The 72,089-nt window shown below is 43.0% G+C and overlaps 5 protein-coding genes across 7 annotated transcripts in view; 3 read left to right on the top strand and 2 right to left on the bottom strand.

The window, feature by feature from the left end:
* Positions 1-641, bottom strand: part of LOC142467377 (cis-aconitate decarboxylase-like) — a 5,133-nt gene extending 4,492 nt beyond the window's left edge. Inside the window, exon 1 of the mRNA XM_075572996.1 lies at positions 498-641. Within this exon, the coding sequence (XP_075429111.1) occupies positions 498-518 (21 nt within the window). The 5' untranslated portion in view covers positions 519-641. The remainder of the gene's footprint in view (positions 1-497) is intronic.
* An 18,427-nt stretch (positions 642-19,068) lies between these two features.
* LOC142467376 (glutamine amidotransferase-like class 1 domain-containing protein 3, mitochondrial) lies at positions 19,069-25,179 on the bottom strand. 2 transcript variants are annotated; one of them, XM_075572994.1, is made up of 4 exons: positions 24,948-25,179; positions 21,963-22,134; positions 21,636-21,837; positions 19,069-19,507 (listed from the first exon to the last, which is right to left on the bottom strand). In XM_075572994.1, exons 1-4 carry the CDS (start codon positions 25,053-25,055, stop codon positions 19,315-19,317), a joined length of 675 nt encoding a protein of 224 aa, XP_075429109.1. In that variant the 5' UTR covers positions 25,056-25,179; the 3' UTR covers positions 19,069-19,314. The 2 variants fall into 2 exon arrangements, with proteins under 2 accessions (XP_075429109.1, XP_075429110.1); XM_075572995.1 differs by lacking the exon at positions 24,948-25,179 and adding an exon at positions 23,997-24,081.
* Positions 25,180-29,076: 3,897 nt separating this feature from the next.
* LOC142467375 (glutamine amidotransferase-like class 1 domain-containing protein 3, mitochondrial) lies at positions 29,077-34,599 on the top strand. 2 transcript variants are annotated; one of them, XM_075572993.1, is made up of 4 exons: positions 29,077-29,296; positions 32,122-32,293; positions 32,419-32,620; positions 34,019-34,595. In XM_075572993.1, exons 1-4 carry the CDS (start codon positions 29,189-29,191, stop codon positions 34,209-34,211), a joined length of 675 nt encoding a protein of 224 aa, XP_075429108.1. In that variant the 5' UTR covers positions 29,077-29,188; the 3' UTR covers positions 34,212-34,595. The 2 variants fall into 2 exon arrangements, with proteins under 2 accessions (XP_075429108.1, XP_075429107.1); XM_075572992.1 differs by lacking the exon at positions 29,077-29,296 and adding an exon at positions 30,171-30,276 and having other exon boundaries at positions 34,019-34,599.
* A 16,046-nt stretch (positions 34,600-50,645) lies between these two features.
* LOC142467374 (cis-aconitate decarboxylase-like) lies at positions 50,646-58,569 on the top strand. The gene is made up of 7 exons (XM_075572991.1): positions 50,646-50,846; positions 53,313-53,413; positions 54,213-54,267; positions 55,027-55,214; positions 55,980-56,084; positions 56,195-56,400; positions 57,219-58,569. The coding sequence occupies exons 2-7, from the start codon at positions 53,393-53,395 to the stop codon at positions 58,138-58,140; spliced, it is 1,497 nt and encodes a 498-aa protein (XP_075429106.1). The 5' UTR covers positions 50,646-50,846; positions 53,313-53,392; the 3' UTR covers positions 58,141-58,569.
* A 12,089-nt stretch (positions 58,570-70,658) lies between these two features.
* LOC142467684 (cis-aconitate decarboxylase-like) overlaps positions 70,659-72,089 on the top strand; it is a 4,813-nt gene continuing 3,382 nt past the window's right edge. Inside the window, exons 1-3 of the mRNA XM_075573613.1 lie at positions 70,659-70,740; positions 71,538-71,592; positions 72,051-72,089. The exon at positions 72,051-72,089 is cut by the window's right edge and continues 149 nt beyond it. Of these exons, the coding sequence (XP_075429728.1) occupies positions 70,720-70,740; positions 71,538-71,592; positions 72,051-72,089 (115 nt within the window). The 5' untranslated portion in view covers positions 70,659-70,719. The remainder of the gene's footprint in view (positions 70,741-71,537; positions 71,593-72,050) is intronic.

Below are 72,089 nucleotides of genomic sequence, written 5' to 3'. Positions count from 1 at the left end.
AATTTTCAAATGACACTTTACCTGACAAATAACACAATTGTTTAACCTTCTGATAGTGTGAGATCTTGCAAGATACGCTTAGGATGGAAGTTTTCCGGGATGGGGCATATTTTATCATACTGTATGTGTGTCTGATTGATGCACTTTTTGTATAATTAAACCCTGTACTGTATTTTGTGAAGTGCTGTGTGTACTGGTGGCCCTACAGTACACAAATAACATATACATCAAGTAATGCAATCATTAATGCAAACTTATACAGCCTTTTGTAGTATACTAAAAGCTCACAGTGTGAATATCAATTGTATATTGTGTATACCCCCTCAATGAAGGAGATATTAAGCACCAGTATTTGTACTAGAATATATGGTTTTATTTATATTATATATTTATGTATATACCTACAGCCCGTACAGGTGCCTGTAATGTCTGTAGTATGTGAATAACATGCATTACAAAAGAAGTCCAGAACATTAATAGTGAAACATATTACTTACATGAAAGGCTGAAGGAAACATCTCGCAGATAGTTGTAGGGAGATGGAGTAATTCTGTGTCTTCAAGCTGCTGATGCTGATTCTGTCTGTACTGAAGCAGACCTGTAAGGACAGATTTATATAGTAGCCCAAATGTGTGCAGAACTGCATCATTGATCCTGGGAAATGTAAAAGGAAGTGGGCATGGCCATTACACATTACTTTACACCCAGGAAGTACACACAGGTGTAAATATGTTGTGGGGAATTTTTGAAGGAAGTAAAAGCAGCAGTAACATATGGGAAACTCTGTATAGTTGAACTAAAAGCGAGGCTGCCAAACACCGACTTTGAGAATGTGTAACCCCCCATAATCCATATGTATGTTTCTGGGGCTGGCTGAGGCTGCTTCCAGATTCTATAATACAGATGTAGTAATACTTACCGACCCCAATGCTGCGGGCAGTGCTGCCGACAGGGGAGGGGGAGGGGGAGCCGGGGGGGGGGGGGGGGGGGGGGGGGGGGGGGGCAATATATATATATATATAACAAAAAAAGATTATTACAAAAAATATTTTAAGTCCCATTCAGTATTATTAGTATTATACTGAATGGGACTTAAACTATTTTTTGTAATAATCCTTTTGTTGTCCTTTATATTGTTGAAAGATTTTTTTTCTTTATGAACACTGATTATCACTGATTATTCATACTTATATTTTCAGTTTCTATACTTCAATATATATATGTACAGTATATAATGAGTAGTCAATTTATAAATATTGTCTTGTTGGTGCAAGATCATACATTTTGTGCTTTTTTTCTCTTTATCTGAGTAATGGTTATTATGTTTAACCTAATTGGGAAATGTATCTGCCAGTCAATTCATTGATTTAACAGACACACTGAGTATTTTTGCCACTTTGCAGGATTTATTGTTTAGATCAGTGAGACACTCCTATTGGTTCCACTTTTTTCTTTTAAATTGTATTAAGTGCCAACAGATGTTTTTTCATTATTTGGAGGAGGCTTAAATAGCATTCTCCTCCCCCAATAGTACACTCCTTGAAAAAGCGCCATAGGGGGAGTGAAACGCGTGGGAGGAGAGTTTCCAGTTTTTCTTCGCGTTTTTGTATATTTGATGTAGTTTAATACACATTTTTTTATTTTTCTACTTGCTGGTGAGTTTCAACTTTTAGGGGTCTGTTGCCTCATCGATTCACCCACTACTTTCCCAAACAGTCACTATAACTTACGCGTACACTTTTTTTTCTTGCGTCTCCCCCTCCCATCTTACCTCTATCTATAATGTCTCTTGGGCTCGCTTTGTTATTAGGTTTTGATATAAGAGCTCTGTACATCTTAAAGTATTCAAGGTCTCCACAAACTGCTGAAATAGGTGTAATAAAAAGGGCTCTATTTGGTCGGATCTTCAAATTATATCTGCGTGATCTGTTGTCAAGATTAAAGATGGGGGAATTATTTGGGCAGATTTGCATCCGCCACACATCGGCCGGTACCTTTGGTCTGTGGATTTCCGCGAATCAGTCTCAAAAAGGGCGACTTGTCGCTTTCATAATTTTTTTTATCACAATATACGTATTCCTCAATCCGCTGGTGTATTGTAAGAATCCAATCTGTGGATTTAGCAGATTGCATTCTTAAATCCACCATCGGATTGCGAAATCTGCATAATGGATTGGTAAAATCCACCAGTGGATTGTATCCAATGGCGTTTTTTTTCATTAATCAGCACGGATTGAAACTGGAACAATCCTCCGACAGATTTTACATGGCCAAACAGATTTTGAAAGGAAAGCTCGACAAATTCTGCGATACCGAATTTGACCGTTTTGACCATCTCCAGTCGAGATCCTCGCATTTGTCCCTCAGATCAACAATCTGTATTTTAGTTTCTTGTGTTTCAGTATCTGCAGCATTGTGGTCATCAACGAACGCTTTCATTTTAGTTTCACCTGCTTCAGTTATTTTGCCTAGTGATGAAATTGAGATTCACTTTGCTAAGAGCGTTGTGCAGTTCTGGTTGACCCAGTAGAAAGAGAGACAGAGAAGCGCAGACAAGGGTCAGAGTTAATATCAGACCAGTAGTTGAAAACACATACAATAGTAAACCAATGGTTAAGAGCACAGGGGTGATAAGAGTATAACGTAATATGTACTCACACGGGCCTGTGTGGTACTGGGTAGTACTATAGGTATCTTTATTTTCTTTCCTCCTTCTTGCTAGTCAGTCATGCTCCTTCTCCCTCTGTACATCATGGATGGGCCACTCAGGGCGCATGTAGTTGAAGACAGCGCCACACAGATGAATAAAAATACGTTTATTTGGCAAAGAATGTGAGATAACAATTCACTCACATGTAAAAAACTGCTCAGGGACGCAGGCGTCAACCTCCCGCTCTCCGGTGCAGTGTGCTCCTGTTCACCGCATCCGGTCTACAGGACTGTTCACAGTCAGTGCAGGCGCCAGCTACGGTGTCCTCAAGCAAACACAAAACTTCTGGTCCAGGTCTCTGCACACACAACGCGTTTCGGATAATTGAATGCTTCATCACGCATTTGAAGTGTGGTATAAGTATATTTATTTTTGACCTTATTCTTCTGTTCGGTTTCAAGCACTGTGTAGAGGGAGCGCCCCAGTTCACTTCCACTGGTTGAACCAGTACTTGTATATTGGAGAATAGTTTGTCAATCTCTTTCTTTCCTAGGGAGACTTTACTCAGATATGTTTGATCAAAGGCATCTTGGTTATCTGCCATCTTTTCCAGGTATCTGCACCATCTCCCATCTTCTGAAAACGTCACCTCTTGCGAGGCATTTCGTTTTTTATGCTTTGGGGGCACAAGTTGTGCTGCAGATAGTTGGCTACACGGGGGAATGTTTTTTGTTGAGTTATACTGAGGTACATTTATTTTTTGGTTCCGTTACCTCACCCCACATGGAGTGGATGTATCGGGCATCTGCTCTCATTGGCACTATGCATGCGCCTCTATGTCTCCAGTTTTCTTGAACTTATTTTATGTGGTGTTCTTCAAAGCATAATTATCTTTTGCAACTGTTTTTATGATATTATTTAGAGAAAGTCATCTGGATCACAGAAGAGAAGATACATTAGTAACTCCAGTTATCCAGCAGGTATAATACAAGGAAAGCAAGTGGTCAGTGAGTAAAGACACTGACTGGCACTGAGAGTTTGAAGCAGGGGAGCCTGGTTCAATTCCCGGTGTAAGCTCCTTGTGACCTTGGGCAAATCACTTTATCTCCCTGTGCCTCAGTCACCAAAAACATCGATTGTAAACTCCACGGGGCATGGACCTGTGCCTGCAGAATGTCTCTGTAAAGCGCTGCGTAAAACTAACAAGAACATGCTTTTATTATTATTATTACTATTATTATTATTATTATAAGACATTGTGGAAGTATTAAATATGTGTGGACTTCCTTGTTCAATCCCCTTAGTAAACATTGTATCCAACAAAGTCATCATTAGTTTTATTACTAGTTGTATTATTGTTTCTTCCTTGTGTGCATTTGTAAGACAACTGAAAATTCTAATGATAGATTTCCCATATTTCCTTGTAACTCTTCAGAAATGTCCCCAAGGCCATATAATGTAAGCTACTTTTACAAACAAATATATTGACATCTTTAAGGCGCAGTGTTTTGAGAACTCATTTGTAGTAGTTTACTTAAGTATGAGTAATCATAGCCACTGCTTTCAATTTCCTCCTGCCTACGTACTCCGAGAGACAAGTGTGTATTGTGTGTTGTACAATGTGCTGTTTTATTTAGGCCTCACAGACACAGCTAGTAAAGTATTTGGACAGCCCTTCAATCTAATAAATTAAAGCAGGAGACGAAGGTAAATCAAGTTCATATTCTTGAAGGCATTTTGCTTTATCAATACAAAGTATTGACAAATACTTTATCAATAAAATGGGTCACAAATTCCAATTCAATAATCATAACGAGCACGGTCTTGGATCATATTCCACATGTTGCGGCAATGTGGTAGACCTCGCAAGGGTTCCCAAATAGTAGTGATCTTGACAACTGATACTTGTATTTACAATCTTTTTCTCCTGAACCCAGTCACCACTGAAAATTCAACATCCAGTTACAGTGTGCACCTTCAGGATAATTCATGATGGAACTCACTATATTATATATTATTTCTTATGTGTATATATTTATATGTATATATACACATATCTATATATTTATGTTGAAAAAATCATAATGGCAGACTTCCTTATTGTATTAAAATCAAAGTGAGGTACCCGTGTCTCCCTCTGTCTCTCTCTCTCTGTGTGTCTCTCTCTGCAGTTTGCTCTCTGTGTGTATCTCTCTCTGCCCCTATGCCAAATATCCCTCTCCTGTGATTTCTGCCCATCTGTGACACGGCGTCGAACAGAGTGGGGCGCTGAGCTGAGGAGGTGAGAGCCATAGCAGCAGGGAACCGCCATGACGGGAATCCGATCCCAGCGCTGTGGGAGGCTGACAGCCAAGGGCCTGTGGAGCTGCAGCGGAGGGCCCACAAGTAAGGAGAGGTGGATATTGTGTCTCGGCGCTACACTTCACGCCGCGCCCCCCACCTACCTCCCCCCTGCTTATCAGCTGTTCGGCCCAGCGGAGGAAACACAGGACCTCACAGGATCATCACAATCTCTTTGATGGCTCCACATGCTACTGAGCGGGGTGCACAACAGAAAGGGAAAAAAGAGCTAAAACAGTGATAAAAAAAAACAGTTTTTACCTGGCGGTACAAACAAAACCTTATATTTTTCCTGTAGAACACCTTCAAAACTGTAGGGGTCGTATTATGTGTGAGGTCGCGCTATATTTGGGCCAATACGGTAATTAAAATAGAGAGAAGCCACGGGGAGAATTCCTGGGATCCCAAACAACGTAACTTGGCCATTAAATAATTTCCCAAAATGTTCAAACTTCTGGAAAGTTAAACATTTTATCTGAGGGGAAGATCCCTCCGTACACTTTACTAACGAGTGCTCGTAAAGAGAATACGATGCTTTCCTATTATATTGCGCTAAGAATGTTAACAACACTGCGCATAGAATGTTGCAGACACAGTAACTGGCCCAAAGAGAGGATATTTTTAGAATCTAATTTTGCTGCCTGAACCATGGGGTGATACAATGACTGGATCAGGGTTACATGGGGAGATTACACGGGTGTCACACACACAGGGTCACACACTTCAAAGACAACCTGAAAAAACTATATTACCTGAAAAATTAGCACATCCACAAATGTGGTGTTTCAATCTCTACTTTATTATAAATGAAGCATTATGTTTGTTATCTGTGCCTTTTAAGATGCTTTTGAAAAAATTTTATTATCCTAAATATTATTATCCTTAATAAAATATGTATTGCTTGCTCATCATGAATAAATCATTGCCCAATTGAAACAAGTGAGAAGGGAAAAAAAACACGAGGGATGCCTGCAACATAAAATTAAGATTACAACAAATATGACATCATCTTTTTTTCAAGTTTCATTCAATTAGAAAAATGACATCATAAACTGAAAAGCTGTGTGTGACTGAATACTGTACATTATATGCATGACTAATTTCAACTGGGGTTTCAATCATGACGTGTGAGAAAGAAAGGGAGGATGTTAGTTCTCAGGAAGACAGATAGCCCAAAGAAATAATCCTATCATTTGTGTCAATTGTGTGAGACTACAGTATTTCTTCATGATACACTCCTACAAAATACATCTGGGAAAACATCAAGAAATCAAAGCACTTAAAAATAGAACTTTAATTTAACTTGTATAGGTTTTATATAGAAATAATAGCACAGACAAGAATCTTATGAGCACATTTATCTTCCACAAGTCTCAAAAAAACTATTTTACCCCATCATCGCACACTATGCAATAATAAAGGGCAGATACTATATTCTGGGAATATTATGCAAATGATCTCACAGAAAGGGTCATTTTTTAGCTTGTTATCCATTTTTAACATGGAACTAGTACTTTCTCTGTTACACAATTTGGACAAGAAAGCATGGATTAATTAAGTACAGAATCGGAAAAACAAATTAAAGGCAGACATGTCATCCTTTTGGACTAATTTCCACTTGTTCCCTTGCCCCCCTCCCCCCCTCCTTATTGTGAAGCTGGTAGAGGCTGCAAACCAAACACTAGAAAAGGGGTGAATCAGCCCAAATCCGTTTCCTGGATTTTCAGCATTTTCCCCCGAAAATCTGTTTCGCGGTGTAAATTCCACGGACGGATCTGGTCGGTTTTAATCCGTGCGGATTCATCAAAATCCACCATTGGATACAATTTGTTAATGGATTAGTGGAATCTGACCTGCGGATTCAGAGATCCATTGGCGGATTCTAAAAAATCCGCGAAACGCAAATCGCCCTTTTTGAGATTGAACTGTGGAAATCCGCAAACCAGAGGAACCGGCCGATCCGCTGCGGATTCAAGCTCGCCCCAAAAATTCTACCAAACCCATAAATTATAGCAGGGCAAGCTCCTCTAACACATAGGGTACAGCCAGGGGCGTAGCTACAGCCCGGGCCACCCGGGCAAAGCCTGTGGGCCTGCACGGTTGGGGAGGCTTGCCCTCCCGCTCCCCGCCCCCCAGAGCCAGCTCTCCGCTCCCCCCTCCCACATCCTGCCCTAGAGACAGGCGGAAGGAGATGGTATGCTGCGGTCATGGCGGTGGGTTCCAGGAGGCAATAAATAATTAACCGGTAGTAGCATAATCACTTGAATCAGAGGATGACGGCAGGGGAGGATGATGATGAGGGGGACTGGGGGAGATATGATGATGAGGGGGACTGGAGGTGATATTATGATTGATGATGAGGGTAACTGGGGGAGATCTGATGATGATGAGGAGGACTGGGAGAGATCTGATGGTGATGGTGATGAGGAGGGATGATGAGGAGGGATGATGAGAGAGAGGATAAGGGATAGGATTGGGGAAGAGAGAAAAAAATTGCAGTCCATATTAATATTAGTGGGGTCCTGAAAAAATGTTTGCCCGGGGGCCCGTGCATATCAAGCTGTGCCACTGGGTACAGCAAAGACAAGAAACCCACAAAAAATGTAAGAAAACATATGTTCCCACTGCACCCAACATTGTAGGATTAATACAATGTTCCACTCTCCGTACTATATCTATTTACAATAAGGTTCCAATAAATGTATTCCACCATTCAATGTAAGATCTTACTAGAGATATTACAAAACATTGAAAATGTCCTTCAAGATGCTGCGGCACTTTTAGATGCATCATTACATGTTCCAAAATGCAAAATGTTACATTTGCAATGACATTTGCTATAATTTCATCAATTCAATTTTTAACATTTGTAAACCCTATCAGCAAGTGAAAGATTTATTGTAAAATATCCCCTCTATAACCAATACAGCCTCCCACGATTGGAACATAACCAACACAGACCCCTTCATACTGTCTGATTCCAAAGCCTCCTCCTATGACTACTATAGACCCAACTAAAATATACACACTGAATTCCAGCCCAGACTGTATGTCAGATAGAGCCTTTTGTTTGGGAAAAGAACATGTTCTTATTACCATTTAGAGCCTATTCAAGTAAATAAGCTGTAAGGCGTCTTATGACATTAAGAGAAGTCTTTCTCCTGTCATTGTCCCTACGCTCATCCAAATCTTCCAATCCTCCCATCCTCTCTACTTGGGAACTTCCTTGAAAGTGAAATTAAATTATTAGCATATGATTACATTGTGAGTCATCATTAGTTTTATTAGTGTGTTTTCCCATTGTTTCTTCCTTGTGTGCATACTGTATGTGCAGTAAACACACTGAAAGCTGAAAATCCCAACGATTTAGTTCAAACATTTCCTTATACCTCTTCAGAAATGTCCCTAAGACCATAAACTGAAGCTACAGGACACAAGTGCCAGCGCTAACCAACATTTATTTGCACTTTATATAGATTGTGATAATACACACAGTGAAATTCTTTATATTGACAAATAATACACATTTGAGAACCGTCCTGCAGCCTAGAGCACTCCTGGATTGTCCAAATCCTTCCAAACTGATGTAGAAAACAACAGTCCTCCTTGGCGCTGGTCTCAGATGAAGGGGCACAAAAACAAAAATTACAATTTTGTACAATACCTAACAGCGTTAATGGATACAAAATCCGCAAAGTGACTTCCCTCACCAATATAAATATATCATGGTTCTTGATGAAATTGAAATATATATATATATATATACAGTGCTTGACAAATCACCCAAAAATCTACTCGCCGAACCAAAAAATCTACTCGCCACCTAGTCCCGCCCCTAGTCCCGTCCCCAACCCCGCCTCTAGTCCCGCCCCCAGCCACGCATTTTTAAAAAAGCCATAAATTAAATAAATTGAATAAATTCCTAGTAAGAACATTCGTTTTTGATATTAGTTTATTTATTGTATTACATTATACTACAATTAGTCCTTGGTGTGTGTGTGTGTGTGTGTATAAATGTCAAATCTAGAAAAAAAAAGCCAGATGTGGATGACTAGTTTCCTGCACCCCTTAACTAGTGTCTGGATGCCCCCGCTTCACAATATTTAAAGCAGCAATCCCGTCTGGGATCTTACCTGATCCGCAGACCCTCAAAGTCCAGGTACCCTCATTCCCGCAATGTTATACATTGGAGGGGAGGTGTTCGTTACCTGTCTTCTGGGTTAGGGGGGGTTCCGATGTCTTCCGTGTGAAGCTTGAGTCAGATCTGGAAGTAAGCAGTATAGGTTATTTCAGTGTAGTATAGGGCAGTTAAGATATCCAGATCCATAGTGTGAGAGTGTGTGGGGGAGAGAGCGAGAGTGTGTGGGGGAGAGAGAGAGTGTGGGAGAGAGTGAGAGTGAGTGAGAGAGAGAGTGAGAGAGAGTGGGAGAGAGAGAGAGTGGGAGAGAGAGAGTGGGAGAGAGAGAGAGTGGGAGAGAGAGAGAGTGGGAGAGAGAGAGAGTGGGAGAGAGAGAGTGGGAGAGAGAGAGAGTGGGAGAGAGAGCGAGTGGGAGAGAGAGTGAGTGGGAGGGAGAGAGAGTGGGAGGGAGAGAGAGTGGGAGGGAGAGAGAGTGGGAGGGAGAGAGAGTGGGAGGGAGAGAGAGTGGGAGAGAGAGAGAGTGGGAGAGAGAGAGAGTGGGAGAGAGAGAGAGTGGGAGAGAGAGAGAGTGGGGGAGAGAGAGAGAGAGAGAGAGAGAGAGAGTGGGAGAGACAGAGAGAGAGTGGGAGAGACAGAGAGTGGGAGAGACAGAGAGAGAGAGTGGGAGAGACAGAGAGAGAGAGTGGGAGAGACAGAGAGAGAGAGTGGGAGAGAGAGAGACAGAGAGAGAGACAGAGACAGAGAGAGACAGATAGAGACAGATAAAGAGACGTCAAGGCGCCGTGACGTTGACGCTGCTCCGCGCTGATTGGATGTTTTCAGCCGACAGTGCTCTGAAAAACAGCTTGGCTGTCGGCTGAAAACTCCAGCGCCTCAGCACGCCTGCGGACGCTCGCGTGAGCCCCCTCATTGAGTATGCAGGGGCTCAGCGCGGAGCGTCCGCACGGCTCAGCGCGGCCTGTCCTTCTATGGACTCCGCCGGAGAGACAGATAGAGAGAGACAGACAGAGAGAGACAGACAGAGAGAGACAGACAGAGAGAGACAGACAGAGAGAGACACACAGAAAGAGACAGATAGAGAGAGACACACAGAAAAAGAGAGACACACAGAAAAAGAGAGACACACAGAAAAAGAGAGACACACAAAAATGAGAGACACACAAAAATGAGAGACACACAAAAATGAGAGACAAAAAAAGAGAGACACAGAACACACACAGAGAGAATGAGAGACAAAGACAGAGAGAGGGCGAGGGCGACAGGGAGAAGGCGAGGGCGACACAGGGAGAGGGTGACACTCACAGACACACACTCACTCTCACTCACTCAGACACTCACAGACACGCAGACACTCACGCAGAGACACACTCACGCAGAAGACTCACAGACACACACTCAGAGACACTCACTCACACACACACACACACACAGACACACACACACACACACAGACAGGCACACACACAGACACACAGACAGACACACACACAGACACACAGACAGGCACACACACAGACACACAGACAGGCACACACACAGACACACAGACAGGCACACACACAGACACACAGACAGGCACACACACAGGCACACTCACAGACACACAGGCACACTCACAGACACACAGCCACACTCACAGACACACAGCCACACTCACAGACACACAGGCACACTGACAGACACACAGGCACAGACACACAGGCACACTCACAGACACACAGGCACACAGGCACACTCACAGACACACAGGCACACTCACAGACACACAGGCACACTCACAGACACACAGGCACACTGACAGACACACAGGCACACTGACAGACACACAGGCACACTGACAGACACACAGGCACACTCACAGACACACAGGCACACTCACAGACACACAGGCACACTCACAGACACACAGGCACACTCACAGACACACAGGCACACTGACAGGCACACTCACAGACACACAGGCACACTCACAGACACACAGGCACACTGACAGACACACAGGCACACTGACAGACACACAGACACACAGACACACAGGCACACTGACAGACACACAGGCACACTCACAGACACACAGGCACACTGACAGACACACACACACACAGGCACACTGACAGGCACACTCACAGACACACAGGCACACTGACAGACACACAGGCACACTCATAGACACATAGGCACACTCACAGACACACAGGCACACTGACAGACACACAGGCACACTCACAGACACACAGACACACAGGCACACTCACAGACACACAGGCACACTCACAGACACACAGGCACACTGACAGACACACAGGCACACTCAAAGACACACAGGCACACTCACAGACACACAGACACACAGGCACACTCACAGACACACAGGCATACTCACAGACACACAGGCACACTGACAGACACACAGGCACACTCATAGACACACAGGCACACTCACAGACACACAGGCACACTGACAGACACACAGGCACACTCACAGACACACAGGCACACTCACAGACACACAGGCACACTCACAGACACACAGGCACACTCACAGACACACAGGCACACTCACAGACACTCAGTCTGTCACTCACACACTCACCGGGTCACACGTGGCAGCAGTGGGGTCTCCGCACGGCAGTGGGCCCTCTCCAAGACATGGGACACACAGCGCAGCGTGGGCCTCAGCAGCAGCAGCAGCAGCAGCAGGTCCCCCCAGGTCCGGTCCCCCCAGGTCCCCCCCCCCCCCCAGAAGCGGCCGACGCCGCAGCACGCTCCCCGGACACCCCCGGGCAGCATGCGAGGATCGGGGGAGATCATGGGCAGGAGGCGGACTGGCGCAGGAGGCGCGCACGGGGGAAGCTGGGTTGGCACTTCCCCCTCCGTCCCACGTGGGGAGCGGAGGGTGCAGGGGGGCTGGATCGCGCGCTTGTTTTGGGCTTCCCCCTCCGTCCCACGTGGGGAGCGGAGGGGGGAAGGTGTGGGGGCTGGATCGCGCGCGGCGCTTGTTTTGGGCTTCCCCCTCCGTCCCACGTGGGGAGCGGAGGGGGGGGCTGGGTTGCGCGCGGGGCTTGGTTTGGGCTTCCCCCTCCGTCCCACGTGGGGATTGGGGGGGGGAGGGATGCGGGGGATTCTGGGTTGCTGGGGGGAACAGGCAGCGCAAATGGCAGGACACTCTGCTTGCCCTGTGCACGCGCGCCGGGACCACAGAATTTGCCGCCATTTTTTTTTAACTTTTTTTTTAACCCAATCAGGGAGGGGGATTATTTATTTATTTATTTAAAAAAAAAAAATTGGCACGAGCAGGGGAATTCATTGAGCTGCAGCACGGGTCGCCAGCTGCCTAAATCCACTCGCAACGGGCGACTGGTTATCATTATTTGTCGAACACTGTATATATATATATATATATATAAACAAAAAAGGACAGCGCGGCCACCATAGCGTAAATCAGTACAATATTTAAATAAAATTAGGCACAAAAGTGGATAGAACAAGCGCATATGATCTGTATAAAGTACAAGGTTCATCTGGGTAGTCGCTGGTATTCACTAGATGGAGAGCTGGAACATCGTGTGAGCGGTGTGTGCTGTGTATTTACTTCCGGATCCGGGTACACTTCAGAGGTGTGCATCCACACAGTAGCCCCCCTGGCACAATCGCGATACCTCTCCTGGTTCCACCGCGCCAGTCCGTATAGTGCTATTTGCTTCTCCCAGACTGCTTAGTGAACAGTCCTCTTGTGTAACCCTACGCGTTTCGTCGCAACAGTATTGGCGACTTCATCAGGGTCAGAAGAGGGAGGGACTAACAGCCCTTATATAGTCCAAACTTGATGGATTAATTAACTATCTTAATTTAACCCATTTGGGTGTATATGAGTGTCTGCTGATAACATGGCGTATAAAACAGGACATAGATAACGAGACAAAAAACGATGGCCATATGTCTTTTTTCAACCTCCTCTACTATGTAATTATGTAACTATGTAACAAACTGGTAATTTCCAGGTATATGTGCAGCAGTTTCACACATCCCTCGACTCTTCTCCAACACACCAAACCGTGATTGGTTGATTTCTTTTTGAAGTGAGATGTGCTGGGATTGGTTAACTTTCAGCATAAGAGATATATAGTATGTTTAAATTTAAGTAAATAGGAACAGAAAACTATTGTTTTACACAGATTTGTAACTAGTAATGTAAATTATATTGTAATTATCTGGGTCTCCCTATTTAAAGTGTTTAGCAGTCATACCCTTACTTAATGAGAAAAAAAAGGTGGTGTGTGCCAAGCACACTCGCTATAAGTGAAACTTCTGTATGTTTTTACAGTGTCAAAAGTGTTTCATGCCATAAATATCATAAACATGAAAGTACAATTTGATTGATAAAATACAATGAAGTGTGACTGTGAACGCGCGTGCTACACACATACCCATTATTTAAAAAAAAATCTGTACAGTTGTGATAGTTTAGTTTTGTATATTTGTGTAATGTGTTATGTGGAAAAACCTTACATTTTGTGAATTTCTGGAGTTTTTATTGTACATATGAGGTATGTGTATATGTATGTATGTGTGTACATGTATACGTATGTATGTGTGTATATGTATACGTATGTGTGTGTGTATATGTATGTATGTGTGTATATGTATGTGTGTGTATATGTATGTGTGTGTGTATATGTATGTGTGTATATGTATATGTATGTGTGTGTGTATATGTATGTGTGTATATGTATATGTATGTGTGTGTATATGTATGTGTGTGTGTATGTGTGTGTGTATAGATTTATGTGTGTGTGTATATTGTGACATAGGGCCTCATGCAGTAAGCCCCGATAAGGCTTTTTCGGCATTTTATAGCCGTTTTTTGCCCTCCTGATTCAGTAAGCCCCGATAAGTGGGAATTATCGGCAACGTTTCTTCCGGAAAAAAAATTTTCGCCACCCGGCTGCCGATAAGCCACTTATCGGGACTTTTTTTTCCCGCCTGAATTCAGTAAGCCCCGATCAGCTTTTTGGTGCTGATCGGCAGGCCAGATTGGAGATTTTATGGCCAATCCAGCCCGCCAACTAAAGTTGGCAACTTGCTGAAGGAGAAGCATCGGCAAGGGCGACACTTAGGAAAAATCAGCCCTTTTTCCTGCCTGTGATTGATGCCGGGGGTCTCCGGAGCTGATACCCGCACCGGAGCCCCCCGGCATGCATCCGGAGCAGGAAAAAGGCATTTAAAAGCCACTTCATTACCTTAGCGGCTAACCGCTAAGGCAATGAAGGGGTTAACCCACCGTGCCAGCGTTATTGTGGGTAGCGGGGATGGGTGAGGGGGGTATTTGGCCCTGGGTGTGAGTTTAGGACTTGCGGGGGGGATGCGGGGGCACTTAACCCCTTCACGACCGTAGCGGTTAATACCGCTACGGTCCTGAAGGGGTTAAGGCCTCCCGCTACCCACCCGCAAGCCCTAAACAACCACCGTTGGGGCTAATGCCCCCTTCACACACCCCCACTACCCACAATAATAAAAAAAACACACCCCAGCCCCACAATAACGAATTAAATAAATAATTAAATAATTATATATATATATATATATATATATATGTGTGTGTGTGTGTGTGTGTGTTTGTGTATATATATATTGTGACATAGTCCCAGGATAGTAGGCAGCTTTCTGTCTGATTCATAGCAGAAAGTGCTGACATTGTGTGGACGTGATCAGCCCCACAGATTCACAGTCTGCATAGGAAATCCATTCCAGACTTTACAATGGTTCTGGTTTCGCTCAACTGCTCGCCTAATTCCTAGAACAGGTATTAAGAGCAGAGAGAGTTGCTTTTTCACTCTCTCTCTTAGAGCCTGGGGGCTGGGAGGATGCTGCTCCCCTGGATACAGTTTGGGGAGGACGCCCCCTTACGTGTTGCCGCATCTGAGAATCTATTGGGAAACTGTCCCCATCTCACAGTTAAGAACTCAATGTTATATCTGTGTGTTATTTAAAGTTGGTAACTGGCCAACATTGCAGATAGGGATATGCTGTGAGTTAGACTCCTGACAGGAGTAGATGTTATTTTTAATTTATCAGTCACTTTTGTTATTTTTTAATGACAATTTCCCCCAATGAGATTTTTTTGGATGGCACTGCCACGAAAGAAGTTTCACTTCAAAAACACAAGGAAAAATAGATAGTATGATACTATATTTCTTTTTATCAAGAAACAATTTACCATGGAAGACTGCACTGGGAGAGAGAAGGAAGGAGCCCCAAAACTCTCCCACTGAATTCTGTGTACCAGAGGGGGATGCACAGCCCCCCCATGTCACCCGCTGACTCCTAATGTCACCCATTGCCTCCCAATTGCAACCAATTCCCCCCACGTGTTAAAATCTTTTCCCCCCCTCCCACTGTTCCTGCTCCCAAAGTGTCCCACTCCCCGCATTGTGTTAGTCTCCCTGAATGTGTCCCACTCTTCCTTCCCCAAATGGGTCACTCTTCCCTTCCCCAAATGTGTCACACTCTTCCCTTCCCCAAATGTGTCACACTCTTCCCTTCCCCAAATGTGTCACACTCTTCCCTTCCCCAAATGTGTTACACTCTTCCCTTCCCCAAATGTGTCACACTCTTCCCATCCCCAAATGTGTCACACTCTTCCCTTCCCCAAATGTGTCACACTCTTCCCTTCCCCAAATGTGTCACACTCTTCCCTTCCCCAAATGTGTCACACTCTTCTCTTCCCCAAATGTGTCATACTCTTCCCTATGTGCCACTCTCCCTCCATATATCACTATTCAACCCCAAAGTCACACAACCCATGTGTCACCTCTTATGTGTCAAACTCTTCCCATCCAAGTGTCAGACTCTCCCTCTCATGTGTTACACTGTTCCCGATGTGCCACACCCTTCTCCCCATGAGTGTGAGACATAGGGAGTGACACACGAGGGGGAACGGTGTGATTACACTCTTCCTCCTATATGTCACCCCCTATGTGTCACACTCTTCGCCCCTGTGTCACACTGTCCCCCATGTCAAACTTTTCCCCTCCATGTGTGACTCCCCCAACCGCCAATTTATTACACTGTTCCCCATATATCACACTCTTCTTCAAATGTGTCATGCTGTGCTCCTCCTTACACCATTACCCCCTAACTGCACTATACACTCACATGGAGTATAAACTTACTGCACTATACACTCACATGGAGTATAAACTTACTGCACTATACATGGAGTATAAACTGACTGCACAATACACCCTGGTATTAAATTGTTGCCGCACCAGTGAGTCAGAATGCCTTACCTTACGAAAAATTAGGACGACACCTCTGTTCATTAGACTTCTAAACTCTATTGTATATCTAGCACCAAATAAAAGTCAATGGTAACATTTATTTTTATTTTTTTAAATACATGTATGCCTTTGGGCAGGGCACATAGGAAATATATGCACCCAGATAAAAAGGAGGAAATAAATGTTGTCATCTATTATCTGTTTTCATTAGTGCCTGCATTTATATATTGAAGTCAATATTTTGCTTGTATTTTAATTTGAAATATTTCCCCAGTAATGGCAGACATCGTACGGTATATGGATGAGTTAGACACAAGGATGAACAATCATTTCATATTCCTTATGATGAAATAAGTGAATAACTATGACATGATTTTAATGTTTTATTTATTTTCGACTTTTACATACTGCTTGAATTGTAAGAAGAAGCTACGCTGAACCAATAAAAGCAGAGGTCCCACTGCCTCCCCCTTGCACCCACTGCCTCCCCCTTGCACCCACTGCCTCCCCCTTGCACCCACTGCCTCCCACTACCCCCCCAAATTGCTTCCACTTGTCCCCACCATGTTTCCCACACTTCCCCCTAATGTGTTCCCCTCACCACCAAATATGCCACACTGTCTCCCCATGTGCCATGCTTACCTCATGTTCCACTATCTCCCCCATCTGTCACAATATTCCCCCCAATTCGTCACACCGCCTCTGAATGTGTTACACTCCCTCATGTGTCACACTGTCTTCCCAATGCATTACACTCTTGCCTAAGTCACACGTACCCTAGGTCACAGCTCCCCTAATATCAAACTTTTCCCCAATGTCACACCCTGCATCATGTCACACTCTTCCCCCGGTGTGCCACACTCTCCCCCCGGTGTGTCACACTCTCCCCCTGGTGTGTCACACTCTCCCCCTGGTATGTCACACGCTCCCCCTGGTGTGTCACACTCTCCCCCCGGTATGTCACACTCTCCACCTGGTGTGTCACACTCTTCCCCCCGGTGTGTTACCCTCTTCCCCTGTTGTGTCACTCTTCTCCACATGTTGTGCTGTTCACCCCTATGTTTCACTATTCACCACTGCCAAATTATTGCCCCCACCAGCAAGCCAAAATGCCCTACCTCAGGCAAAATCTGAGCTTCAGTCCTGGTCATTAGACTTCTAGATGGAAGTGTATATCTTTGTATACCCTTTGGGCAGGGCACATATTTGGTGATTATGTGAAATATATGCACCCAGATAAAAAGGAGTAAAGAAACTTGGCCATCTCTATTAATTGTTTTAATTAGTGCCAGCATTTAAGTAATAACATAGATTATACGTGCTAATAAATTCCAACTTGAATCAATATTCCGCCTGTGGTTTGTTTATAATATTTTCCCAGTAATTACAGACTTCTTAGAATGGATGAGTTTGACAAAAGGGGGAACAGTCATCTCTGTGTTTGGCTATTCATTTTTTTGAAAAAAGTGAATATTTATGACCTGATTTTATTAATAATAATTTTATTTTACACTATTAAAGCAGCAGTTCAAGCAATGTCCTACATGTGTGTTTTAAAAAAAAATAATCAGTACTGTACTATGAGAAAATACTTGTAGCATTTGAAAAATTAAAAATAAAGAATGTTTTAAAGACGTTTTTTAATGTTTCTAATGTAGGAAGCATTTCAAAAGTGACAGCCCCCTTCTCTTTCGGATAGGCTCTGGCTCTTGAGCCCCGCCCTCTCTCTAGCAGTGAACCAATTGTATCTAGTAACTGCCCAGTCAATCATATTCCAGAACTACATTGCCCAGAATGCTGTGCAAGAACTGAATTAAATAACCCTGACCAAGCGATCGATTACAGGAGAACGGATCGATCTGCAATTTAGCTAATCCCTTGACAGTGTGCAGATTGTATTGATGCACATATTGAATGGGGAAAAATATATATTTTTAAACGGCAGCTGGAACTGCAGCTTTAAATGTTGTTTGAATTGTGAGTAGAAGCTACAATGAACCAATACTTGCTTCTTTTTATCCAATTACATTTTAGAAGCGGAGGTTTAATGTATACCTGGCTGATTCCTATTGCACACGTGTACATATCTGTATATTCTGTGGCTGTGTTTCTGTATTGTTTACACACTATAGCAGACTGTTTGAAATTGAGTATTCTGAAACCAGGACGGTCTGTTTTTGTTATTACGTTACAAACGTTAAGGCCGATATACACTTTAATGTAACCACTTCAGGATAACTTAAAATGTGTTCTTCAAAGAACAAACTAAATAAAATATGGAGATGTCACTCGGTTCAGCCGGCATTACGTAAGATACTAACACATTAGCATCGGTTGGAAGTTCATAATAGCAAAACTATGGCACTACATTAATAAAATGACATTTTGGATGACATTTTTGCTGTAATTTGTACTGTGAGGAGTTTGCGTGACATTTTACCCACCACCAAGTGCATGTCTGGTATAGTTCTATAATGGGGGGAGGGGGTAAAGGGAGATTCAGTTAATTGGCTCATTTGTATTTCTAGATACAGTATAGTTTCTATACCTCCAAAGTTGATTATTGAAGAATGTTTCAGGAAACCATATATACTTTGTGTGCATCCCCTTAAAAATATATTTTTTATTTTTTATCTCTGCCTCTCAAAAAATAACACTAATCTTAGAAAGTTATCTTTATTAAATAGTTTTTTTTACAAGATGCATTTCTAAAACCTTAGTGCATGAATCAAAACGGATAACAGGAATTCATTTAAACAGCTGTTGACAGATATAAAGTTATTTTCCCTGTATTTGATGTGTTGTTTTACAAATGCTTCATGGTGCTTATTCAATAACATTGCAATAATAATAACATATTATAATGGGATGACACTCATTAATTGTTCTTTCACTGCCACAGTCATTTAAATGAGCTTAAGCACAGACTGGACCATTTCTCCAATGCCGTCATAGATCTCATGGATGGGGCTGTTGCCCATGAAGGCGCTGGTTGTAACCAGCTTGTTTTTTGCATCCACGTGGACTTCATTGACTTGCTTGTTGACATGTTCACAGCCAAGCTGCTTAATGACATTTGCTGTGCCTGCGTGTGGCCACCTGCAGAATTGAGACAAGTGAACAACATTACACGGAGGACAATATAATATTAAATTTTCAATGATATAGGAAGTAGGTTGTAGAACCTTAACAATTAATTAAAATTCCGGGTAGTCTTCATATCAGGGCACTTCCTACTTTATATGTGAAAATGATGCCCACACAGGTGCAGATAATGTGTTGACTGTTTTTGTAAAAGTTTATTTATTTAGAAAAAAAATAATTTAAAAGATCTCTTATCCTGCCCAATTGTATTACCCCCAAGTCCCCCCCCCCCCTAGGTTGCTTTAACTTTTCCTTTATTTATTCTGATCATATGTTATTCCAATAGTTTTCTATTTTAAAGAAATCCTAAAAAAATATTGTTTTTTTTCAGGATTGTTAAACGAAAGAATTGGGAATTGTATACATCTGAGAATCCCAGTTGGAACAATATTTGGAATTATTCAAAATAAGATAAAAATGCTAGTGGAAACGTGATTACTTAATTTGAATCCCAGATATCTGGCTAATTATAGTATGTGTTTTTTTAATTTTAACATTTTCTGTAGTCTAATACAAACAAACCAATATAATCTGTGTGGCAGGAGGAGTGCCAAGACTATTGGGTTCTCTACTCCCCACCTAGTTACTAATGGTGACATCGAATAATGTTTCATTTTGTATGTAGGAACATTGGGTGGTATATACTGTAGTGGAGGGGAGTTGTAATGAGCCCTCCCTTTTGCCTTGTGATTGAGTCTAAACCCTCCCTCCCAACGTCTCTAGAGTTTTGTTATTTCCCATGGGTGAGGAGGACTGATTGATTATTGGCTTTACACAAAATAAAATATAAATATAATTAAAAAATACATAAAAAAGGAAAAAGAAAAAAATACGGTTAAAAAATAAATATGATTTTTGATGATTTTCATGACATAGTTTGAGGATTTTAATTATATTCTTTGATGGTTTTAAGTTGGGGTTGGAAACGGCATTTCCAGATTGGTGTGGGGTTTGGTTTTAATGATGTGGTAGTATAATTAGAGCTGTATATATTTGTTACCAGTATGGCATAACTTTTTTGTGTCTGTGGGAAGCATGCAAATGTGCTGATTTTCTTTTTAAATATTATTTTTTTTAAAAACTGCAAAAAAATTGGCAAGCATTAAAAGTCAAACTACATGGCAAAATCCAACACAGAAACACATGGCCCTTTTTATACTGCAATTTTCACTACATTCTCGTTAAAGTTGCAAGATTTTACGGTTATCTAAATATCACGTTTGAGCACATTCACATGTCTGAGACAGGTCTGCAACACGGCTTTTCACCATTATCTCTGAGTGTTTCCATTGCAACCAGGGATTCTGGGAAATGACATGCAAATGAGCACACCGTGTCACCTTTTACTTCATGCCCATTTTAACATGGAACCCCTATAAGCGTATGCCTGCCATCCATTACATAATGTGTGATGATTATCTGGCACTTTTAAAGACATTGGCACAACTCTAAGGGGATAATCCTTTATACACTGAAGTAGTCTGCTGGGATTTTTGATAGAAACCCGCCGTAGCGTGTGCTCTAACATATTGTACAATAAAGCCTTAAATGTAGCTGGGCTGTGAGCATAAGCGTGCGCTCCCTTAGGCCGCGCTTATAGTGCCGGCGACGTCAGGCTGCGGTCACTGGAAAAATCAAATTGAGATGACTTTCAGCGATCGCGACCAAGCCGTCGCGCCGTTGCGTTTACTATAAGCGCACGCGACGGCGGCAGTGCATTTGTTTTGATGCGATGTTGCATCGTTGTCGCCAGCACTATAAGCGCAGCCTAAGGTGGATAATCTTAACATGCATGGTTCTCTGAGGCAGATGGCAAATCAGCAATGGAGTCATGAATGCCCAGGACATACGTGAAAACGAGAGGTGACTCTCAATGAATTACTTCCTGGTAACACATGTTATAAATAAATGAGTCGCAGGCTCTCACCATGGCAGTGTGGCAAGGTATTTCCGTATATTTAAGTTCTGCGTTGTGTTTGAAATGGCAATTTGGATGTGTTTGGGTGTTAAAGCTGCAGCTATGGTTATTTTGTGTATAAGGAAGAGGGGATATGGGACATTAATAAGTTATATATTTACATACTTTTCACATTCAGTATCACAGCCAACGGTCACTTCACACCCAGGAAGGATTTTAGCTGCCAGCACGGGTGAGATACAGCAGAGACCGATTGGTTTTTTGGCAGCATGAAATCCTTTTATAATTTCTTCAACAGCTGGTAACACTGTGCAGTCCTTTCCTTCCACAGCCCAGGAAGAAAGGTTTTTAGCAACTCCAAAGCCACCTGACCAGACATAAACAGAAAACCAAGTTAGTGATTCTGAAAACACGAGTCCCACATCTTTACCTTATGTGTGAGTTTATTTAGACATGGTGTGATATGCGCATGTCTGCAGGAATACAGTTTACCTGGTATGATGAGTGCATCATAGTCCCTGACTTTTAGATCCTTAAGGTCTGTTATGTTTCCTCTTGCAATCCGGGCGCTCTCGGTCAGCACATTACGTTTCTCTTCTGTTGGCTGTCCTTTTATATGATCCACTACGTGCATCTGATCTATGTTGGGTGCAAAAAACACATTCTGTGGAGGGAAGGGTAAATAAATATGTCACCACAGTTACAAAGTCCCGGAGCTTCTAGATTCAGATGGGTATCTAACAATAAGTGGAATCTATAGCAGACACTGGTAACTTTTGCATGTATTTCCATTATGATAGAATCCCCGAGAGTATCTGCAATCTGCATATCTTCCACAAGTCCCCAAAACTGTTCTATTCCCCACATTGCCTCGTCATTCAGTGGTTAATCCACAGGCAAAGGTTTTGGGTTGTGACATTCAAATGAACCCCCAGTATGCATGTTTAGGGTGTATGGTGCTTGCATACTTAAATTGGCAGGGGAATTTATATCCATAGTCAAACATTGACATATTTGGATTAAGTGTGTGAAATACATACTGTATACCCATACTGTATATTGGGGATTAAAAAACACAATCTTTTTTTTTTTGTTTTAAATATCTATATTCTCTTTATTTATGATATTATTTTTGTACTGTAGTGGGAGACTTCCTGAACACTGTTTGAATTTATTGTATTTATTTACAAACATAGAGACTGGTATAGACCATAATTCAATTACTTCAAATAATCTTTGACGTAGTTGTTTAAATAATTAAATTAATAAGTATTTGTCATATAGTTCTGAAATATATATATATATATATATATTATATAGGTACTTTTTTTGTTGTAAATTACTTAATGTATATATTTCTAAATGTTTGAGAATACTTCAACCCTTCTTCATCAATGAATGATGGCTGAGCATTAGGCTGAGTCCCCGCTGGCGCTGAGCGCGCTCCAAGCATGAGCGCCGGGTGTCCTGCGTGTACGGGGGTGCGGGGGAGGGGGGACATTGCGGGTAGTTGAGTGCGCGGGTAAGTATAGGTTTTTTGTTTAGCTAAGCTCCGATCGCGGGTGAGTGTGTGTGCATGCGCACGAGCGCCCCGCGTGAGCGGGGACTTACTTATATCTATATATGCAAGTCCCCGCCGCAAGCGCCTCCCGCTCAGCGCTAGCGGGGACTTAGCCTTAGGGCTGTTAGGCACGCGCGGCCGCATGCTGTATATATGTGAACGCGTGTGCACGTGCCGCATCCTTTTCCTGTGTATAGAGCCGGGAGCTGCAGGTAATGTATATGTGTGTATGTGTGTTTATATGTGTGTATATGTGTGTGTGTGTGTGTGTATATGTGTGTATATGTGTGTGTATGTGTGTGTGTGTGTTTATATGTGTTTATATGTGTGTATATGTGTGTGTGTGTGTATGTGTGTATATGTGTGTGTGTGTTTATATGTGTGTATATGTGTGTATATGTGTGTGTGTGTTTATATGTGTGTATATGTGTGTGTGTGTTTATATGTGTGTATATGTGTGTATATGTGTGTGTTTATATGTGTGTATATGTGTGTATATGTGTGTGCATGGGTTGTGTGACTGAAAGTAAGTCCTTAATAAGATTTTTTAAAGAAAAAGAAAAAGTTTAATAAATATTTATTTTTTGTTTTGCAATCCTTGACACACACACATCCATACAAACACACATACACACACACATCCACACATACATACACATACACACATACACACATACAAAAACACATACATACATACATACATACATACATACATACATACATACACACACACATCCACACATACATACATACATACACACATCCACACACACATACACACATACACACATACACACATACAAAAACACATACATACATACCTACATACACACACACACACACACACACACACATACTTACATACACACATACATACATACACACATACATACATACATACATACATACATACATACATAGACACACACATACATACATACATATATAGACACACACATGCATACATTTGAGCGCAGGCAGCGGCGTGAAGAAATAATTTTCCTCATCTTCGCCGCTGTCTGTCGCCTCCCCTCCCCCTGCCGTGCGCGCGCGCGGCCATTGTATAGAAAGGATGACTGACGTCAACTAAAAATCCGTGTGTGCGCACGGCGTAGCACGCGCTCGGCGCTATAGAACATAAAACTAGACATTAGGAAAGGTGTCCGAGTCCCTTGTGGGATAACCGCAGCTTGTACATCAAAACCCAGCCCCTGTATGTCATTATCATGTCGCCTTTTGTCTTAAAACCACACCCCTCACATCAGTACAATGCTCCCAGCAGATCCAGAGTGGGGGACCCTGTACAACTCTGCATACAGGGGCAGGCAGGCAAGGGGGGGGAGTGGGCAAAGGGGAAATTGTCTCCCAGGCCAGTCCTGTTTGCAGGCATGCGAGCCGCTCTCTGCTTTGCAGTAACTGCTGCTGCCCTGGGACTTGGCTTTGTTCCCATAGCAGGCAGTAGGCCGGGCCCTGCCCCAGTCTGCAGCAGGAGCTGAGAGAGCTGGGGGCTGAGCTAACAGTGCAGCTGGAGCACAGGAGTTGGTGGGATCAAGGCACGGAGGCCTGCCCTTGCCGGAAGCTTGGGGCTAACAAAGTAGTGTGTGTGTCATGCTTGTGTATGAGGTATGTATGTGTGTCTATAGCATGTGCACGTGTGTGTGTGTGTGTGTGTGTGTGTGTGTGTGTGTGTGTGTATATGGCACGCTTGTGCATGAGGTTTGTATGAGGTGTACAGTATATGGGATATGTGTGTATATGATGCATACATATGGGGTGTGTATATATATATATATACACACACTGCTGTAAGGCGCTATGTACACTAATGGTACTATATAAATAAAGACAGACATACATACATACAACCTGCAAACATACATGTGCCACTGCATGACAAGGAAAGGGAATTCTTTTACCTGAGCTCCGGCTCTGCTCAGATGCACAAAGACAGCCGATGATTCGTGTATTTCACTTCCATCATAAACCCCACAGCCAGAGAGGATCACAGCCACCTTCGGAGACATGATTTCCAGGGAGTGAGGAGTTCCGCCACACACAGCACAGTAAGGGAGAGGAAACGCTTTGCTGCAGGTAGTGCCCTGTGCCTGTGCCCTGAGCTTATATACAGAGCACAGAGGGAAAAGGTGTGGGAGGTATACTGTATACAGGACGGTATGTGGGAGGATCTTGTCTACAAGGAAGTTTCGCTGTGCTTTACCTTAACAGCAGTTACTGACCTCACTGACAGAAACTTCCCCATGTTAAGCAATTGAATGTGCTTGTATTTCCTCCCCTACTTCTTACTTGATGATTAATATACATCTATAGAGCACACTATAAATAATTAATAATAATAATACATTATTTAAATTTGTAATCTTTCTGATGTGTTTGTTATTTATTGTAGTGTTAATGATACTATAAATAATAGTTTTGTTTCCATTATCCTTTCCACAGAGTTACAAATGTAACCAACAGAAACGATTTGGAAATAAAAAGCTAAAGGATTGAGTTTGGGATTGTTACTGCAGAAGGAAATGACTCTTATGGGTGTTACATTAGGAGGAAGTTTGCTTGTGTTTCAAATGAATGAACTCTAACGATATATTTGTACAATTTTGGGCACCAATCCTAAGAAAAGACATTATGGAACTCGAGAGAGTGCAGAGAAGAGCCACCAAATTAATAAAGGGGATGGACAATCTAATTTATGAGGAGAGGCTAAATTAGATTTATTTACATTAGAAAAGAGGCGTCTAAGAGGGGATATGATAACTATATACAAATATATTCAGGGACAGTACAAGGAGCTTTCAAAAGAACTACTCATCCCAGGGGCAGTAACAAGGACTCAGGGGCATCCCTTAAGGTTGGAGGAAAGGAGATTTCACCGGCAACAAAGGAAAGGGTTCTTTACAGTAAGGGCAGTTACTATGTGGCATTCATTACCCATGGAGACTGTAATGGCAGATACAATAGATTTGTTCAAAAAAGGTTGGACATCTTTTTAGATAGGAAAGGTATACAGGGATATACCAAATAAGTATACATGGGAAGGATGTTGATCCAGGGATTAATCTGATTGCCAATTCTTGGAGTCAGGAAGGAATTAATTTTTCCCCTTATGATATATCATTGGATGATATGACTCTGGGGTTTTTTGTTTGCCTTCCTCTGGATCAATAAGTAAGTATAGATATAGGATAAATTATCTGTTGTCTAAATTTAGCATAGGTTGAACTTGATGCACCTACGTCTTTTTTCAACCTCATCTACTATGTAACTATGTAACTATATTACTGACCTCATTTTAAAGATGCAATGCAAGCAGTTAAAAAAATATCCTTTTTTTTTGTATGCAATCTTTAATTACCTTTATTTAAAACGAATTACTGTACCTTAGCTGCTGATGGATTCGTTGTCCCTTGATCAGCAAAGATCCAGCTTCCCAGGGTTCACTAAATGGCCGCTTTTCAGTTTCAATCAATCCTTCAGTCACTGTAACTCATCAGCTACAATGTATTCTTATATTACCAAGGTAACATTATCTATTGTTACCGTTTGCAGCTCAAACTGCTGGGAATATTGTTTATTTATTATTATTTTCTTGATAAAAGCTGCTGATTGGGTTTAGAACCCGGCTTGTAAGGTTTCAGGTAAAAACGAACACTGACTATGCACACATAATAACAGCAAAGTTTACTCGCTCGTCCCACCGCGCGGAATCAGATACAGCGTTTTCCTAGTATTCTTGCATTACAGAGAACAGAATTGTGCTCCCTACCAGCCGTTTCTATACGCTCCTTAACACTATAGGCCGATCTCTTTGCAGTGAGATTGCCTAAAAAGGAAGGTATGGATCACTCTATTAAAAGTGACCAGCAAAAAATTTGCTTTTTTTTTAATGACCAAATATTATGGGTTACACATCTAATTCAAAATGTATTTCTGATGATGGCAGTTCTGAACTAAATGATGCATTCCTTAATTGTGGGGGGCGCAAACTTTTGCCGCTGCCCCCCCCCCCCTGCTTGCTGCCCCCGGTGCTCGCGCCCCCCTTACCTCAGTTCCCTGAGTTAAATGACACCACGGGGTCGTGTGACGTCACGTGAACCCGCGTTGCCAAGGCGATGCTTCAGCATTCGTCTGAATCTCGATAAGTAATAGTTTGCAGAGGCATCCCACTGTGTCGTGGGGAAGAGCGCGGGGCCTCTGAAACCAACGTGGCCCCCTACAAAAATCTCCCACCCCCCCAGTTTGCGCACCGCTGCCTTCATTTATGTATTATTATACATTTGTATTCTTTCTTCTTATCCTTTGCACACTGATTAATACTCATTGCCAAAGAATGTTCTTACGAGAGAATTCCAGCAATATCCTACATGTGTGTTTTGTTTTAATAAATCAGTTCTGTGGTATTATATAATACTTACTACGTTTTTTATTTCAATTCTACTGTAAATGCCATTTGAATGAGTTTTAATACACTGAGCGTCCTTTGATTTCTATAGCGGGTTTACCACACTTCCCCAGCAGTGTAAGATCTTTCCAACACTTTCCTGCGTGTGATAATTTGTTACAATATTCCCAGCAGTTTGAGCTGCAAACTGTAACAATAGATAATGTTACCTTGGTAATATAAGAATACATTGTAGCTGATGAGTTACAATGACTGAAGGATTGATTGAAAGTGAAAAGCGGCCATTTAGTGAACCCTGGGAAGCCGGACCTTTGCTGATCAAGGGACAACGAATCCATCAGCAGCTAAGGTACAGTAATTCGTTTTCAATAAAGGTAATTAAAGGCTGCATACAAAAAAATATATATTTTTTTAACTGCTTGCATTGCATCTTTAAAATGAGGTCAGTAATATAGTTACATAGTTACATAGTTACATAGTAGATGAGGTTGAAAAAAGACGTAGGTCCATCAAGTTCAACCTATGCTAAATTTAGACGACAGATAATTTATCCTATATCTATACTTACTTATTGATCCAGAGGAAGGCAAACAAAAAACCCCAGAGTCATATCATCCAATGATATATCATAAGGGGAAAAATAAATTCCTTCCTGACTCCAAGAATTGGCAATCGGATTAATCCCTGGATCAACATCCTTCCCATGTATACTTATTTGGTATATCCCTGTATACCTTTCCTATCTAAAAAGATGTCCAACCTTTTTTGAACAAATCTATTGTATCTGCCATTACAGTCTCCATGGGTAAGGAATTCCACATAGTAACTGCCCTTACTGTCAAGGACCCTTTCCTTTGTTGCTGGTGAAATTTCCTTTCCTCCAACCTTAAGGGATGGCCCAGAGTCCTTAGTACTGCCCGTGGGAGGAATAGTTCTTTTGAAAGCTCCTTGTACTGTCCCTGAATATATTTGTATATAGTTATCATATCCCCTCTTAGACGCCTCTTTTCTAATGTAAATAAATCTAATTTAGCTAGCCTCTCCTCATAAGTTAGATTGTCCATCCCCTTTATTAATTTGGTGGCTCTTCGGTGCACTCTCTCTAGTTCCATAACTAGTCTTTTTTAAGGATTGGTGCCCAAAATTGTACAAATATATCGTTAGAGTTCATTCATTTGAAACACAAGCAAACTTCCTCCTAAAGTAACACCCATAGGAGTCATTTCCTTCTGTAGTAACAATCCCAAACTCAATCCTTTAGCTTTGTATTTCCAAATCGTTTCTGTTGGTTACATTTGTAACTCTGCGGAAAGGATAATGGAAAAAAAAACAATTCGTTATAGTATCATTAACACTACAATAAATAACAAACACATCAGAAAGATTACAAATGTAAATAATGTATTATTATTATTAATTATTTATAGTGTGCTCTATAGATGTATATTAATCGTCACGTAACAAGTAGGGGAGGAAATACGAGCACATTCAATTGCTTAACATGGGGAAGTATATTTCAGTGAGGTCAGTAACTGCTGTTAAGGTAAAACACAGGGAAACTTCCTTATAGACAGGATCCTCCCACATACCGTCCTGTATACAGTATACCTCCCACACCTTTTCCCTCTGTGCTCTGTATATAAGCCCAGGGCACAGGCACAGGGCACTACCTGCAGCAAAGCGTTTCCTCTCCCTTACTGTGCTGTGTGTGGCGGAACTACTCACTCCCTGGAAATCATGTCTCCGAAGGTGGCTGTGATCCTCTCTGGCTGTGGGGTTTATGATGGAAGTGAAATACACGAATCATCGGCTGTCTTTGTGCATCTGAGCAGAGCCGGAGCTCAGGTAAAAGAATTCCCTTTCCTTGCCATGCAGTGGCACATGTATGTTTGCAGGTTGTATGTCTGTCTGTCTTTATTTATATAGTACCATTAGTGTACATAGCGCCTCACAGCAGTGTGTGTATGTATGCATCATATATACACATATCCCATATACTGTACACCTCATAAAAACCCTCATGCACAAGCGTGCCATACACACACACACACACACACACACACACACACACACACACACACACACACACACACACACACACACACACGTGCACATGCTATAGACACACATACATACCTCATGCACAAGTATGCCACACACACAAGCATGACACACACACACCATTTTGTTAGCCCCAAGCTTCCGGCAAGGGCAGGCCTCCGTGCCTTGATCCCACCAACTCCTGTGCTCCAGCTGCACTGTTAGCTCAGCCCCCAGCTCTCTCAGCTCCTGCTGCAGACTGGGGCTGGGCCCGGCCTACTGCCTGCTATGGGAACAAAGCCAAGTCCCAGGGCAGCAGCAGTTACTGCAAAGCAGAGAGCGACTCGCATGCCTGCAAACAGGACTGGCCTGGGGGACAATTTCCCCTCTGCCCACTCCCCCCCCCTTGCCAGCCTTCCCAGCCTTCCCCTATATGACAAGTTGTATAGGGTCCCCCACTCTGGATCTGCTGGGAGCATTGTAATGATGTGAGGGGTGTGGTTTTAAGACAAAAGGCGACATGATAATGACATACAGGGGCTGGGTTTTGATGTACAAGCTGCGGTTATCCCACAAGGGACTCGGACACCTTTCCTAATGTCTAGTTTTATGTTCTATAGGGCCGGGCGCGTGCCACGCCGTGCGCACACGCGGATTTTTAGTTGGCTGACGTCAGTCATCCTTTCTATACAATGGCCGCGCGCGCACGGCAGGGAGAGGGGAGCCGACAGACAGCGGCGAAGATGAGGAAAATCATCTTTTCGCGCCGCTGCCTGCGCTCAAATGTGTGTATATGTGTGTGTCTATGTATGTATGTATGTATGTATGTATGTGTGTATGTATGTATGTATGTATGCGTGGATGTGTTTTTGTATGTGTGTATGTATGTATGTATGTATGTATGTATGTGTGTATGTATGTATGTATGTATGTATGTATGCGTGGATGTGTTTTTGTATGTGTGTATGTGTGTATGTATGTATGTGTGTATGTGTGGATGTGTTTTTGTATGTGTGTATGTATGTATGTATGTATGTATGTATGTATGTATGTATGTATGTGTGTATGTGTGGATGTGTTTTTGTATGTGTGTATGTATGTATGTATGTATGTGTGTATGTATATATGTATGTATGCGTGGATGTGTTTTTGTATGTGTGTGTGGATGTGTGGATGTGTGTGTATGTGTGGATGTGTGTTTGTATAGATGTGTGTCTGTGTGTGTGTATGTATGCATGCGTGGATGTGTGTATGTGTGTATGTGTGTATGTGTGTATGTATGCGTGGATGTGTGTTTGTATGGATGTGTATGTGTGTATGTATCTATGTATGGATGTGTGTGTGTCAAGGAATGCAAAACAAAAAAAATATTTATTAAACTTTTTTTTTTCTTTAAAAAAATCTTATTTAGGACTTACTTTCAGTCACACAACCCATGCACACAGATATACACACATATAAACACACACACACACATATACACATATACACACATATAAACACACACACACATATACACATATACATTACCTGCAGCTCCCGGCTCTATACACAGGAAAAGCATGCGGCACGTGCACGCGCGTTCACATAGGCACGCGCGGCCGCATCCTGTATATAACAGCCCTAAGGCTAAGTCCCCGCTAGCGCTGAGCGGGCGGCGCTTACGGCGGGGACTTGCATATATAGATATAAGTAAGTCCCCGCTCACGCGGGGCGCTCGTGTGCGTGCACACACACTCACCCGCGATCGGAGCTTAGCTAAACAAAAAACTTATACTTACCCGCGCACTCAACTACCCGCAATGCCCCCCCTCCCCCGCACCCCCGTACATGCAGGACACCCGGCGCTCATGCTTGGAGCGCGCTCAGCGCCAGCGGAGACTCAGCCTAATGCTCAGCCATCATTCATTGATGAAGAAGGGTTGAAGTATTCTCAAACATTTAGAAATATATACATTAAGTAATTTACAACAAAAAAAGTACCTATATAATATATATATATATATTTCAGAACTATATGACAAATACTTATTAATTTAATTATTTAAACAACTACGTCAAAGATTATTTGAAGTAATTGAATTATGGTCTATACCAGTCTCTATGTTTATAAATAAATACAATAAAATCAAACAGTGTTCAGGAAGTCTCTCACTACAGTACAAAAATAATATCATAAATAAAGAGCATACAGATATTTAAAACAACAAAAAAAAAGATTGTGTTTTTTAATCCCCAATAAACAGTATGGGTATATATATTTCACACATCTTAATCCAAATATGTCAATGTTTGACTATGGATATAAATTCCCCTGCCAATTTAAGTATGCAAGCACAATACACCCTAAACATGCATACTGGGGGTTCATTTGAATGTCACAACCCAAAACCTTTGCCTGCGGATTAACCACTGAATGACGAGGCAATGTGGGGAATAGAACAGTTTTGGGGACTTGTGGAAGATATGCAGATTGCAGATACTCTCGGGGATTCTATCATAATGGAAATACATGCAAAAGTTACCAGTGTCTGCTATAGATTCCACTTATTGTTAGATACCCATCTGAATCTAGAAGCTCCGGGACTTTGTAACTGTGGTGACATATTTATTTACCCTTCCCTCCACAGAATGTGTTTTTTGCACCCAACATAGATCAGATGCACGTAGTGGATCATATAAAAGGACAGCCAACAGAAGAGAAACGTAATGTGCTGACCGAGAGCGCCCGGATTGCAAGAGGAAACATAACAGACCTTAAGGATCTAAGAGTCAGGGACTATGATGCACTCATCATACCAGGTAAGCTGTATTCCTGCAGACCTGCGCATATCACACCACGTCTAAATAAACTCGCACATACGGTAAAGATGTGGGACTCGTGCTTTCAGAATCACTAACTTGGTTTTCTGTTTATGTCTGGTCAGGTGGCTTTGGAGTTGCTAAAAACCTTTCTTCCTGGGCTGTGGAAGGAAAGGACTGCACAGTGTTACCAGCTGTTGAAGAAATTATAAAAGGATTTCATGCTGCCAAAAAACCAATCGGTCTCTGCTGTATCTCACCCGTGCTGGCAGCTAAAATCCTTCCTGGGTGTGAAGTGACCGTTGGCTGTGATACTGAATGTGAAAAGTACGTAAATATATAACTTATTAATATCCCCTCTCCCTTATGCACAAAATAACCATAGCCACAGCTTTAACGCCCCAACACATCCAAAGTGCCATTTCAAAACCAACGCAGAACTTCAATACCAAAATACCTTGCCACCCTGCCATGCTGAGAGCCTGCGATTCATTTATTTATAACGTGTTTTACCAGGAAGTAATACATTGAGAGTTACCTCTCGTTTTCACGTGTGTCCTGGGCTTTCGTTCAAGCGCGGGAGCACCGCTAATTGTATCACTCGAACCATTTTCTAAGGTGTGCAGCATTTACTTCATATACCTGGACTGGGCAGTCATGACTCCATTGCTGATTTGCCTCCTGCCTCAGAGAACCATGCATGTTAAGATGATCAACCTTAGGCTGCGCTTATAGTGCCGGCGACAGCAACGCAACATCGCGTCAAAACAAATGCATTGCCGCCATCGCGTGCGCTTATAGTAAACGTGACGGTGCAACGCAGCGACAGCTTGGTCACGATCACTGGAAGTCATCTCAATTTGATTTTTCCAGTGACCGCAGCCTGACGTCGCCGGCGCCGGCACTATAAGCGCAGCCTTAGGGAGCGCACGCTTATGCTCACAGTCCAGCTACATTTAAGGCTTTATTGTACAATATGTTAGAGCAGACGCTACGGCGGGTTTCTATCAAAAATCCCAACACACTACTTCAGTGTATAAAGGATTATCCCCTTAGAGTTGTGCCAATGTCTTTAAATTTGCCAGATAACCATCACACATTATATAATTGATGGCAGGCATAAGGTTATAGGGGTATAGGGGTTTGATGTTAAAATGGACATGAAGTAAAAGTTGACACGGTGTGCTCATTTGCACATCCTTTCCCAGAATCCCTGGCTGCAGTGGAAACACTCAGAGATAATGGTGAAAAGCAGTGTTGCAGACCTGTCTCAAGACACGTGAATGTGCTCACAAGTTATATTTTTATATCCAGATGACCGTAAAATCTTGGAACTTTAACGAGAATTTAGTGAAAATTGCAGTATAAAAAGGGCCATGTGTTTCTGTGTTGGATTTTGCCATGTAGTTTGACTTTTAATGCTTGCCAATTTTTTGGCAGTTTTTACAAAAAATGTTATTTAAAAAAATAAAAAATCAGCAAATTTGCATGCTTTCACCCAGACACAACAAAGTTATGCCAATCTGGTAAAAAAAAAAAAAAAACATCTCTAATTATCCTGCCACATCATTAAAACCAAACCCCACACCAATCTGGTGCTGCTGATTCCAACCCCAACTTAAAATCCTCAAAGTATATAATAAAAATCCTCAAACTATGTCATGAAAATCATCAAAAATCATATTTATTTTTTAACCATTATTTTTTTCTTTTTCTATTCTGCAGGTGGCCACACGCGGGCACAGCAAATGTCATTAAGCAGCTTGGCTGTGAACATGTCAACAAGCAAGTCAATGAAGTCCACGTGGATGCAAAAAACAAGCTGGTTACAACCAGCGCCTTCATGGGCAACAACCCCATCCATGAGATCTATGACGGCATTGGAGAAATGGTCCAATCTGTGCTTAAGCTCATTTAAATGACTCTGGCAGTGAAAGAACAATTAATGAGTGTCATCCCATTATAATATGTTATTATTATTGCAATGTTGTTGAATAAGCAGCGTCAAGCACCGAGTTAGAGCAAGTTATTTATGATGTGCCATTTTTTGTCTTGTGGGTTATATTCCCCCATGTAAATAAAGATTTTAGACTCTATTGTGCAAGCAGCCGCTGAGCCCTGGCTGTGGGAACACTAGCCCATTGTTTCTAAAGCATTTGTAAAAAAAACACATTAAATACAGGGAAATAACTTTATATCTGTCAACAGCTGTTTAAATGAATTCCTGTTATCCGTTTTGATTCATGCACCTAAGGTTACAGAAATGCATCTTGTAAAAAAAAACTGTTTAATAAAGACAACTTTCTAAGATTAGTATTATTTTTTGAGAGGCAAAGATACACAAATAAACATTTAAGGGGATGCATACATAGTATATATGGTTTCCTGAAACATTCTTCAATAATTAACTTTGGAGGTATAGAAACTATACTGTATTTAGAAATACAAATGAGCCAAAGAACTGAATCTCCCTTTACCCCCTCCCCCCATTATAGAACTATACCAGACATGCACTTGGTGGTGGGTAAAATGTCACACAAACTCCTCACAGTACAAATTACAGCAAAAATATCATCCTAAATGTCATGTTATTAATGTAGTGCCATAGTTTTGCTATTATGAACTTCCAACCAATGCAAATGTGTTAGTATCTTACGTAATGCCGGCTGAACCGAGTGACAAACAATACAAGCTCCTTATTTTATTTAGTTTTTTCTTTGAAGATCCCATTTTAAGTTATCCTGAAGTGGTTACATTAAAGTGTATATCGGCCCTTACGTTTGTAACGTAATAACAAAAACAAACCGTCCTGGTTTCAGAATACAGTATATCTACTCACATTTCAAACAGCCTGCTATAGTGTGTAAACAATACAGAACCACAGCCACGGAATATACAGATATGTACACGTGTGCAATAGGAATCTGCCAGGTATACATTAAACCCTCCGCTTCTAAAATGTAATTGGATAAAAATTCATTGTAGCTTCTACTCACAATTCAAACAACATTTAATAGTCACTTCTTTCATCAAAATGAATAGCCAAACACTGAGAGATGACTGTTCCCCCTTGTGTCTAACTCATCCATTCTAAGAAGTCTGTAATTACTGGGAAAACATTATAAACAAAACACAGGCGAAATATTGACCCATGTTGGAATTTATTAGAACGTATAATCTATGTTATTACATAAATGCTGTCACTAATTAAAACAATTAATAGAGATGGCCAAGTTTCTTTACTCCTATTTATCTGGGTGCATATATTTCACATAATCACCAAATATGTGCCCTGCCCAAAGGGTATACAAAGATTTTTTATTTTTTTTAAAGATTGCTATTTTTCATTTGCTACCAGATATACACTTCCATCTAGAAGTCTAATGACCAGGACTGTAGCTCGGATTTTAACTGAGGAAGGACATTTTGGCTTGCTGGTGGGGGCAATAATTTGGCAGTGGTGAATAGTGTAGTCAGGTTATACTCACTATTAGTGTATAGTCAACATAGAGAATGAAACATAGGAGTGCAGAGCACAACATGTGGAGAAGAGTGACACAACAGGGGAAGAGGGTAACACAAAGGGGGGAAGAGTGTGACACACCGGGGGAAGAGTGTGACACACCAGGGGGAGAGTCTGACACACCGGGGGGAGAGTGTGACACACCGGGGGGAAGAGTGTGACACACCGGGGGGAAGAGTGTGACACACCGGGGGGAAGAGTGTGACACACCGGGGGGAAGAGTGTGACACACCGGGGGGAAGAGTGTGACACACCGGGGGGAAGAGTGTGACACACAGGGGGGAAGAGTGTTACACACCGGGGGGAAGAGTGTGACACACCGGGGGGAAGAGTGTGACACACCGGGGGGAGAGTGTGACACACCGGGGGGAGAGTGTGACACACCGGGGGGAGAGTGTGACACACCTGGTGGAGAGTGTGACACACCAGGGGAAGTGTGACACACCGGGGGGAAGTGTGATACACCGGGGGGGAGTGTGACACACCGAGGGGAGAGTGTGACACACCGGGGAGAGAGTGTGACACACGGGGGGAGATTGTGACACACCGGGGGGGGAGAGTGTGACACACTGGGGGAGAGTTTGGCACACCGGGGGAAGAGTGTGGCATACCGGGGGAAGAGTGTGAAACACTGGGGGAAGAGAGTGACACACTGGGGGAAGAGAGTGACACACTGGGGGAAGAGTATGACATGATGCAGAGTGTGACATGGGGGAAAGTTTGATATTAGGGGGATGAGTATGACACAATGGGGGAGCTGTGACCTAGGGTGGGTGTGACTTAGGCAAGAGTGTAATGCATTGGGAAGACAGTGTGACACATGAGGGAGTGTGACACATTCAGAGGTGGTGTGACGAATTGGGAGGAATATTGTGACAGATGGGGGAAATAGTGGAACATGAGGTAAGCATGGCACATGGGGGGACAGTGTGGCATATTGGGGGAGAGGGGTACACATTCAGAGGAAATGTGGGAAACATGGTGGGGACAAGTGGAAGCAATTTGGGGGGGTGACACATGGGAGACAGTGGGTGCAATGGGGATGCAGTGGGTGCAAGTGGGAGGTAGTGGGTGCAAGGGGGAGGCAGTCGGTGCAAGGGGGAGGCAGTGGGTGCAAGGGGGAGGCAGTGGGGCCTCTGCTTTTAACATCATTGGATATAAAGAAGTGATTACTGGTTCAGCGTTGCTTCTACTCACAATTCAAGCAGTATGTAAAAGTCTAAAATAAATAAAACATTAAAATCATGTCCTAGTTATTCACTTATTTCATCATAAGGACTATGAAATGATTGTTCATCCTTGTGTCTAACTCATCCATATACCGTACGATGTCTGCCATTATTGGGTAAATATTTAAAATTAAAATACAAGGAAAATATTGACTTCAATACATAAATGCAGGAACTAATCAAAACAGATAATAGATGACTATGTTTATTTCCTCCTTTTTATCTGGGTGCATATATTTCCTATGTGCCCTGCACAAAGGCATACATGTATTTAAAAAAATTAAAAGAAATGTTACCATTGACTTTTATATGGTGCTAGATATACACTTGAGTTTAGAAGTCTAATGAACAGAGGTGTAGTCCTAATTTTTCATAAGGTAAGGCATTCTGACTCACTGGTGCGGCAACAATTTAATACCAGGGTGTATTGTGCAGTCAGTTTATACTCCATGTGAGTGTATAGTGCAGTTAGGGGGTACAGGTGTAAGGAGGAGCACAGCATGACACATTTAAAGAAGAGTGTGATATATGGGGAACAGTGTAATAAATAGGGGGTTGGGGGAGTCACACATGGAGGGGAAAAGTTTGACATGTGGGACAGTGTGACACATAGGGGCGAAGAGTGTGACACATAGGGGGTGACATATAGGAGGAAGAGTGTAATCACACCCTTCCCCCCATGCGTCACTCCCTATGTCTCACACTCATGGGGAGAAGAGTGTGGTACATCGGGTACAGTGTAACACATGAGCGGGAGAGTCTGACACTTGGATGGGAAGAGTTTGACACATAAGAGGTGACACATGGGTTGTGTGTGGCTTTGGGGTTCAAGAGTGATACATGGAGGGAGAGTGGCACATAGGGAAGAGTATGACACATTTGGGGAAGGGAAGAGTGTGACACATTTGGAAAGGAAAGAGTGTGACACATTTGGGGAAGGGAAGAGTGTGACACATTTGGGGAAGGGAAGAGTGTGACACATTTGGGGATGGGAAGAGTGTGACACATTTGGGGAAGGGAAGAGTATGACACATTTGGGGAAGGGAAGAGTGTGACACATTTGGGGATGGGCAAAGTGTGACATTTGGGGATGGGAAGAGTGATACATTTGGGGAAGGGAAGAGTGTGACACATTTGGAAAGGAAAGAGTGTGACACATTTGGGGAAGGGAAGAGTGTGACATATTTGCGGAAGGGAAGAGTGTGACACATTTGGGGAAGTGAAGAGTGACACATTTGGGGAAGGGAAGAGTGTGACACATTTGGGGAAGGGAAGAGTGTGACACATTTGGGGAAGGAAGAGTGGGACACATTTGGGGAAGGAAGAGTGACACATTTGGGGAAGGAAGAGTGGGACACATTCAGGGAGACTAACACAATGCGGGGAGTGGGACACTTTGGGAGCAGGAACAGTGTGAGGGGGGAAGATTGTGACACGTGGGGGGAAGTAGTTGCAATTGGGAGGCAATGAGTGACATTAGGAGTCAGCGGGTGACATGGGGGGCTGTGCATCCCCCCTCTGGTACACAGAATTCAGTGGGAGAATTTTGGGGCTCCTCCCTTCTCTCTCCGAGTGCCGTCTTCCATGGTAAATTGTTTCTTGATAAAAAGAAATATAGTATCATACTATCTATTTTTCCTTGTGTTTTTGAAGTGAAACTTCTTTCGTGGCAGTGCCATCCAAAAAAATATCTCATAGGGGAAAATTGTCATTAAAAAATAACAAAAGTGACTGATAAATTAAAAATAACATCTACTCCTGTCATGAGTCTAACTCACAGCATTATCTGCAATGTTGGCCAGTTACCAACTTTAAATAACACACAGATATAACATTGAGTTCTAAACTGTGAGATGGGGACAGCTTCCCAAAAGATTCTCAGATGCTGCAACACGTGAGGGGGCATCCTCCCTGTGACGATAGAGAGGATTTGGCCCGGGATTAAAGGGGTTACACCCCATTTGGCCACCCTCTACTCTCACCTGGGAAGCAAGGGGTTAACTGGACTAAGGTCCAGTAATGTGTTTTGCCTTGCTTCAATATCCAAATGTTTATTCCCCTGTGTAAGTGTATTGTGTTATCCTGGTGTTTGCACTCACACATACACTAGGGTTGATGCGGGAGGGAAGGGGTTAATGTTAAAATAGTTATTCTAGCCCTTTGTTTAAGTTACCCTCAAAGATGCCTGCCTACTAAATGCAAATGGTCAGGAGAGCAACCAAATGTTTAGGAAGCAGCCCCCTGATCTAAGGCTTACAAACCATAGTATCCTGCCAGACCCCCATGTGGTAGACTGGCCAAACGCCTCTGATTTAGGAGTGGGGCTACAGAATGAGTGACCTTATTAAATATAAGAATATTATGAGATGTCCTCGGCTGGGGACATCGGCTCGGTCCCCAAAAAGCTACATATGTGTATTCGTGGGACTGATCCGCAACTAACGGTTGCAGACACCTGAAGTTTAGCCAGTACTAAGAGCCAGATAATAATATCTCTCTTAATTTTAGTATTACACGGTAGTATTTAGTCTCATTGGGAGCGTCATGCGTGACGGAATGTATTAATATGTTTCACGTGCCAGTAAGTACCACTGAACTGAAGTTATGAAGTTATTTACAGTGTATATTGGATTTTGGGTCTGCTCTGAAAACTGCAGACTCCCATCTACTATGCTAATAGGAAGGAAGAGCATCCTGCAAGAATAAACATAGCCCGGTGATCAAAAAGGTAACTGCCCTAATTGTTTATACTGGGGGCAAGAACAAAGGGGCTGAGTGTTTATAAGTGTGATACTTCACACTTACAATGGAAGCCAAAATCTGCTTCAAAGAGATTTTTTCTAGCTAACTCAGCATCTAGGGTTAAGAGATGAGTTTGACATGGTATTTAAGTCAGAGTCACCCCTAACTCAAAGGTCTTCATGCCTCATGTCTTCATGTCTTCATGGGTTCCTTCATGTGCCTTCATGAGCTGCCTGTATTGCTGTGATGTCAACTGAATTATGGAAGAAATGGCCCATCCTGTATCCTGATGGCTTTCTTATCCTAACCTTTAAGTAAGTGTCCATATTTTGCCTGTTATTTGAATATCTCGTGTGTTCACCTTTATCAAGGAATAAATTATATTTTATCATATCTAAGTCTCGTCCTGTTCAACCCAGTTATATCTTTGGTGGTGTATTATTAATAGCCTGTCACAAAGCTCCCGTCACACTCCCCGAACTGGATCCTGGAGAGCAACATCCTCCCAGCCCCCAGGCTCTAAGAGAGAGAGTGAAAAAGCAACTCTCTCTGCTCTAGATACCTGTTCTAGTAATTAGGCGAGCAGGTGACCGAAACCAGAACCATTGTAAAGTCTGGTATGGATTTCCTATCCAGGCTGTGAATCTGTGTGGCTGATCACGTCCACACAATGTCAGCACTTTCTGCTATGAATCAGACAGAAAGCTGCCTACTATCCAGGGACTATGTCACAATACACACACACACACACACACACACACACACACACACACACATACATATACATATACACACATACATATACACACACACACATACATACATATACACACATATACATATACACACACTCATACATATACATATACACACATACATACATATACACACACACATATGTATACATATACACACATACATACATATATACATACCTCACATTTACAATTAAAACGCCAGGAATTCACAAAATGTAAGGTTTTTCCACATAACACATTACACAAATATACAAAACTAAACTATCACAACTGTACAGATTTTTTTTTAAAATAATGGGTATGTGTGTAGCACGCGCGTTCACAGTCACACATCATTGTATTTTATCAATCAAATTGTACTTTCATGTTTATGATATTTATGGCATGAAACACTTTTGACACTGTAAAAACATACAGAAGTTTCACTTATAGCGAGTGTGCTTGGCACACACCACCTTTTTTTTCTCATTAAGTAAGGGTATGACTGCTAAACACTTTAAATAGGGAGACCCAGATAATTACAATATAATTTACATTACTAGTTACAAATCTGTGTAAAATAATATTTTTCTGTTCCTATTTACTTAAATTTAAACATACTATATATCTCTTATGCTGAAAGTTAACCAATCCCAGCACATCTCACTTCAAAGAGAAATCAACCTATCACGGTTTGGTGTGTTGGAGAAGAGTCGAGGGATGTGTGAAACTGCTGCACATATACCTGTAAATTACCAGTTTGTTACATAGTTACATAATTACATAGTTACATAGTAGAGGAGGTTGAAAAAAGACATACGGCCATTGTTTTTTGTCTCGTTATCTATGTACTGTTTTATACGCCTTGTAATCAGCAGACACTCATATACACCCCAATGGGTGAAATTAAGATAGTTAATTAATCCATCAAGTTTGGACTATATAAAAGCTGTTAGTCCCTCCCTCTTCTGACCCCTGATGAAGTCGCCAGTACTGTTGCGACGAAACGCGTAGGGTTACACAAGAGGACTATTCACGAAGCAGTCTGGGAGAAGCAAATAGCACTATACGGACTGTCGCGGTGGAACCAGGAGAGGTATCGCGATTGTGCCGGGGGGCTACTGTGTGGATGCACACCTCTGAAGTGTACCCAGATCCGGAAGTGAATACACAGCACACACCGCTCACACGAGGTTCCAGCTCTCCATCTGAGGAATACCAGCGACTACTCAGATGAACCTTGTACTTTATACAGATCATATGCGCATGTTCTATCCACTTTTGTGCCTAATTTTATTTAAATACTAGCTGATATACCTGGCGTTGCCCGGGCGTGGAAGGGCAGGGGGCATGGAGTGGAAGGGCGGGGGGGAGGGGCGTCGAAGGGCGGGGGGGGCCAAGGGGCGTAGAAGGGTGGGGAGGGCAAAGGGCAGGGAGGCAAATGGCAGGAAGGGTCGGGGGGGCAAAGGGCAGGGAGGGGCGGGGGGGGCAAAGGGCAGGGAGGGGCGGGGGGCAAAGGGCAGGGAGGGGCGGGGGGGCAAATGGCAGGGAGGGGCGGGGGGCAGGGAGGGGCGGGGGGTGGGTGCAGGGGGGGGCAGCGAGGGGCGTGGGGGTTGCAGGGAGGGGCGGGTTGGGCAGGGAGGGCCAGGGAGGGGAGGGAGGGGCGGGGCAAAGGGCAGGGAGGGGCAAAGGTCAGGGAGGGGCAGGGCAAAGGGCAAGGAGGGGCAAAGGGCAGGGAGGGGCAAAGGGCAAGGAGGGAAGGGGCGGGGCAAAGGGCAGGGAGGGGCAAAGGGCAAGGAGGGGTGGGGCAAAGGGCAGGGAGGGGCAAAAAGCAGGGAGGGTCAAAGGGCAGTGAGGGGCAAAGGGCAGGGAGGGGCGGGAGGGGTGGGGCAAAGGGCAGGGAGGGGCAAAGGGCAAGGAGGGGCGGGGCAAATGGCAGGGAGGGGCGTGGCAAAGGGCAGTGAGGGGCGGGGCAAAGGGCAGTGAGGGGCGGGGCAAAGGGCAGGGAGGTGCAAAGGGCAGGGAGGGGCAAAGGGCAGGGAGGGGAAAAGGGCAGGGAGGGGCAAAGGGCAGGGAGGGGCAAAGGGCAGGGAGGGGTGGGGCAAAGGGCACGGAGGGGCGGGGCAAAGGGCAGGGAGGGGCAGGGCAAAGGGCAGGGAGGGCAAAGGGCAGGGAGTGGCAAAGGGCAGGGAGGGGCAAAGGGCAGGGAGAGGCAAAGGGCAGGGAGGGGCAAAGGGCAGGGAGGGGCAAAGGCCAGGGAGGGGCAAAGGGCAGGGAGGGGCAAAGGTCAAGGAGGGGCAAAGGGCAAGGAGGGGCAAAGGGCAGGGAGGGGCGGGGGGGCAAAGGGCAGGGAGGGCCGGGGGGCAAAGGGCAGGGAGGGCTGGGGGGGAAAAGGGCAGGGAGGGCTGGGGGGGAAAAGGGCAGGGAGGGGTGGGGGGGGCAAAGGGCAGGGAGGGGCTGGGGGGGCAAAGGGCAGGGAGGGGTGGGGAGGGGCAAAGGGCAGGGAGGGGGGGCCAAAGGCCAGAGAGGGGGCAGGGGGGGACAAAGGGCAGGGAGGGGTGGGGGGGCCAAAGGGCAGGGAGGGGCGGGGGGGCCACAGGGCAGAGAGGGGCAGGGGGGGCCAAAGTGCTGGGAGGCACGGGGGGGGGCAAAGGGCAGGGAGGGGCGGGGGGGCCAAAGGGCAGGGAGGGGCGGGGGGCCAAAAGGCAGGGAGGGGGAGAGCAGGGGGCAAAGGGCAGGGGGAGGGTGGGCAGGGGGCAAAGGGAGGGAGGGCAGGGGGCAAAGGGCAGGGGAGGGAGGGCAGGGGGCAAAGGGGGCAGAGGGCAAAGGGCAGGGGGGGCAGAGGGCAAAGGGCTGGGGGGGCAGGGGGCAAAGGGCTGGGGGGGCAGGGGGAGGAGGGGCAGGTGGAGGGTGGCAGGGGACAAAGGGCATGGTTAGGGAGGGCAGGGGGCAAAGGGCAAAAGGCAGGGGGAGGGAGGGCAGGGGGCAAAGGGCAGGGGGCAAAGGGCAGGGGGCAAAGGGCAGGGGGAGTGAGGGCAGGGGGTAAAGGGCAGGGGGAGGGAAGGCAGGGGGCAAAGGGAAGGGGGAGGGAGGGCAGGGGGCAAAGGGCAGGGGGAGGGAGGGCAGGGGGCAAAGGGCAGGGGGCAAAGGGCAGGGGGAGGGAGGTCAGGGGGCAAAGGGCAGGGGGAGGGAGGGCAGGGGGCAAAGGGCAGAGGGGGCAGGGGGCAAAGGGCAGGGGGTAAAGGGCTGGGGGGGCAGGGGGCAGTCAGGGACGCGGTAATTCCCCTGCGTTTACTCACCTTGCACACGGCCGCGTTCCTCTTCCTCCGGGTACCGGCCGCCCTCCTCCTCCTCCACCTCGGGCTCCTCAGCGGAGAGGCTGAGACGCTCCAGTGAGGAGGTGCTGTGCCTTTCGCAGGGAGAGGCGGAGACAGCCGGAGGAGCGGCCTCTGGAACGGGGAGCGGCCTGTGTGAGGGGAGAGCTGCAGAGAGCGTGCTCTGTGTGTGTGGGTGGGGGGGATAAGGGGGGCGGGGGGTAAACGGGGGGGGGTGAGCGGGGGGGGTGAGTGGGGGGGAGAGTGGGGGGGAGAGCGGGGGGGAGGGGGCAAGAGCGGGTGGGAGCGGGCAGGGGGGGAGCGGGGGGAGAGCGGGGGAGAGCGGGGGGAGGGGGGGACGGAGAGCGCCGGGTGAGGGAGTGGCCTATGGGTGGTGAGAGCCGTGGGGAGCGCTCTCTGGGATAGTCAGCTGGGGGAGCGGCCTATGTGAGGGGAGAGCCGCAGAGAGCGTGGGGGGGGGTGGTGGTGTGTGTGTGTGTGTGTATGTGTGTGTGACCTTTGGCCCGTCACTCCGCCTCAGGCCAATGAGAGGTGTGCGGGGGCGGGCGGGCCAAGGAAGCAATCTCATTGGCCTGGCCCAAGGTCCAATGGGATTGCCGCTAGGGACACAGGGAAGGACACAGGGAGACACATACAGACATAGCCACATAAGACGCTTTCAGAAATATATAGTAGATTGTACTGATTTACGCTATGGAGGCCGCGCTGTCCTTTCTGTTTTTTTATATATATATATTTCAATTTCATCAAGAACCACAATATATTTATATTGGTGAGGGAAGTCACTTTGCGGATTTTGTATCCATTAACGCTGTTAGATTTTGTACAAAATTGTAATTTTTGTTTTTGTGCCCCTTCATCTGAGACAAGCGCCAAGGAGGACTGTTGTTTTCTACATCAGTTTGGAAGGATTTGGACAATCCAGGAGTGCTCTAGGCTGCAGGACGGTTCTCAACTGTGTGTTATTTGTCAATATAAAGAATTTCACTGTGTGTATTATCACAAGCTATATAAAGTGCAAATAAATGTTGGTTAGCGCTGGCACTTGTGTCCTGTAGCTTCAGTTTATGGTCTTAGGGACATTTCTGAAGAGGTATAAGGAAATGTTTGAACTATATCGTTGGGATTTTCAGCTTTCAGTGTGTTTACTGCACATACAGTATGCACACAAGGAAGAAACAATTGGGAAAACACACTAATAAAACTAATGATGACTCACAATGTAATCATATGCTAATAATTTAATTTCACTTTCAAGGAAGTTCCCAAGTAGAGAGGATGGGAGGATTGGAAGATGTGGATGAGCGTAGGGACAATGACAGGAGAAAGACTTCTCTTAATGTCATAAGACGCCTCATAGCTCATTTACTTGAATAGGCTCTAAATGGTAATAAGAACATGTTCTTTTCCCAAACAAAAGACTCTATCTGACATACAGTCTGGGCTGGAATTCAGTGTGTATATGTTTTAGTTGGGTCTATAGTAGTCATGGGAGGAGGCTTTGGAATCAGACAGTATGAAGGGGTCTGTGTTGGTTATGTTCCAATCGTTGGAGGCTGTATTGGTTATAGAGGGGATATTTTACAATACATCTTTCACTTGCTGATAGGGTTTACAAATGTTAAAAATTGAATTGATGAAATTATAGCAAATGTCATTGCAAATGTAACATTTTGCATTTTGGAACATGTAATGATGCATCTAAAAGTGCCTCGGCATCTTGAAGGACATTTTCAATGTTTTGTAATATCTCTAGTAAGATCTTACATTGAATGGTGGAATACATTTATTGGAACCTTATTTTAAATAGATATAGTAAGGAGAGTGGAACATTGTATTAATCCTACAATGTTGAGTGCAGTGGGAACATATGTTTTCTTCCATTTTTCTAAGAAAGTATTCATATTTGAGTGGGTTTTACAATACCTCTTTTAACCACGTGAGTGCCAGACTGGACCCCATCTTTCCTGTGCAAGTTTTGCAATATACCAGGAATAAGCTTTAAGGATAAATGGATATACTGTAGAGCTAAACATATTGCCCATGTGCATTACATTAGCCAGAATACGTGTCTGCTATTTACATGTGACTGTGGGGTGTGCCAGGTCTGGGAACCTGCAAATTCACTAGTGGGTTTCTTGTCTTTGCTGTACCCAGTGGCACAGCTTGATATGCACGGGCCCCCGGGCAAACATTTTTTCAGGACCCCATTAATATTAATATGGACTGCAATTTTTTTCTCTCTTCCCCAATCCTATCCCTGATCCTCTCTCTCATCATCCCTCCTCATCTCTCCCCCTCATCATCATAATATCTCCCCCAATCCCCCTCATCATCATCCTCCCCTGCCGTCATCCTCTGATTCAAGTGATTATGCTACTACCGGTTAATTATTTATTGCCTCCTGGGGCCCGCCGCCGTGACCGCAGCATACCATCTCCTTCCGCCTGTCTCTATGGCAGGATGTGGGGGGGGGGAGCGGAGAGCTGGCTTTGGGGGGCAGGGAGCGGGAGGGCAAGCCCCCCCAGCCGCGCAGGGGCCCAGGTTTTGCCCGGGTGGCCCGGGCTGTAGCTACACCCCTGGCTGTACCCTATGTGGTAGAGGAGCTTGCCCTGCTATAATTTATGGGTTTGGTAGAATTTTTGGGGCGCGCTTGAATCCGCAGCGGATCGGCCGGTTCCTCTGGTTTGCTGATTTCCACAGATCAATCTCAAAAAGAGCGATTTGCATTTTGCGGATTTTTGTATTATTATTACAAATACACTCCACGGATTCCACAACCCGCGGCCGGATTCACAGAATCCGTGGATTTTTAGCAATCCACGTGCAGATTTTTTAGAATCCGCCAACGGATCTCTGAATCCGCGGATCGGATTCCACAAATCCATTAACGGATTGTATCCAATGGTGGATTTTGATGAATCCGCACAGATTAAAACCGACCAGATCCGTCCGTGGATTTTACACCGCGAAACAGATTTTGGGGGGAAAACACGTGAAAATCCAGGAAACGGATTTGGGCTGATTCACCCCTTTTCTATTGTTTGGTTTGCAGCCTCTACCAGCTTCACAATAAGGAGGGGGGAAGGGGACAAGTGGAAATGAGTCCAAAAGGATGAAATGTCTGCCTTTAATTTGTTTTTCTGATTCTGTACTTAATTAATCCATGCTTTCCTGTCCAAATTGTGTAACAGAGAAAGTACAAGTTCCATGTTAAAAATGGATAACAAGCTAAAAAATGAATCTTCCTGCAAGCTCATTTGCATAATATTCCCAGAATATAGTATCTGCCCTTTATTATTGCATAGTGTGCGATGTTGGGGTAAAATAGTTTTTTTGAGACTTGTGGAAGATAAATGTGCTCATGAGATTCTTGTCTGTGCTATTATTTCTATATAAAACCCATACAAGTTAAATTAGAGTTCTATTTTTAATTGCTTTGATTTCTTGATCTTTTCCCAGATGTATTTTGCAGGAGTGTATCATGAAGAAATACTGTAGTCTCACACAATTGACAGAATGATAGGATTATTTCATTGGGCGATCTGTCTTCCTGGGAACTAACATCCTCCCTTTCTTTGTCACACCTCATGATTGAAAACCCAGTTGGAATTAGTCATGTGTATAAATGTACAGTATTCACCGTCACACACAGTTTTACTTTGTATGATGTCATTTTCCTAATTGAATGAAACTTGAAAAAAAGATGATGTCATATTTGTTGTAAAATTAATTTTATGTTGCAGGCATCCCTCGTGTTTTTTTTTCCTTCTCACTTGTTTCAATTGGGCAATGATTTATTCATGATGAGCAAGCAATACATATTTTATTAAGGATAATAATATTTAGGATAATAAAAAAAATCAAAAGCATCTTAAAAGGCACAGATAACAAACATAATGCTTCATTTATAATAAAGTAGAGATTGAAACACCACATTTGTGGATGTGCTAATTTTTCAGGTAATATAGTTTTTTCAGGTTGTCTTTGAAGTGTGTGACCCTGTGTGTGTGACACCCGTGTAATCTCCCCATGTAACCCTGATCCAGTCATTGTATCCCCCCATGGTTCAGGCAGCAAAATTAGATTCTAACAATATCCTCTCTTTGGGCCAGTTACTGTGTCTGCAACATTCTATGCGCAGTGTTGCTAACATTCTTAGCGCAATATAATAGGAAAGCATTGTATTCTCTTTACGAGCCCTCGTTAGTAAAGTGTAAGGAGGGATCTTCCCCTCAGATAAAATGTTTCACTTTCCAGAAGTTTAAACATTTTGGGAAATTATTTAATGGCCAAGTTACGTTGTTTGGGATCCCAGGAATTCTCCCCGTGGCTTCTCTCTTTTTAATTACCATATTGGCCCGAATATAGCGCGACCTCGCACATAGTACGACACCTACAGTTATGAAGGTGTTCTACAGGAAAAATATAAGGTTTTGTTTGTACCGCCAGGTAAAAACTGTTTTTTTAATCACTGTTTTAGCTCTTTTTCCCCTTTCTGTTGTGCACCCCGCTCAGTAGCATGTGGAGCCATCAAAGAGATTGTGATGATCCTGTGAGGTCCTGTGTTTCCTCCGCCGGGCCGAACAGGGGGGGGGGGGTCGGCGTGAAGTGAAGCGCCGAGACAAAATGGCCACCTCTCCTTACTTGTGGGCCCTCCGCTGCAGCTCCACAGGCCCTTGGCTGTCAGCCTCCCACAGCGCTGGGATCGGGTTCCCGTCATGGCGGTTCCCTGCTGCTACGGCTCTCACCTCCTCAGCTCAGCGCCCCACTCTGTTTGACGCCATGTCACAGATGGACAGAAATCACAGGAGAGGGATATTTGGCATAGGGGCAGAGAGAGATACACACAGAGAGCAAACTGCAGAGAGAGACACACACAGAGAGAGAAACAGAGAGAGACACAGGGGTACCTCACTTTGATTTTAATACAATATGGAAGTCTGCCATTATGATTTTTTCAACATAAATATATAGATATGTGTATATATACATATAAATATATACACATAAGAAATAATATATAATATAGTGAGTTCCATCATGAATTATCCTGAAGGTGCACACTGTAACTGGATGTTGAATTTTCAGTGGTGACTGGGTTCAGGAGAAAAAGATTGCAAATACAAGTATCAGTTGTCAAGATCACTACTATTTTGGAACCCTTGCCAGGTCTACCACATTGCCGCAACATGTGGAATATGATCCAAGACCGTGCTCGTTATGATTATTGAATTGGAATTTGTGACCCATTGCAGTATTGATAAAGCAAAATGCCTTCAAGAATATGAACTTGATTTACCTTCGTCTCCTGCTTTAATTTATTAGATTGAAGGGCTGTTCAAATAATTTACTAGCTGTGCCTGTGAGGCCTAAATAAAACCGCACATTGTACAACACACAATACACACTTTTCTCTAGGAGTACGTAGGCAATAGGAAATTGAAAGCAGTGGCTATGATTACTCATACTTAAGTAAACTACTACAAATGAGTTCTCAAAACACTGCGCCTTAAAGATGTCAATATATTTGTTTGTAAAAGTAGCTTACGTTATATGGCCTTGGGGACATTTCTGAAGAGTTACAAGGAAATATGGGAAATCTATATTTAAAATTTTCAGTTGTCTTACAAATGCACACAAGGAAGAAACAATAATACAACTAGTAATAAAACTAATGATGACTTTGTTGGATACAATGTTTACTAAGGGGATTGAACAAGGAAGTCCACACGTATTTATTACTTCCACAATGTCTTATAATAATAATAATAATAATAATAGCATATTCTTGTTAGTTTTACGCAGCGCTTTACAGAGACATTTTACAGACACAGGTCCCTGCCCCGTGGAGTTTACAATCTATGTTTTTGGTGCCTGAGGCACAGGGAGATAAAGTGACTTGCCCAAGGTCACAAGGAGCTTACGCCGGGAATTGAACCAGGTTCCCTTGCTTCAAACTCTCAGTGCCAGTCAGTGTCTTTACTCACTGACCACTTGCTTTCCTTGTATTATACCTGCTGGATAACTGGAGTTACTAATGTATCTTCTCTTCTGTGATCCCGAGGACTTTCTCTAAATAATATCATAAAAACAGTTGCAAAAGATAATTATGCTTTGAAGAGCACCAAATAAAATAAGTTCAAGAAAACTGGAGACATAGAGGCGCATGCGTAGTGCCAATGAGAGCAGATGCCCGGTACAGTACAGCCACCCCATGTGGGGGTGAGGTAACGGAACCAAAAAATAAATGTACCTCAGTATAACTCAACAAAAAACATTCCCCAGTGTAGCTAACTATCTGCGGCACAACTTGTGCCCCCAAAGCATAAAAAACAAAATGCATCGCAAGAGGTGACGTTTTCAGAAGATGGGAAAAGGTACAGATACTTGGAAAAGATGGTGGATAACCAAGATGCCTTTGATCAAACATATCCGAGTAAAGTCTCCCTAGGAAAGAAAGAGATTGACAAACTATTCTCCAATATACAAGTACTGGTTCAACCAGTGGAAGTGAACTGGGGCACTCCCTTTACACAGTGCTTGAAACCGAACAGAAGAATAAGGTCAAAAATAAATATACTTATACCACACTTCAAATGCGTGACGAAGAATTCAATTATCCGAAACGCGTTGTGTGTGCAGAGACCTGGACCAGAAGTTGTGTGTCTGCTCGAGGACACCGTAGCTGGCGCCTGCACTGACTGTGAACAGTCCTGTAGACAGGACGCGGCGAACAGGAGCACACTGCACCAGAGGTTGACGTCAGCGTCCCTGAGCAGTTTTTTACATGTGAGTGAATTGTTGTCTCACATTCTTTGCCAAATAAACGTATTTTTATTCATCTGTGTGGCGCTGTCTTCCACTACATGCGCCCTGAGTGGCCCATCCATGATGTACAGAGGGAGAAGGAGCATGACTGACTAGCAAGAAGGAGGAAAGAAAATAAAGATACCTATAGTACTACCCAGTACCACACAGGCCCGTGTGAGTACATATTACATTATACTCTTATCACCCCTGTGCTCTTAACCATTGGTTTACTATTGTATGTGTTTTCAACTACTGGTCTGATATTAACTCTGACCCTTGTCTGCGCTTCTCTGTCTCTCTTTCTACTGGTTCAACCAGAACTGCACAACGCTCTTAGCAAAGTGAATCTCAATTTCATCACTAGGCAAAATAACTGAAGCAGGTGAAACTGAAATGAAAGCGTTCGTTGATGACCATAATGCTGCAGATACTGAAACACAAGAAACTAAAATACAGATTGTTGATCTGAGGGACAAATGCGAGGATCTCGACTGGAGATGGTCGAAACGGTCAAAATCGGTTTCGCAGAATTTGTCGAGCTTTCCTTTCAAAATCTGTTCGGCCATGTAAAATCTGTCGGAGGATTGTTCCAGTTTCAATCCGTGCTGATTAATGAAAAAAAACGCCATTGGATACAAACCACTGGTGGATTTTACCAATCCATTATGCAGATTTCGCAATCCACTGGTGGATTTTACCAATCTATTATGCAGATTTCGCAATCCGATGGTGGATTTTAAGAACGCAATCTGCTAAATCCACAGATTGGATTCTTACAATACACCAGCGGATTGAGGAATACGCATATTGTGATAAAAAAAACGATGACAGCGACGAGTCACCCTTTTTGAGACTGATTCGCGGAAATCCACAGACCAAAGGTACCGGCCGATGTGCGGCGGATGCAAATCTGCCCAAATAATTCCCCCATCTTTAATCTTGACAACAGATCACGCAGATATAATTTGAAGATCCGACCAAATAGAGCCCTTTTTATTACACCTATTTCAGCAGTTTGTGGGGACCTTGAATACTTTAAGATGTATAGAGCGATTATATCAAACCCTAATAACAAAGAGAGCACAAGAGACATTATAGATAGAGGTAAGATGGGAGGGGGAGACGCAAGAAAAAAAGTGTACGCGTAAGTTATAGTGACTGTTTGGGAAAGTAGTGGGTGAATCGATGAGGCAACAGCACCATAAAAGTTGAAACTCACCAGCAAGTAGAAAAATAAAAAAATGTGTATTAAACTACATCAAATATACAAAAACGCGAAGAAAAACTGGAAACTCTCCTCCCACGCGTTTCACTCCCCCTATGGCGCTTTTTCACGGAGTGTACTATTGGGGGAGGAGAATGCTATTTAAGCCTCCCCCACATAACAAAAAAACATCTGTTGGCACTTAATACAATTAAAAAGAAAAAAGTGGAACACCAATAGCAGTGTCTCACTGATCTAAACAATAAATCCTGCAAAGTGTCAAAAATACTCAGTGTGTCTGTTAAATCAATGAATTGACTGGCAGATACATTTCCCAATTAGGTTAAACATAATAACCATTACTCAGATAAAGAGAAAACAAGCACAAAATGTATGTGCAGCCAGAACAGACACAGAGAGAAATGGACACATTGGAGAGAGTGGAAAAAACTCACTCGATGAAACTTGAAAGCACAAAGATACAAAGTGTCAAACAGTGACATTTGAATCAATCAAAACAGTCAGAAAAGTTCATGCAGATCTAAAAGGTACAAATGTGACCAAAAGTGTCCACACAATGCAGGACTTTTATATAGAATAGATATAGATATACATGCATATATTAATATATTAATATTGTCACAAAAAATACACTTATGATCTTGCACCAACAAGAAAATATTTATAAATTGACTACCCATTATATCGTGTGTGTGTGTGTGTGTGTGTGTGTGTGTGTGTGTGTGTGTGTGTGTGTGTGTGTGTGTGTGTGTGTGTGTGTGTGTGTGTGTGTGTGTGTGTGTGTGTGTGTGTGTGTGTGTGTGTGTATATACATATATATATATTGAAGTATAGAAACTGAAAATCTAAGTATGAATAATCAAATGATAATCAGTGTTCATAAAGAAAAAAAACCTTTCAACAATATAAAGGACAACAAAAGGATTATTACAAAAAATATTTTAAGTCCCATTCAGTATAATACTAATAATACTGAATGGGATTTAAAATATTTTTTTTGTTTTGCCCGCAGCAGTTATATATATATTGCCACCCTCCCCTCTCCATCCCCCCCCCTCCCCTCCCCTCTCCCCCCTCTGTCGGCGGCCCTGCCCGCAGCATTGGGGTCGGTAAGTATTACTACATCTGTATTATAGAATCTGGAAGCAGAAACATACATATGGATTATGGTGGGTTACACATTCTCAAAGTCGGTGTTTGGCAGCCTCGCTTTTAGTTCAATTATACAGAGTTTCCCATATGTTACTGCTGCTTGTTACTTCCTGCAAAAATTCCCCACAACATATTTACACCTGTGTGTACTTCCTGGGTGTAAAGTAATGTGTAATGGCCATGCCCACTTCCTTTTACATTTCCCAGGATCAATGATGCAGTTCTGCACACATTTGGGCTACTATATAAATCTGTCCTTACAGGTCTGCTTCAGCACAGACAGACTCAGCCTCAGCAGCTTGAAGACTCAGAATTACTCCATCTCCCTACAACTATCTGCGAGATGTTTCCTTCAGCCTTTCATGTAAGTAATATGTTTCACTATTATTGTTCTGGACTTCTTTTGTAATGTATGTTATTCACATACTACAGACATTACAGGCACCTGTACAGGCTGTAGGTATATACATAAACATATAATATAAATAAAACCATATATACTACTACAAATACTGGTGCTTAATATCTCCTTCATTGAGGGGGTATACACAATATACAATTGATATTCACACTGTGAGCTTTTAGTATACTACAAAAGGCTGTGTAAGTTTGCATTAATGATTGCATTACTTGATGTATATGTTATTTGTGTACAGTAGGGCCACCAGTACACACAGCACTTCCCAAAATACAGTACAGGGTTTAATAATACAAAAAGTGCATCAATCAGACACACATACAGTATGATAAAATATGCCCCATCCTGGTAAGCTTCCAACCTAAGCGTATCTTGCAAGATCTCACACTACCAGAAGGTTAAACAATTGTGTTATTTGTCAGGTAAAGTGTCATTTGAAAATTGCAGATAATCAAAAGAAATGTTTTGGATGCTATTCAAATCATTAGCCAGTGTATGTTATTTAACTCGTGTAGAACATTTAGAAGCGAACAGCTGTAGTACTGTCTGTCAAGCAGTGTGTATCATATGATGAAAGCATAACGTTTTTTAATAGTTGAATTGTGTTGCTAAAATTGGTACCAAATTGTATAAATTAACAAGCTTTTTAAATAAAAATAGTTGTTTAACATACCAAATGATGTTATATTGTAGGAAAGAAAATAACAAATGATATTGATCCAACAGTTGTCTTTTTTTTCTTTAGAATACAAAGAAACTTTGTAAACTACACAGGCAGCTCCACCAATCAGCTGTGAAAGGTACGTACCCATTGTGTTTATTTTAAAACAATATATAATGTTACAAAATGACTGTATGTAACTCATTATATTCTAAATAACAGTCTGCATCTGAACATTTTGGGGTCTGCGTGTCACTTTCAATATGTCCAATAAATGTATAATAATTTTGCCATATTGGTAATGCCAAGCTAATAACTAAAATGTTGTTGAAACTTAGACTTTACACTCAGCTAGGGCTGTATATATTGTATATATGTATGTATATATTTAAAGCAGCAATCACCACCCCACAAATGCAACTATCTTTTGCAATATATATGAACCATGTACTCACGGTAATACTCAATGCTCTGATTGTCTATATATATATATAATATATATTTGTATGTAATGCTTGCTAGGAAAAACAGACAAAAACAGACAAAGAGTAAGCTTGACCCCAGTAGCCATATTGTGTCTCCACATGAAGAATTCTTATTAGAAAATGTCAAATTGAAATATCTCATGAACTGGGCGGTCCTCATAGCTGGGAGGCTGCGGTTCAGCTATGTGGGACACGTTGTTTAAATTAAGGTTTAAATATATATATATATATAAATAATGTGTGTGTGTGTGTGTGTGTGTGTGTGTGTGTGTGTGTGTGTGTGTGTGTGTGTGTGTGTGTGTGTGTGTGTGTGTGTGTGTGTGTGTGTGTGTGTGTGTGTGTGTGTGTGTGTGTGTGTGTGTGTGTCTTTAAGGATTTGTTGCTATTAATGACATTTGTTGTCTGTATCACAGTGCTGGAGAATCACCATTTAGAAGACACTGTGACCAGCAGCTTTGCCTCATTTATCCCTGGGATACAGCCACAGCACCTCCCTGACACTGTGCGGCACAGGAGCAAGCGAATGATCTTGGACAACATTGGTGTTGGCCTCGTGGGATCCACAACACAAGTATTCAACATCATTCTGCAATACTGCCAGGTAACAAGGGGGCAATTGTATCTGCTTTCAACGATGTAGTAATGATGGGGATGTGTGTGCCTTTATAAAGGGTTAATCCTTGCTATTATGTGTCTGCCCAAGTGTGTGTCCAAGTGTTTGCCCTCTTCAGTAAACTCAAAATAATGATACATTGTTTGTGCAAAGAGTTTTATTAGAACCAAGTTTTCTCATCCCCTTAGTGAGACCTCTTGTAATCTGGTGACTAAAGTGCCCGGTTAGAGTTATTTCTAATGAGCTGAAGTACCGTCTGATAGGCAATCGTGTTATAGAGACAGCAGTGTAAAAGAGAAGGGGAAACCTATTTTTTAAAAACATTAAATAATAAAGGCTATTTCTGACTAGTTATATATACAGTAGGTGCTAATCAGACATTGATGCCACATTATTATTCTTTACAATATTTAAAGGATAATATTTTAGGGGAGTAGGAAAGTAAAGAAGAAATACAATTGTAGTTTTGTTATTTTATCTAAAAATGAAACCATGTTTGTTTTCATGGTCTAATAAACTCATGAATTTTCAGGCACTTTTATAACATTTTAATTTGCCACATTTTGTATCTCAAACTTTAAAAAGATAAGTAATTATTTCCCCCCTAACAATTCTGAAAAATAGATTAAAACACAAAGCAGGCATGACCTATTAAGATAAAAAAAATGCCACCATGAACTATACAATCAATACACGTGAAAACAAACAATATTACCTAATTACTCAATACTTTACCTTTCTCTGTTGTCTCAGGATCTGCATTGTTCAGCACACAGAAATATAGCTGCCTGCTCGGTTTATGGACAACAAGGATTAAAGCTCTCTCCAACATTGGCTGCTTATGTAAATGGAGTAGCAGTAAGTACATGTTGAATACATTGATGACTCTTGTAATATTGTACAGTTGTATATTTTTAGATCATTTGTTTCATAAATAAAACCTAATTTTCCTATTTAATATATTATAGGCTCACTCCATGGACTTTGATGACACCTGGCACCCTGCCACTCACCCTTCAGGTGCAGTGTTGCCTGCTATTTTAGCCTTGTCCCAAATATTTCCCAAAGACAAAAGAATCAGCGGGGAAGACCTTCTGATGGCTTTTAATGTGGGAATTGAAGTACAAGGAAGACTAATGTGTTTCTCAAGTGAGGCAAAGGATATTCCCAAAAGGTGAGCACACTCCTAATGAAAGCAATATCATAATTAATATATGCCATTTATTTTCATATTCATTTGAAAATGTAAGATGTAATTATTCATTTTCAATATGTTCAGAAATTAAAATTCTTCTTCTTAATGGTCCTAAAAATAAAGTGTGTTACAGATTAAATGTGAGAGTTAACGTTTAAGTATCAGTTAACCATTGGTTCTTAGTCGTAACATTATTTTAAATAAGAGGATAGTTGTATATCTTCATTTTTACACAAAATATCATCAAGCGGTTTTTTTTCCAAATACAGAAAAGCAAAAACCTGGGATTATATATGTATTATTACTATCACATTTATTGACTCTACTGTACAATATAAATGTTTAAACCAATGAGGCTGGAGATTTTTATATTTGTGTACACAAAATATTTTTTAATGATGGATACAAACTGTAAAGACGCATTTTTTAATAAGTTCAAGAACTCAGGCAATGGAATAATTTTCATCGGACCAAAGTCACATCCCCCATATTATAGAACAAGCAGTCTTGGTACATTGACAAAAAATTTTTTTTTATTTTAAAGTGGAAAGTTACTGTTAATCTCCGTATTCTAATATATCTGGGAACACTGTCATTTTTCCACATTGTAGTACATGTATTCACTATTTATAGATTAAGGAATATATGTCTAGTTTCAATAGGATTATTTAGCATGGAAAACAAATGTGTTTATGAACTTTCTGTTTATAAGCATACTCCATGCAAATCTGTATTCATACAAATATCAACATTGTTTATTTAATGCTAAATCTGAAAATATTTTTTTCCCCATACAGATTTCATCCTCCGTCTGTAGTTGGCACCATGGGCAGTGCCGCAGCCTCAGCCAAGCTTCTGTCATTAAACAGAGAACAATGCACCCATGCATTAGCAATAGCAGCTTCCCTGGCTGGAGCCCCAATGGCAAATGCTGCTACTCTTGCTAAACCCTTGCACATTGGCAATGCCACTAGGTTAGGACTTGAAGCTGCACTTCTGGCTGCGAAAGGAATGAAGGCCAATTCTCTAATATTGGATGATGTTCCTGGGTGCTCAGGTTTTAGTGCTTTCTATGGGGATTATCAGCCTAAATCACTATTTCCACCAGGAAAGCACTATGAATTTCTCTTGGAGAAGCAAGACATTGCTTTCAAGAGGTTCCCAGCCCATCTTGGAATGCACTGGATAGCAGATGCCTCAATCGCAGTGAGAAATAGACTCATAAACCACTTTGGCTCATTTAATCCATCAGACATTCAATCTATTGTCCTCAGAATCCCAGTTTCCAAATACATTAATAGACCCTCTCCTGATTCAGAGCATGAGGCGCGTCACTCCTTCCAGTTCAATGCATGTACTGCACTCTTAGATGGTGATGTTAACATTGGTTCCTTCAGCGAGGACAGCTTATATCGAGATGAACTCCAGAAACTCCTGAGTAAGGTGGTAGTGGAGCATCCTGAAGATAATGTGGCCAACTTTGATAAGATGTATGGAGAGGTTGCCCTGCACCTGCACAATGGAGACATTATAGAAGGAAGGAGTGATACATTCTATGGGCACTGGAGAAACCCCCTGAGCAGAGACTCTCTCCTAAAGAAGTTCCGATCCAATGCAAAACATGTCCTCAATGATGACAAAGTGGAAGCTATAATCCACACAGTAGACAATATAGAAAGCCTGAAAGACAGCTCTCAGCTGCCATTGTTACTACAGTAATTATTATGAAATTATGTATCTGGTTTATTCGCATTATAATAAATTCCACAGGGACTTTACAGGGTGTTCAGTTATTTGCTGATGGAAAATCCATAAAATGAATATAATTCTGGGAAACATATGTACTAAACATATAACTTAAATAACAGCATTTATATGACAGTTTCCATACTATATATTCACATTTTAATTAAAGCAGAAATCTTGTATTAACTAATATTATTATCGAGACATTATTTAAATTGCATTACTGAAGAATGTTGCTTTCTGTGCTGATAGATATTTGTATTTGTTTTGTCAATTAATTTCTACATTACATTAGTAACTATTACAGTCAATAGATATATTTAAAAGATTACAATCCAAAATTTAACCAAAAACAATTGTACATTTTACAAGAAATATAGAAAAAATGCTGTTTCCATGTTATTTATTGTGCAACAACTACAAAATGTGTGTATTATTATCACTGTACTGTATAGTTGTTATTTCATTTTTAAGTTATTTTATCATTACAATTAATTTTATTTACAAAATACTGTGTATTGGACAAACTTTATGAACACTGTATTGATATAATATTTACATGTATGTACAGTATGTGTGTACATTGCAATTTATATTTTATTTCAATATTATAACAAATAAAAAAAATACAAATAAAATATCTACTAGTATGATTGGATTTTCGTGCTGAAGAAATGAATAATTTTTCAGGCGGGGTGTTTGATATTAATTTGTTGGTTCTGGGGGTTGGGAAAGTGTCAGAATAGAATGACAAAGATAGAAAATAGTAGGTTTTGTAAGTAAATGAACTTACAATTCTATCCATTATTTTGAACATAGTTTGACTGCATTACCAGCATCACACAACTTCCAGATCCCCAAAACAATTACATCCCAAATACCAGCTCTCTCCCATCATGAGCCCAGCCGAGAAATACCAGTCAGCATTCCACAATACAAGCACAACCACAACCAGGCGGTTATAGACATGGACAGTGGTTGACAAATCACCAAAAAATCTACTCGCCACAAAAAAAATCTTCTCGCCACCTAGTACCAAACGTGTGCTGCTTGGGCCAATATTTACTCGCCCGGGGGTTAAATGCACTCGCCCGGGGCGAGCAAATGTATAGGTTTGTCGAACACTGGACATGGATATAGACAAATATCTATTACTAGCTGATATGCCCGGCGTTTTTAAAACGAAACGCGTAGGAGAGTGAGTGCCTCCACTTTTTTAGATGGATCAATAAAGGAATATTTTTAATACTACTTGTTTGGGACCCACTTTTGGCTGTTGCACCATAATCACCTTTTTCTCAGGTTATAGACATGGATATAGACAAATATTTATGAAAAAGGGCATTAGCAGACACTTCACAACCTATAAAGGTTATACAAATACATAATAATAACCTACACAGAATATAATCTATATATATAAAAATGAAATTTGCTTGATTGTTAGTAGATGTGGGGATTCTCATTGGTCCCTCGGTCCGCCCACCCATGTCCCGCCTCCCCCACGGGTCTCATTGGTCAAGAGGTACGCTGACCATTACGGACACACCTACTCCACTGTGACACGCCTCCCCCACGGCCTCATTGGCCAAGAGGTACGCTGACATCACGGACACACCTACTCCACAGACAGTCTCACCCTTGGAGATTCACCATAAGGGCTGGGACCCGCTGCGCCCGTGTGCGCGGGCGGCGACGTGAGCTCAACTTACCATTCCTGTTTGAACTCACGATCGGGTCCCAGTCCCTCCTCACTTCTAACTTGCTACATGCTGTGACGCGGTAGCCAGCAGGAGACACGAGAGAATGGTGTTCTCTTGCTGCAACGCGTCACATGGTACGCGAAGGGGCCAATCATAGACTGGCTCCCTTCAACGAATGGCAAGCCAGCTATTGTGTGCTAGTGTGTGGAGCTGCTGCAGTGCTGTGAGCCCTGCTTTGTTTTGGACCCCGCCCCCCTCCGTCATGGCCGCGCCCCCTCCCGTCATGGCCGCGCCCCCCCCCCCCGACCCGTTTGGCCACGCCCCCCCCGCTCCAAGAAAAGCAGCCTGTAGACCGCAGATCGCGGTACAGCGAGTTGCACGCGCCGCCGGCAAGCAAGCCAGCCGTGCGGACACGTGCAACGGGACCTCAGCCTAACACTCTGACACTCTCTCCCTGCTGCATCACCCCTGTGGACTCAGACACCCACCTTGATAAGTTTAACACACTCTCTGCTGTCCACCACCCCTGTTACCCGTCACCTTGCTAAGTTTAACACTCTCTGATGTCCACCACCCCTCTTACACGCTCTCACAAATTACCACATCAGCACTCCCCTTACTATGTCTCCGCTTTCCCGCACGCTCAGCTATGTCCCCTCTTACCCCACCAACAGCCCGCTTACTGTGTAACCGCTACTGTCATGTCCACCCCCCCTCTTACCCAGCCACGCCACCGATCACATCTGTGTCCACCGCTACTGTCATGTCCACACGCCCGCTCCGCCCATTCACCCCCAACGGCCACGCCACCGCTCACAAATCACTCCCTCCGCCTTCTCGCACGATACTTACTCTGCTTCCAGCCCCATTACATATTTATTGCCCACCTTCATCAACATGCCCAACACGAATAAATACACGACCGCTCCAAAAATTACACCCTTCACGCATGATTAAATATTAATTTCACACACTGCACCGATACTATGCTAAAATGGCCGCCAAACACTATTAATTGTCCCCCTTACTTACTCCATCACTATTTCCGACAACGGAACGCTGAAAAAATTCCTCGAACAGTGCTCAGCATCCACCTTCAAGACAACACTACTATGTCACAGCACAGGCAGCGCTGATGGGCATCGGGCACCGCCGCATCACCTCTCTCCCCCCTCCACCCCCACCCCCCGGCACACCAAAAGCAGGCACCTCACCTCTCCGCCTCCCGCCCGCTGCCGCCAGTCGCCCGCTCACTCGGCTCCTCACCTCACACAGCGGGCCCCATCTTACCGCCGGGAGCGCAGTGGGGGGGGAAGGGGGTAGAAGAAGCCAGCGGTGATGCCAGGCCGAGGTCCTGCAAAGCTCCGCGCGGGGGCGGGGGGTGACGGGGGAAGTCAGGAGAAACACAGTCCCCTCCCCGTCTCCCCCTTCCTCCGCACCTCTGTGGGGGGGGGGGTCGGAGGCAACAGTCAAGAGAGAGGGGGGCAACACCAGACTGACTGACACACACACACTGACTGACGCGCACACGCAAACTGACTGACGCGTACACGCACACTGACTGACGTGCACACACACACTGACTGACGCGCACACGCAAACTGACTGACGCGTACACGCACACTGACTGACGTGCACACACACACACTGACTGACGTGCACACACACACTGACTGATGCGTACACACACTGACTGATGCACGCACACACACTGATTGACGCACACACACACACACTGACTGACGCACACACACACACTGACTGATGTACACACACACACTGACTGATGTACACACACACACTGACTGACGCACACACACACCGACTGACGCACACACACACAGACTGCCGCGCACACACACACACACTGACGCACACACACACACACACTGACTGGCGCGCGCACACACACACACACTGACTAGCGCGCACACACACACACACACACTGACTGGCGCACGCGCACACACACTGACTGACTGGCAGGCGCACACACACACACAAACTGACTGATGCGCACACACACACACACAAACTGACTGACGCGCACACACACACAAAAACTGACTGACGCGCGCACACACACACTGACTGGTTCGCACAGACGCACTGACTGATGCGCACACACACTGACTGACGCGCACACACTGACTGATGCACACACTGACTGACGCACACACACACTGACTGACGCACACACACACACTGACTGGTGCGCGCACACATACGCACACTGACTGGTGCGCGCACACACACTAACTGACTGACGCGCACACACACACACAAACTAACTGACGCGCACACACACACACTGACTGGTTCGCACAGACACACTGACTGATGCGCACACACACTGACTGACGCGCACACACTGACTGACGCACACACTGACTGACGCACACACACACTGACTGACGCACACACACACACTGACTGGTGCGCGCACACATACGCACACTGACTGGCGCGCGCACACACACACACTAACTGACGCGCGCGCACACACACACACACTGACTGGCGTGCCCACACACACACACTGACTGGCGTGCGCACACACACACACACACACACTGACTGGCGCGCGCACACACACACACACTGACTGGCGCGCACACATACACACAAACACACACACTGACTGCCGCGTGCACACACACACACACACTGACTGCCACGCGCACACACACACACACTGACTGGCGGGCGTGCACACACACACACTGACTGGCACGCCTACACACTTAACGACGCGCCCACACACACACACTGACTGGCGCGTGCACACACACACTATCTGACGTGCGCGCACACACACACTGACTGGCGCGCCCACACACACACACTGACTGGCGTGCACACACACACACACACACTGACTGGTGCGCGCACACACACACACTGACTGGCGCGCGCACACACACACACTGACTGGTGCGCGCGCACACACACACACTGACTGGCGCGCACACATACACACAAACAAACACACTGACTGCCGCGCGCACACACACACATACACACACACACACTGACTGCCGCGCGCACACACACACACACACTAACTGGCGGGCGTGCACACACACACTGACTGGCACGCCCACACAAACACACACACTGACTGACGCGCCACACACACACACTGACTGACGCGCCCACACACACACACTGACTGGCGCACACACACATACACTGCCGCACACACACTGACTGACACGCCCATGCACACACACTGACTGACGCGCCCACACACACACTGACTGGCGCACACACACACACACACACACACACACACACTGCCGCACACACACTGCATGAAGATGTAAAGGGAGGGTGGGGAGAACGGAGCTGTAAGGAGGGCTGGGAACCGGACCTGTAAATGGAGGGGGGAGGGAACGGAGCTGTAAATGGGAGGGGGGGTGGAATTCATGTGAAGGGGAGGGAGGAGACAGGGGAAGAGAGGGGGGAAAGAGAGAGAGAGGGCGGACGGGAGAGAGAGAGAGAGAAGGGGGACAGGGAGGGGGGAAAGAGAGAGGGGGGAGGGGAGAGAGAACATTACATACCGGGCAACGCCGGGTATATCAGCTAGTAATATTAATATAATAGCCCTTAACTGCCCAAGTCACGATTTGTCCATTTAGGTTTAATATGTACACATATGGATGTTAGGATTTTGTTGTTTATTTGTAGGGTACTTATTTTGTGTGTTAACCTCTTTGGTAGCACAAAAAGAAGCAACAGGACTGGCGCCTACAACCGTATATAATATAACAGCAATCACACAACAGATATCCGTAAATGAATACAGCAGGTTGAGAGTGCCCCAAGTGGTAGGTAATAGGAGTGCACTATAACAGTCACATAAAATACACATTAATAACAGACAATCACTATAATAAGAGTTTTAGTATTAAAATAGCACGAAAGCGTCCCACGCAACCTTCATTAGAAAAGAGTCTTCTATTTTCCTTGCAGATAGTTGTAGAACAGGATGAGGGAGCGGGATGCGTTATATGAAAAAACCAATAGAATAGAATATATAGAGCAGTAATGCTAATAGCTGGTAAAGAGACCTTTCTTCTAATCTTCAATCATTATACTCACATAGATATAACAGGCATGTCACACGCTAAGATACAGGTGTGTAGATTGAATCCAGTCTTGTCTAGGGTGACATCTAATCGAGCGCTGTGTGGGTATACTTAAATAGGAGTAGTCCTATAGAATAGTCCCCCTCATCATCATCATAATATCTCCCCCAATCCCCCTCATCATCATCATCATATCTCCCCCAATCCCCCTCATCATCATCATATCTCCCTCAGTTCCCCTCATAATCATCATCATTATCAATCATAATATCTCGTCCAGTACCCCGGGCCCTCACCATCATCAATCATAGTATCTCCCCCCTATGCCTACCTGGTTAATAGACTAGGACTCGGAGACAGGCGGGGGGAGATGCTGGTATGCTGCGGTTGCAGGTACCACAGGTATTAAGGAATTAGCCGGTAGTTGTAGCAGAATCACTTGTGTCAGAGCAGAGCAGGAACGCCAGCGCGCTCTAGCAGCAGACACCGGAAGTTCCAGGTCACACTGCTAGAGCGCGCGCCTCCCCTGCCGTCCTCCTCTGACTCAAGTGATTATGCTACTACTGGCTAATTCTTTAACGCCTCCGTGACCGTAGCATCCCATCTCCTTCCGCCTGTCTCTATGGCAGGACGTGGGGGGGGAGAGCGGGCAGAGGAGAGCGGGCTCTGGGGGGTGGGGAGCGAGCGGGAGCCCCCCCCCTCCAAAGCGCGGGCCCCCAGGCTTTTCCCGCATGGCCCGGGCTGTAGCTACGCCCCTGGCTGTACCCTATGTGGTAGAGGAGCTTGCCCTGCTATAACTTATGGGTTTGGTAGAATTTTTGGGGCGCGCTTGAATCCGCAACGGATCGGCCGGTTCCTCTGGTTTGCGGATTTCCACAGATCAATCTCAAAAAGGGCGATTTGCGTTTTGCGGATATTTGTATTATTATTACCAATACACTCCACGGATTCCACAACCCGTGGACGGATTTGCAGAATCCGTGGATTTTTAGCAATCCACGTGCGGATATTTAGAATTCGCCAATGGGTCGCTGAACCCGCGGATCGGATTCCACAAATCCATTAACAAATTGTATCCAATGGTGGATTTTGATGAATCCGCACTTATTAAAACCGACAAGATCCGTCCGTGGATTTTACACCGCGAAACAGATTTTCGGGGGAAAATGCTGAAAATCCAGGAAACGGATTTGGGCTGATTCACCCCTTTTCTAGTGTTTGGTTTGCAGCCTCTACCAGCTTCACAATAAGGGGGAGGGGTGGGGGGCACGAGTGGAAATGAGTCCAAAAGGATGAAATGTCTGCCTTTAATTTGTTTTTCCGATTCTGTACTTAATTAATCCATGCTTTCCTGTCCAAATTGTGTAACAGAGAAAGTACAAGTTCCATGTTAAAAATGGATAACAAGCTAAAAAATGACCCTTTCTGTGAGCTCATTTGCATAATATTCCCAGAATATAGTACCTGCCCTTTATTATTGCATAGTGTGCGATAATGGGGTAAAATAGTTTTTTGAGACTTGTGGATTCTTGTCTGTGCTATTATTTGTATATAAAACATATACAAGTTAAATTAGAGTTCTATTTGTAAGTGCTTTGATTTCTTGATCTTTTCCCAAATGTATTTTGCAGGAGTGTATCATGAAGAAATACTGTAGTCTCACACAATTGACACAAATGATAGGATTATTTCATTGGGTGATCTGTCTTCCTGGGAACTAACATCCTCCCTTTCTTTGTCACACCTCTCATGATTGAAAACCCAGTTGGAATTAGTCATGCATATAAATGTACAGTATTCACAGTCACACACAGCTTTACAGTTTATGATGTCATTATTCTAATTGAAGGAAACAAGAAAAAAAGATGATGTCATATTTGTTGTAATCTTAATTTTATGTTGCAGGCATCCCTCGTGTTTTTTTTTCCTTCTCACTTGTTTCAATTGGGCAATGATTTATTCATGATGAGCAAGCAATACTGCTTTTAGGATAATAATAAAAATATTTTTAAAAAAGCATCTTAAAAGGCACAGATAACAAACATAATGCTTAATTTATAATAAAGCAGAGATTGAAACACCAAATTGTGCATGTGCTAATTTTTCAGGTAATATAGTTTTTTCAGGTTGTCTTTGAAGTGTGTGACCCTGTGTGTGTGACACCCGTGTAAACTCCCCATGTAACCCTGATCCAGTCATTGTATCACCCCATGGTTCAGGCAGCAAAATTAGATTCTAACAATATCCTCTCTTTAGGCCAGTTACTGTGTCTGCAACATTCTATGCGCAGTGTTGTTAACATTGTTAGCTCAATATAATAGGAAAGTTTTGTATTCTCTTTACGAACCCTCGTTAGTAAAGTATAAGGAGGGATCTTCCCCTCAGATAAAATGTTTCACTTTCCAGAAGTTCGAACATTTTGGGAAATTATTTAATGGCCAAGTTACGTTGTTTGGGTTAGGGAATTCTCCCCGTGGCTTCTCTCGTTTTTAATTACCTTATTGGCCCGAATATAGCGCGACCTCGCACATAATACGACCCCTACAGTTATGAAGGTGTTCTACAGGAAAAATATAAGGTTTTGTATGTACCTCCAGGTAAAACTGTTTTTTTTATCATTGTTTTAGCTTTTTTTCCCCTTTCTGTTGTGCACCCCGCTCAGTAGCAAGTGGAGCCATTAAAGAGATTGTGATCAGCCTGTGAGGTCCTGTGTTTCCTCCGCCGGGCCGAACAGCTGATGAGCAGGGGGAGGTAGGCGCGGCGCGGCGTGCAGTGAAGCGCCAGGACAAAATGGCCGCCTCTCCTTACTTGTGGGCCCTCCGCTGCCGCTCCACAGGCTCTTGGCTGTCAGCCTCCCACAGCGCTGGGAATATGATCCAAGACCGTGCTCATTATGATTATTGAATTGGAATTTGTGGCCCATTGCAGTATTGATAAAGCAAAATGCCTTCAAGAATATCAACTTGATTTACCTTTGTCTTCTGCTTTAATTTATTAGATTGAAGGGCTGTTCAAATACTTTACTAGCTGTGTCTGTGAGGCCTAAATAAAACAGCACATTGTACAACACACAATACACACTTTTCTCTAGGAGAACGTAGGCAGGAGGAAATTGAAACTAGTAGTTAGGATTACTCATACTTAAGTAAACTACTACAAATGAGTTCTCAAAACACTGCGCCTTAAAGATGTCAATATATTTGTTTGTGAAAGTAGCTTACGTTATATGGCCGTGGGGACATTTCTAAAGAGTTACAAGGAAATGTGAGAAATCTATATTTATAATTTTCAGTTGTCTTACAAATGCACACAAGGAAGGAACAATAATACAACTAGTAATATAACTTAGGCCTGTTCTATAGTGCCGGGTGTGTGCTACGCTGTGCGCGCACGCGGAATTTTAGTTGGCTGACGTTAGACAGCCTTTCTATAATGGCGCCGCGCGCGCACAGCAGGGAGCGGGGAGCCGACAGACAGCGGCGAAGATGGGGAAAAGATGATTTTGCGCCGCTACCGGCGCTTAAATGTGTGTATGTGTATGTATGTTTGTGCGTTTGTGTGTTTGTGCGCGTGTGTGTGTGTGTGTCAAAGGTAAATAAATAAAAAATATTTTTATTACAACTTTTTTTTTTTTTTAATATTATTTCATACATAATTCACAATCTCTACACAAACACATGCATACACAGCATACACACGAAAAGCAAGCAGCACGTGCACGCGCATTCGCACATGCACATGTGCGCGCACAGCCGCAAACAGTATAGCACGGCCCTAATGATGACTTTGTTGGATACAATGTTTACTAAGGGGATTGAACAAGGAAGTCCACAAGTATTTAATACTTCCACAATGTCTTATAATAATAATAACAACAACAACAGCATGTTGTATTACGCTGCTAGTTTTATGCTAGTGCTTTACAGAGACATTTTGCAGCTTGCAATCTATGTTTTTGGTGCCTGAGGCACAGGGAGACAAAGTGACTTGCCCAAGGTTACAAGGAGCCGACACCGGGAATTGAACCTGCTTCAAACTCTCAGTGCCAGTCAGTGTCTTTACTCACTGACCCACTTGCTTTCCTTATATTATACCTGCTGGATAACTGGAGTTACTAATGTGATGGAAATTGTATCTTCTGTTCTGGGATCCCGAGGACTTTCTCTAAATAATATCATTCAAACAGTTGCAAAAGATAATTATGCTTTGAAGAACACCAAATAAAATAAGTTCAAGAATACTGGAGACATAGAGGCGCATGCGTAGTGCCAATGAGAGCAGATGCCTGATACATCCACCCCATGTGGGGGTGAAGTAACGGAACGAAAAAAGAAATGTACCTCAGTATAACTCAATAAAAAACATACCCCTGTATAGCTAACTATCTGCGGCACAACTTGCGCCCCCAAAGCATAAAAAACAAAATGCCTCACAAGAGGTAACATTTTCAGAAGATGGGAGATGGTGCAGATACCTGGAAAATATGGCAAATAACCAAGATGCCTTTGATCAAACATATCTGAGTAAAGTCTCCCTAGGAAAGAAAGAGATTGACAAACTATTCTCCAATATACAAGTACTGGTTCAACCAAAACTGCACAACGCTCTTGGCAAAGTGAATCTCAATTTCTTCAATAGGCAAAAGAACTGAAGCAGTTGAAACTAAAATGAAAGCGTTCGTTGATGACCATAATGCTGCAGATACTGAAACACAAGAAACTAAAATACAGATTGTTGATCTGAGGGACAAATGCGAGGATCTCGACTGGAGATGGTCGAAACGGTCAAATTCGGTTTCGCAGAATTTGTCGAGCTTTCCTTTCAAAATCTGTTCGGCCGTGTAAAATCTGTCGGAGGATTGTTCCAGTTTCAATCCGTGCTGATTAATGAAAAAAAAACGCCATTGGATACAAACCACTGGTGGATTTTACCAATCCATTATGCAGATTTCGCAATCCGATGGTGGATTTTACCAATCTATTATGCAGATTCCGCAATCCGATGGTGGATTTTAAGAACGCAATCTGCTAAATCCACGGATTGGATTCTTACAATACACCAGCGGATTGAGGAATACGCATATTGTGATTAAAAAAATGATGATAGCGACGAGTCGCCCTTTTTGAGACTGATTCGCGGAAATCCACAGACCAAAGGTACCGGCCGATGTGCGGCGGATGCAAATCTGCCCAAATAATTCCCCCATCTTTAATCTTGACAACAGATCACGCAGATATAATTTGAAGATCCGACCAAATAGAGCCCTTTTTATTACACCTATTTCAGCAGTTTGTGGGGACCTTGAATACTTTAAGATGTATAGAGCGATTATATCAAACCCTAATAACAAAGCGAGCCCAAGAGACATTATAGATAGAGGTAAGATGGGAGGGGGAGACGCAAGAAAAAAAGTGTACGCGTAAGTTATAGTGACTGTTTGGGAAAGTAGTGGGTGAATCGATGAGGCAACAGCACCATAAAAGTTGAAACTCACCAGCAAGTAGAAAAATAAAAAATGTTTATTAAACTACATCAAATATACAAAAACGTGAACAAAAACTGGAAACTATCCTCCCACGCGTTTCACTCCCCCTATGGCGCTTTTTCAAGGAGTGTACTATTGGGGGAGGAGAATGCTATTTAAGCCTCCCCCACATAATGAAAAAACATCTGTTGGCACTTAATACAATTTAAAAGAAAAAAGTGGAACCAATAGCAGTGTCTCACTGATCTAAACAATAAATCCTGCAAAGTGTCAGAAATACTCAGTGTGTCTGTTAAATCAATGAATTGATTGGCAGATACATTTCCCAATTAGGTTAAACATAATAACCATTACTCAGATAAAGAGAAAAAAAGGACAAAATGTATGTGCAGCCAGAACAGACACAGAGAGAAATGGACACATTGGAGAGAGTGGAAAAAACTCACGCAATGAAACTTGAAAGCACAAAGATACAAAGTGTCAAACAGTGACATTTGAATCAATCAAAACAGTCAGAAAAGTTCATGCAGATCTAAAAGGTACAAATGTGACCAAAAGTGTCTTGTCACAAAAAATACACTTATGATCTTGCACCAACAAGACAATATTTATAAATTGACTACCCATTATTTACTGTGTGTGTGTGTGTGTGTGTATATATATATATTGAAGTATAGAAACTGAAAATCTAAGTATGAATAATCAAATGATAATCAGTGTTCATAAAGAAAAAAAACCTTTCAACAATATAAAGGACAACAAAAGGATTATTACAAAAAATATTTTAAGTCCCATTCAGTATAATACTAATACTGATAATACTGAATGGGACTTAAAATATTTTTTTTGTTTTGCCCGCAGCATTGGGGTCGGTAAGTATTACTACATCTGTATTATAGAATCTGGAAGCAGCCTCAGTCAGTCCCAGAAACATACATATGGATTATGGTGGGTTACACATTCTCAAAGTCGGTGTTTGGCAGCCTCGCTTTTAGTTCAATTATACACAGTTTCCCATATGTTACTGCTGCTTGTTACTTCCTGCAAAACTTCCCCACAACATATTTACACCTGTGTGTACTTCCTGGGTGTAAAGTAATGTGTAATGGCCATGCCCACTTCCTTTACATTTCCCAGGATCAGTGATGCAGTTCTGCATACATTTGGGCTACTATATAAATCTGTCCTTACAGGTCTGCTTCAGCACAGACAGACTCAGCATCAGCAGCTTGAAGACTCGGAATTACTCCATCTCCCTCCAACTATCTGCGAGATGTTTCCTTCAGCCTTTCATGTAAGTAATATGTTTCACTATTATTGTTCTGGAATTCTTTTGTAATTTATGTTATTCACATACTATAGACATTACAGGCACCTGTGCGGTCTGTAGGTATATACATAAATATATAATATAAATAAAACCATATATACTAGTACAAATACTGGTGCTTAATATCTCCTTCATTGAGGGGGTATACACAATATACAATTGATATTCACACTGGGAGCTTTTAGTATACTACAAAAGGCTGTGTACGTTTGCATTAATGATTGCATTACTTGATGTATATGTTATTTGTGTACTGTAGGGCCACCAGTACACACAGCACTTCACAAAATACAGTACTGGGTTTCATTACACAAAAGGTGCATCAATCAGACACATATAGTATGATAAAATATGCCCCATCCCGGAAAACTTCCAACCTAAGCGTATCTTGCAAGATCTCACACTACCAGAAGGTTAAACAATTGTGTTATTTGTCAGGTAAAGTGTCATTTGAAAATTGCACATAATGAAAAGAAATGTTTTGGATGCTATTCCAATCATTAGCCAGTGTATGTTATTTAACTCATGTAGAACATTTAGAAACGAACAGCTGTAGTACTGTCTGTCAAGCAGTGTGTATCATATGATTAAAGCGTAACGTTTTTTAATAGTTGAATTGTGTTGCTAAAATTGGTACCAAAATGTATAAATAAACAAGCTCATTAAATAAAAATAATTGTTTAACATACCAAATGATGTTATATTGTAGGAAAGAAAATAACAAATGATATTGATCCAACAGTTGTCTTTTTTTTCTTTAGAATACAAAGAAACTTTGTAAACTACACAGGCAGCTTCACAAATCAGCTGTGAAAGGTACGTACCCATTGTGTTTATTTTAAAACTATATATAATGTTACAAAATGACTGTATGTAACTAATTATATTCTAAATAACAGTGTGCATCTGAACATTTTGGGGTCTGCGTGTCACTTTCAATATGTCCCATAAATGTATAATAATTTTGCCATTTGGTAATGTCATACTAATAACTAAAATAAAATATTGATGCTGTATTCTTTGGTAGATTTGAGAATCTAAAAAAAAAAAGTAGAGTTGTGTGTTTCTGTGCATATAGTGTGTGTGTGTGTGTGTGTGTGTGTGTGTGTGTGTGTGTGTGTGTGTGTGTGTGTGTGTGTGTGTGTGTGTGTGTGTGTGTGTGTGTGTGTGTGTGTGTGTGTGTGTGTGTGTGTGTGTGTGTGTGTGTGTGTGTGTGTGTGTGTGTGTCTTTAAGGATGCATTGCTATTAATGACATTTGTTGCCTGTATTACAGTGCTGGAGAATCACCATTTAGAAGACACTGTGACCAGCA

The sequence above is a fragment of the Ascaphus truei genome, chromosome 16 (assembly GCF_040206685.1).
Source record: "Ascaphus truei isolate aAscTru1 chromosome 16, aAscTru1.hap1, whole genome shotgun sequence".
Lineage (NCBI taxonomy): Eukaryota > Metazoa > Chordata > Amphibia > Anura > Ascaphidae > Ascaphus > Ascaphus truei.
This window is presented reverse-complemented; position numbering and strand designations above follow the sequence as displayed.

Coding starts and splice junctions, on each gene's coding strand:
- LOC142467375 (XM_075572993.1), top strand. CDS start 29,189: ATGTCTCCGAAGGTGGCTGTGATCCTCTCTGGCTGTGGGGTTTATGAT. Junction 32,294..32,418: donor TGATGCACTCATCATACCAG/GTAAGCTGTATT, acceptor ATGTCTGGTCAG/GTGGCTTTGGAGTTGCTAAA. Junction 32,621..34,018: donor TGTGATACTGAATGTGAAAA/GTACGTAAATAT, acceptor TCTATTCTGCAG/GTGGCCACACGCGGGCACAG.
- LOC142467374 (XM_075572991.1), top strand. CDS start 53,393: ATGTTTCCTTCAGCCTTTCAT. Junction 54,268..55,026: donor CCACCAATCAGCTGTGAAAG/GTACGTACCCAT, acceptor TCTGTATCACAG/TGCTGGAGAATCACCATTTA. Junction 56,085..56,194: donor CTTATGTAAATGGAGTAGCA/GTAAGTACATGT, acceptor AATATATTATAG/GCTCACTCCATGGACTTTGA.
- LOC142467376 (XM_075572994.1), bottom strand. CDS start 25,055: ATGTCTCCGAAGGTGGCTGTGATCCTCTCTGGCTGTGGGGTTTATGAT. Junction 22,135..24,947: donor TGAGCAGAGCCGGAGCTCAG/GTAAAAGAATTC, acceptor TTCCCTCCACAG/AATGTGTTTTTTGCACCCAA. Junction 21,838..21,962: donor TGATGCACTCATCATACCAG/GTAAACTGTATT, acceptor ATGTCTGGTCAG/GTGGCTTTGGAGTTGCTAAA.